Raw genomic sequence first — 72,089 nt, 5'->3', positions numbered from 1 at the left:
GTGTGGCCTTCGACAGCGTGGACCATTTTCCACGCCTCGGGAACCTACTATCAGCAAGGACAGACATCGAAGACGAGGTCCAACACCGCCTCCAGTGTGCCAGCACAGCCTTCGATCACCTGAGGAGGAGAGTGGTTGAAGACCAGGACCTCAAATCTGGCACCAAGCTTATGGTGTGCAGGGCGGTGGTGATAACTGCCCCGCGGTATGGATCCGAGACATGGACTATATACAGCAGACATCTCAAATCACTGGAGAAATACGTCCAGGGCTGTCTCCGCAAGATCCTGCAAATCCCCTGGGAGGACAGACGCACGAACATCAGTGTTCTCGATCAGGCCAACATCCCCAGCATTGAAGCACTGACCACACTGGGCCAGCTCCGTTGGGCTTGCCACATTGTCCACATGCCCAACACGAGACTCTCTGAGCAAACGCTCTACTCAGAACTCCGACACGGTAAGCGAGCCCCAGGTCGGCAGAGGAAACGTTTCGGCCACACCCTCAAAGCCTCCCTGATAAAATGCAACATCCCCACCGGCACCTGGGAGTCCTTGTTCCTCGGGTTGAGTTGCCTGTGCTGCATCATCCGTGCCGGATCGATCATCCTCTGCCACGTGGTATGTCACAGCACGTTTGCACATTCACTGGAGGTACCCCATCGTTGTGCAGCCTTTGCACACGTAGTGCTTGAATCGATATTGATGGGCCCGAGGATTATCCCCGCAGCACCAACACGGTGCTAATAGATTCACATCGATCCCCGATGGCGGACTCTGAGTCATCACAGGTCTTGCAGCCACAGACGTATAGACCCTGCCATATGCATTTAGGCCTGCTAGCGACATCATTTTATGCACAGTACTTGCCGATGAGCTTCGATGTTGAGAATATATCTGTTTGGTGTTATCGTCCGTGGCCATGCATGCCTGGGCGATCGCGATGGCCCTGCTCTGGTCTCGGGTTTCAGCAGGCAGCAGCTTTCGAAGAATGACCTCGTGGCTGATGCCCAGCACGTAAAAGTCCCACAGCATTTGCCCCAATGCAGCTCCAAAATAGCAAAGTCCCGCGAGGTGTCTCAGGTCAGTGACATAATCCGCCAGGTCCTGGTCCCCGGAGCGATGGTGCGTGTTAAAACGATATCTGGCCATGAGGATACTCTCCTTCGGCTTTAGGTAGTCCCAAACCAGTGTGCACAACGCTGAATATTCCTTCTCCTTTGGTTTTGTCGGTGTGAGCAGATTCTTGATGAGGCTGTATATTTTCGGCCCACAGATGGTGAGGAGAACCGCCCTGTGATCGGCCACGTTAGTGTCTCCTTCCAGCTCGTTGGCCACAAAGTACAGGTCGAGCTGCTCGACGAAGGCTTCCCAATCATCATCCTCTTTGGATCTCTCTAATATTCCAACAGCAGCCATGGTTGCGTGAAAATTCGAATTATATTACTCGTCGCCAATTGTTGTGCATAGAAGGACTCCCCGAGGCTGAGTTCTGTGAGCTAAATTTAGTTTGATCTTAGTCTTCTTTATTACAACTGCAGTGTGCCTGAACTACATGGCAGCCAACCTTTTATACTGGTCCTGTTCGTGTGGGCAGGTGACCATTAGGACTCCAACAGTCGCGCGCTCTGGTGGCAAGTATTACATCGTTACATACTTCACATAATTGTTATTATTAAGAAGTTATAATTCCAATGAATGCCTGAATCATCCGAAAGGAGCCTGGTTTGTAGGACAAGGCTACATATCAGGAAGGAGTGTAGTTAGATGACAAGGGAAGTGATATTCTGATTATAAGTTTGGAGAATAAAAAGAGTAAATGCTGGAAACACTGAGCAGGTCAGGCAGCATCTGTGGAGAGAGAAACAGAGTTAACGTTTCAGGTTAATGACCTTCCATCAGAAGTTGGGCACTTGTGTTCGGTAATACTATTAAAAGTTTAAATTGTCACGTAGCAGGGCTAAGGAGAAGATATAAAATGTGCCATTTGGAACAGATAGTTTAGAATCCGATTAATGTTTGATCAATTTGTACACCGAGCTGGGAACTGTAAACGTGTTTGAGTTCTTCGGCTAACATTCGCATGGTTTGGCTGTAAGTACTGTTAAGTGTATGTTTAATTATTGCCTGCTTAATAACTTTGACATTTAATGTTGCGGACCCTATTCCTGCACTGTGCGTGTTCCAGCTCTGTTTGGAGCAGCGATCCCTTCAATCCGTCGCTGACAGGGACAGTTGAATTCACCGTTTCTTTGTTTGGTGAAATTTCAAAGATTGAAAGCGGCGCACATCAACCTGGTCACCTACTCACTAACCGCTACACACTGCTCCCGTGAGATGGAAGCCCAGTTACTGTTTCAAGCTTGAACGCAGGTACAAGCAAAACTCATTCACAGAAAATCCAAGTCCCTGAGGCACCTGATTATTTGCACCGAACTCCTTCGCAAAGAGTTGCGGTTCGTGTGGGGTGATTTTGGCACATCTTTCCCCACAATACAACACTTCATCACTTCAAACATAAATCAATGGCTATAAAGCGCTTTGGGGCGTCATGAGTTACTGAAAAATGTTGAAGAAATGCAAGACCTTCTTTGCAAAAGTTCGATGCAATTTCAAAATTCTTGGGTAAATTGAGGGCTCGTCCAGGATTTGAACCCGGGACCTCTCGCAAATTTCAAGTATCAACCCAGAAAGAAGAATCACACCCCTAGACCAACGAGCCAACTGTTTAACAAATCTGAAGATAAGGTGTAACCATTATTGGAGCATTTTTAGTGTGTTGCTCTTCTTGATTGGAGGAGCACATGAGACGGAATCAGTGACTTTGCTTTTTCGAGCTGTCCTCTGAAGCACCGCACAGTCCCACTCCGGCAGTCAATGAGCTGTTGGGACGTTAGTGTATCCAGGCTGTGGGTGGTAACCCCGAGCGCAGCAGAGGGGTTTCTGCATTCGTTCTGGGTGGGGACAGTATTTTTACCCTTCTCTCTTCCTCTTGTCTATAACCCTGTGCTTTGGTTTCTCTATTTATTCCCCTGTCTCAGTTTCTAGTGTTTCAAAGTGAACAAAAGATGAGATGGGTGCCACTGTGGAACAATTTCTCTCACTCAAAGTTAGACACACTACCGTTGCAACACGAGGTCTAGGTAGGTAGCCGTTGATATTCAGGGTCATATATAAATATATATAAGTATATCGACATGTATCGTAACTGTTCCCTGGTGGTCGAGGGGTTAAGATCTGGCGCACTAACCTGGTTTCAATCCTCGATCAATTCATCGCATAAAAATAATTGAGGTCTGTGAGACGATTAAATATTGCTGTAATCACCATAAATACCAATACTGTCATGTATCTCACACTACTGTACATAACTGTACCTTACCATGCCATACATGACTGTAACCAGAGATGAACTGTAACCACAAACTTACCTTACCACCAGGGGTGCATTTGCAGGAGACACTGGATAACTTTCCCAGACAGGTATATAAGGATAGGTCTCAGGCAAGTGTGGCATTCGAGAGCTGTGTAATAAAGGTGCAGGTCCAGAGTGAACTTGACTTCAGTATGTGCTTCGTGTGAGTCTGTATTACAGGGTCAGGACTTTTCAGTGGCGACGAGTTACGGGATTACAGAATCCACAGAATGGCGACCAACGACTCAGATGAAAAATACAATGCTGGAAATAATTGGGAGGACATGATAGAAAGGTTCCAGCAAAGCTTTGTAACCAAAGACTGGTTAGGCGACAATAAGGCAGACAAGAGAAGAGCCCATCTCTTGACCAGCTGCGGCTCGAAAACATACGCTTCAATGAAGGACGTGCTGGCACACGAGAGACCAGCAAGCAAGCCTTTTGAAGAATTGATCACACTGGTAAGAGACCACCTGAAGCCAGCAAGCAGCCTACACATTCAAGCTACCTCGGACCCGTGCCAAAGCTCCCCGTACATCGAGCACAGGATCAGGAAAACCCCGGGGGAGAGGATATCCCGGTCACTGGGCCTTCCAGCTACACTGAACAAGTGCCCGTTTTGAAACTTTCCAGTGTAATAACTTGCAACTGGAGCATCCAACAGTCAGGATGGCCGAGCGGTCTAAGGCGTTGGTTCAGGTCACTGTCTCCTCTGGAGGCGTGGGTTCAAATCCCAATCCTGACATTCAGTGTTTTTAATTACAAACTCATTTGTTTGGACACCACTCTGAAGTGCTTTGGGACATCCATCGAACTTAATAAAATGACGCCATTTCAATGACAAACAGTGATATCAAAGATACTTCTCAAACCGGGAATCGATCCTGGGTGGCTGTAGCGAAAGGAATGGTTTTGTGAAGCATTGAAATGTGCCCTCTAAATATCTCGCACTACTCATTTAAAAACATGGTTACAATTTGTTTCAGTGCACAAGAAGGCAGGCTCCAAGGGCCAAATGGCCGTCTCCTGCTCCTGGTTTTTGTGTTCTTATACAGAGCACAGAATAAATGATTAAATGATCAACACTCCGTCAGTTCGCATTTCTTTCATTGTGCAAAAGAAGATTATGGGTTCATTCATGATGTTTTCCTGTGAAAGCACCAAAAAAGTGTAAGGAAATTAATTCGTCCAACGTGGGGTTTGAACTCACAACTGTGAGATTAACAGTCTCAAACTCTACCGACTGAGCTAGTCAGGATTGCTGAAGTTGCATCTTCCTGTCACTGATCGCTGCCAGGGATCTGTTGGCTCTGCACCATGGGTTTATCTCGAAATTCAAACCTCGAAACTGGTTCTCCTGATTTCCAAGCCCCTTGTATTGCAGAACCTTCATTTCGACGAACATCTCCACCGCACTGTTTAGGCCTCGTGGCGCAACGGTAGTGTGTCTGACGGTAAATCCGAAGGTTTTGTGTTCCAATCAGGTCGGGGTCACTGTTTTTGCAGACATTTGTTTTCCAGAATTAATATTTCCATTGCTTTTTGGCAATAACCAGACGCTTGTTCCAAGGTCTGTCTCACTATTTTCCCGGTGTCAGGCAGAGATACGCCTGCTGCCCTCATTTATTTCACATAACAGGACACAAAAGTTCAAAATCAACCTGCAGGTGGCCACACACAGCACTCAATAGTCAGGATGGCCTGACTATTATCCCTACCACAGTGTATAACCTCATATTTCCCACATTATACTCCATCTGACAAATTACTGCCCACTCACTGAGCCTATCGATATCGCTTTGTAGATTGTTTGTGTCTTCCTCACAACTTGCTTTCCCACCGATCTTTGGATCACCTTGGCTAAATTACCAACATGCAGAGCACAGAACCAATTATTGACCGATTGACTTTCCGTCAGTTAGCATTTCTTTCATTGTGCAAAAGAAGATTATCGATTCCTTAACGATGTTATACCATGAAAGCAAAATAAAAGTTAAACGAAAATAATTTGCACACTTGAAAGGAATATTATTGTTTGGTGCAGCTCCGGTCAGAGAGATGTTGTGAAAGGAACTTTTTGCAGAGAGGGATTGAGTATTTCAGCTTGTTGCTGAACATTTCTCTCTGGGCACAGAATTAGTCACCAGTTTCTGTAGTGTGCCGGTTATCACATTCGCCTCACACACGAAAGGTTCCCGGTTCAAGCCCGAGTGGAAACATTATTTATGAAACAAAAACTGGTTTTAAATGTTCATTGTTCATGTGACAATGGCCTCCTTCCGTGCTGTAAACGTCTCTGATTCCATGATGAGCATTGAACATTTAAAACCAGTATCCTAAAATACAGAGTGTGTAAAATCAGAAAAGGAATAAAACTTCCTCAATGATTCAAGTTTCACAAATTATTAAAATTAAGTTGTTGAAGTTTCGACTGTCCCTCAGTGATCATGTTAGCATTTCTTTCATTCTGGTGAACAATGCTATCGGGTAATACCAGCAGATAAAAGCCGGATTTCAAACCCGGAAACAACTCATTCATTTTTCACCCTTCCCAGTTCCAGTGCACAGAGGGTCATTCATACTCCATCCCAGAAACTCAAATCCAACTTCTGACATTCCTTATTTCTAATTACCAACTCATTTGTTTTGACACCACTCTGAAGTGCTTTGGGTCATCTGTGTAATCTAATTAAATTACTTCACTTTAATAAAAAACGGTGGTAGCAAAATTACTTCTCCAACTGTGAATCGAACCCCGGTAGCTGTCGTAATCAGAATGTTTTTGTGAAGCATTTCAATATGCTCTCTAAAAATCTCGCATTCCTAATTTACAAATAGGGTTATCATTTGTTTCAGTGTGAAAGAAGGAGATTGAAAATGACAAAAAAAACAGCAGGCAGCGACTACATTAAGATAAATTCAAACTTTTCACAAAGTTGGTTTTACGAAGTAACGGCTGAGCTAAAGTTGGCACTAACCAGTCCCATCAGAATTTTAAATGTTTCTATGAGATCGCCGCTCATCCTTCAAAATTTCAATGTATAAAGACCCAGTTGATCCAGTCTCTCCTCATATGTCAGTACGGCTTGCCCCTTATCCTCAGACTGTGTCCCCAGGTTCTGGACTTCCCCAACATCGGGAACATTCTTCCTGCATCGAACCTGTCCCGTCCCATCCAAATTTTAAATGTTTCTATGTGATCCTCTTTAATCCTTCTAAACTCCAGTGAATACAGGCCGAGTTGATCCAGTCTCTCCTCATATGTCAGTCCTGCCATCCCGGGAATCAGTCTGGTGAACCTTTGTTGCACTCCCTCAATAGCAAGAAAGTCCTTCCTCAGATTAGGAGACCAAAACTGAACACAATATTCCAGGTGGGGCCTCACCAAGGCCCTGTACAACTGCAGTAAGACCTCCCTGCTCCTATACTCAAATCCCCTCGCTTTGAATGCCAACATACCATTTGCCTTCTTCATCGCCTGCTGTACCTGTATGCCAACTTTCAATGACTGATGCACCATGACAACCAGGTCTCGTTGCACTGCCCCTTTTCCTAATCTGCCGCCATTCAGATAATATTCTGCCCTAGTGTTTTTGCCCCCAAACTGGATAACCTCACATTTATCCACATTATACTGCATCTGCCATGCATTTGCCCACTCGCCTAACCTGTCCAAGTCCCCCTGCAGCCTCTTAGCGTCCCCCTCACAGCTCACACCGCCAACCAGTTTAGTGTCATCTGCCAACTTGGAGATATTACACTGTTACATGTTCATTACATGTTACAATGAACATTCTGAATCAGACACCTCAAGTAAAGTGCGTGCAATGGGCAATGATTCAACAATTAACATAAGTACGTAAGAAGCAGGAGTCGGCCATTCGGCCCCTCGAGCCTGCTCCACCATCCAATAATATCGTGGCAGTTCTGATCCTGCAACCCTGCTCTTTTTATACTCCTCTCGAGTTTCTGCAGTGTCGAGTTCTCGCTATCTGTCCTCAGCTTACCTTTTTCCTTTATCTTACCCTGTGTGTCCCTTTAGGGATTTTTATCCCCTATCTGACTTTACTCACTCTGTGTTTTAGGAGACTGGTTTAAAATGTTAATTGCTCGTCATGGAATCAGAGAAATTTACAGCACGGAAGGAGGCCATTCGGTCCATCGTGTCCGTGCCAGCCGACAAACAGCTCCCCAGCCCAGTCCCACTTTCCAGCTCTCGGTCCGTAGCCCTGTAGGTTACGGCACTTCAGGTGCACATCCAAGTACTTTTTAAATGTGCTGAGTGTTTCTGCCTCGATCACCCTTTCAGGCAGTGAGTTCCAGTGATTTCCCCTCAAATTCCCTCTCAACCTTCGACCAATTACTTTAAATCTGTGCCCCCTGGTTGTTGACCCCTCTTCTAAGGGAAACAGGTCCTGCCTGTCCACTCTATCCAGGCCCTTCATAATTTTATACACCTCAATCCTCTCCCCTCAGCATCTCCTGTTCCAAGGAAAACAAACCCAGCCTATCCAATCTCTGCTCAGAGCTAAAATTCTCCAGTCCCGGCAACATCCTCATAAACCTACGCTGTACCCTCTCCAGTGCAATCACGTCCTTGCTGTTAAGTGGTGACCAGAACTGCATGCAGTACTCTAGCTGTGGCCTAACAGTTCAAGAATAACCTTCCTGCTCTTGTATTCCAAGATTCTGTATAATCGATCTGGACAGCAGCCTGTCCTGTCGAGAGGTGATCGTGGGAGGGTGAGCCTTATTGGAATCAGAGAGGAGGAAGTTCTCTGCTGATCAACATGCAGTCACCCACAATTCCTCGTTCTTTAGGCGGGACTGTGTTACTGTAAGTTGGGGTGGATTAGTGAAAGAGTCCATGTCATTACTGGCTTGCAACAAAAGCTATTTACCCAACGTGGGGCTCAAACCCCCAACCCTGAGATTAAGAGTTTTATGTTTGACCAAGTGAGCTGGCTGGTCTTGGCAAAGCTATGGATCCTTGTTGTATCTCAAACGTTGTGGGTTGATTAATTATTGAAATAATGGTTGAGTATCTCACAGACTTTAATTATTTTTGCCAACTTGTCATCGGGAACATTCTTCCTGCATCCTCGTGAACCTTGTCTGAACTGCCTGCAATGTAAGTATATCGCTCCTTAAATAAGGAGACCAAAACAGTTAGCATTTCTTTCATTGGGGAAAAGAAGATTAATTCCCGTGAAAGCAACATAAAAGTTTAAGGAAAATAATTCACCCGATGTGGGGCTCGAACCTAGGACCCTGAGATTAAGAGCCTCATGTTCTACGGACTGAGCTAGCCGGGCTTCTCAACTATACTCCTGTGAATCCCCTTCAGTTACTGGTCAATGGTGATCCCAGGCTGTTGGTGGCGGGGGATTCGGCGATGGTAATGCCGGTAATAGCCGGGCCTGCTTCAGTTGCATCTTCCTGTCGCTGATTGCTGCCACGCGCCTGATGGCTACGCCCCGTGGGTTTATCTCGAACTTCAAACCACGAAACAGGTTCTCCTGAATTCCAAGCTGTGTACGGAGATCAACCATCAAAATCGCTGTTATTAACCACAGGGGGTCCGGCAATTTTCTGATCGCAATGCGCTTTCAGTCCTTGTCCTTAAAATTGCGGACGTGTAAATTGGGGAGTTCAATGACTTTGAAAGGAACATTGTTGTTTGGTGCCGTTCCAGTCAGAGAAATGTTTGTGAAAGGAACGTTTTGCAGAGAAGGGATTGAGCGCCTGTTGGCGGAAACATTTTTGAAATGAAAACATGTGGACGATAAAATGGAAAAAGAGCAGTCCGGGGTACATTGTCACATGATACAAGCTATCTCGGACCCGGACCAAAGCTCCCCGTACACCGAGAACAGGCTCAGGAAAACCCCGGGTAGAGGATATCCCGGTCACTGGGCCTTCCAGCAACACTGAACAAGTGCCCGGTCTGAAACTTTCCAGAGTAATAACTTGTAACGAGACTATCCAACAGTCTCTTGGGATCCCTTGGAACTTCAGGGGATGCGCTCCCTGGTGGTGAAACATGGGAGTGCATGCTTTACAGAGACACAACATCACTCACCCGCCAAAGTCAAAGTGAAAACTATTTACAAGGTGAGGCGGTCGGGAGCCTTTCTTTCCCTGGTGGACCGCCTCGGTACAAATGTCTGTTCTGGTGTGTTGGCTGTGCCCTCGCTGAGCTGGCGTGTTGTTGGCCCTACAGGGCTGCTGGGTGAGTCTGGCCTTGCTGGTCTGTTGGGTGTGATGGGTTCGATTTCCGATCCGTGGTGGTGTCGTTGATCCTTTGGGTGTGTGTTGCGGGTTCGAAAAAGGTGGTGTCTGCTGTGGGTTGTTCAGGGCAGTCTGAGAACCGCATGCTTGTTTGGTCCTGGTGCTTTCTGCAAATTTGTCCATTGTCTAGTTTGACGACAAACACCCGACTCCCTTCTTTAGCTATCACCGTGCCCGCGATCCACTTGGTAACATTTCCATAGTTTAGGATATACACAGGGTTATTCAGATCAATTTCCCGTGACACAGTGGCGCGACCATCATTTACATTTTGTTGCTGACGCCTGCTCTCTACCTGATCATGCAGGTTGGGGTGGACCAGCGAGAGTCTGCTTTTAAGTTTCCTTTTCATGATTGGCTCAGCCGGGGGCACCCCTGTGAGCGAGTGGGGTCTCGTGCTATAGCTGAGCAGTACTCGGGACAGGCGGGTTAGGAGTGAGCCTTCTGTGACTCGTTTGAGGCTCTGTTTGATTGTTTGTACTGCCCGCTCTGCCTGCCCATTGGAGGCTGGTTTAAACGGGGTCGAGGTGATATGTTTGATCCCATTGCGGGTCATGAATTCTTTAAATTTGGCACTGGTGAAACAAGGCCCGTTGTCACTGACCAGTATGTCAGGCAGGCCGTGGGTGGCAAACATGGCCCTCAGGCTTTCAATGGTGGCGGTGGCGGTGCTTCCCGACATTATTTCTCATTCAATCAATTTTGAAATGCATCCATCACCACCAGGAACATTTTACCAAGAAATGGGCCTGCATAGTTGACATGGATCCTCGACCTTGGTCTGGAGGGCCAGGACCACAAACTTAGTGGTGCCTCTCTGGACGCGTTGCTCAACTGAGCACATACACTGCATTGCCGTTCACAGGACTCTAAGTCAGAGTCGATACTGGGCAGCACATGTGGTATCTCGCTAACGCTTTCATCATTACTATACCCGGGTGTGTGCTGTGGAGATCTGAGATGAACGTCTCCCTGCCCTTTTTTCGTAGCACTACGCGGTTACCCCACAACAGGCAGTCTGCCTGACTGGACAGCTCGTCCTTTCGCCGCTGGAACGGCTTGATTGGCTCTTGTATTTCAACGGGGATGCTGGCCCAGCTTCCATGCAATACACAGTTTGTTATTCGGGACAGCAGAGGATCTTGGCTGGTCCATGTCCTAATCTGGCGGGCCGTGAGAGGTGATTTATCATTTTCAAATGCTTCCATGACCATCAACAAGTCAGAGGGCTGCGCCACCATCAACAAGTTTGCAGGTTGCGCCATTTCCACCCCCGTGGTGGGCAATGGTAGCCGACAGAGCATCCGCACAGTTCTCAGTGCCTGGCCTGTGGCGGATGGTCTAGTTATACGCTGAGAACGTGAGTGCCCACCTTTGTATGCGGACTGAGGCATTAGTATTTATCCCCTTGTTTTCAGCGAACAGGCATGTGAGGGGCATGTGATCGGTTTCCAGCTCAAATTTGATGTCAAACAGGAACTGATGCATTTTCTTTACCCCGAACACACACGCTAATGCCTCTTTCTCAATCATGCTGTTGGCCCTCTCGGCCTTAGACAAGCTCCTGGAAGCATAGGCTACAGGTTGCAACTTCCCTACAATGTTAGCTTGTTGTAATACACACCCGACTCCGTACGACGACGCGTCACATGCGAGCACAAGTCTTTTACACGGGTTATGCAATACAAGCAGCTTGTTGGAGCATAAAAGGTTGCTGGCTTTGTCAAAAGCAATTACTTGATTTTTTCCCCATACCCACTTCTAACCTTTGTGCAATAACACATGTAGGGGCTCTAAAAGGTGCTTAACTCCGGTAGGAAGTTACAAAAATAGTTGAGGAGTCCCAGGAATGACCGCAGCTCCGTGACGTTCTGTGGCCTGGGCGCGTACATGATAGCCTCTGTCTTGGCGTCTGTGGCCGAATGCCATCCGCCGTGATCTTTCTCCCGAAAATCTCCACTTCTGTTGCCATGAAGACGCATTTCGACCTCTTCAGCCGCAGCCCTACGCGATCCAGTCGCTGGAGGACCTCCTCCAGGTTTTGTATGTGTTCGACGGTGTCCAGACCCATAACCAATATGTCATCCTGAAAGACCATCGTGTGTGGTACCGACTTGAGCAGGCTCTCCATGTTTCTCTGGAAGATCGCTGCAGACGACCGAATTCCAAACGGGCATCTGTTGTCGCTGAACAGTCAGTTTTGCACGTTGATGCAGGTGAGGCCCTTCAAAGACTCCTCCAGCTCCCGCGTCATGTAGGCCGAAGTCAGCTCAAGCTTGGTGAACGCCTTGCCTCCTGCCAGCGCGCCAAATAGGTCGTCTGTCTTAGGTAGCGGGTATTGGTCCTGTCGCGAGAAACGATTAATAGTTACTTTATAATCGCCGCAAACCCTGACCGTGCCATCACTTTTGAGTACTGGAACAATCGGGCTGGCCCACTCGCTGAATTCCACTGTGGAGATGATGTCCTCGCGTTTCAGCCTGTCCAGCTCGATTTCCACTCTCTCCTCATCATATGAGGTACCGCTCGCGCCTTGTGGTGAATGGGTCGTGCCTCTGGGACCAAGTGGATCCGCACATTCGCACCGGAAAGGTTTCCAATGCCTGGCTCAGAAAGGGAAGGAAATTTGTTCAGAACCTGGGTACATAATGCCTCATCGACATGTGATAGCGTTCGGATGGTATCCCAGTTCCAGCGGATTTTGCCCAGCCAGCTCCTTCCAAGCAGTGTTGGGCCATCTCCCGGGACAATCCAGAGTGGCAGTTCGTGCACCGTGCCCTCGTAGGTGACCTTGACCATGGCGCTGCCCAGGACAGTGATAAGCTCTTTGGTGTACACTCTCAGTTTCGTGTGGATGGGGCTTCGGGCTGGTCTGAATGCGTTGTTGCACCACAGTCTCTCAAACATCTTTTTACTCACGATGGACTGGCTAGCGCCAGTGTCCAGTTCCATGGTTACGGGTAAGCCATTCAATTTTACATTTAGCGTTATAGGTGGACATTTCGTCGAAAATGTGTGCACCCCGTGTACTTCAGCATCTGCCTCCTCTCTCTGAGGCTCGAAATTGCTTTGATCCACCATGGACCGATCTTCCTCTGCCACATGGTGGTTAGCAGGTTTTGCAGAGCTTTCAGCTCATTCGCAAGCTCGTTGGAGATGCCCAATTGTTCCAAAGCTCTTGCAAACATACCCTTTGAAGCGGCATGAATAGGCTGAATGGAAGCCTGCACAACACCAACAAGGTGTGAATTGCCTTGCACTCATCCTTTGTTGGGGACTCTGAGTCATCTGGGTCACCTGAGGCCTGCTGGCAGTTGCAGATTCGTGGGTTCTGCCCTGTACATTTCTGCTCACAAACACAGTTCAGGTTAATTTATGAACATTGCTAGCACTTGTGTGCTGAGAGATTTGTTTGGTGTTATCACTAGTGGACATAAATACCTCTGTTATCGCAATGGCCTTACTGACGATCGGTGTCTCTACAGCCAAAGGTTTTCGTAGGATGGTCTCGTGGCCAATGCCCAGTACAAGAAAGTCTCTGAGCATTTGCTCCAGGTAGCCATCAAACTCACATTATCCTGCAAGTCGCCTTAGCTCGGCGATGTAGCTCGCCACTTCCTGATCTTCAGTTCGCTGGCACGTAGAGAACCGATACCTCGCCATAGCACGCTCTCTCTCGGCTAAAGATGTCCCGAAGCAGTGTACTCACCTCCTCATACGACTTATTTGTGGGTTTCACCAGAGCCAGCAGATTCTTCATGAGGCTGTAGGTCTGAGCCCCACAGACTGTGAGGAGGACCACTCTCCTTTTTTGCAGCACTTCCTTCTCCGTCCAGCTCGTTGGTTACAAAGTACTGGTCTAGCCGTTCGACATAGAGTTCCCAGTCCTCACCGTCCGAGAACTTCTCCAGGATGCCCACAGTTTGCTGCATCTTTGTGTTGGATTCGTATTCTCGACGCCAGTTATTGTGTTCCTAACACAGATGATGCTGCACGCAGGGACGTTAAATTAACAGTGACTCAGTCTTTAATAAGACACTCCAGAGTGAGAAACTGGCCTTAGGGGCCGGCTTAAATACAGTGCTCCCAAGGGGTGTTGGGATCCCTTGGGACTTCAGGGGATGAGCTCCCTGATGGTGGAACATGGGAGTGCATGCTTTACAGATACACAACACATTCGTTGCCTCAACTTTGAGTTCTGCCAACATCCCTTGTGTTTAACCTTCGCCGCAACTCCGCCACAATCTCTCACCGCTCCTCCACCACGATCTCTCACAGTTCGTCCACCACGATCTCTCGTCACTCCTCCGCCACGATCTCTCACCGTTCCTCCACCACGATCTCTCGCCGTTCCTCCACCACGACCTCTCACCATTCCTCCACCACGATCTCTCACCGCTACTCCACCACGACCTCTCACCGTTCCTCCACACTGACCTTCCCGCTCCTCCGCTGTACCTGGGTCCCGCCGATGTTCCTGCCTGCCCACGCACAAAACAGCGACCTATGTTTTGATGACGTGCAGCACAGCAGGACTCCAGCTGTCCTGGTTAACCCTTGCCACTGGACCAAGACCTCGCTCTGTCAAGCCCGTGTGGTGGCTGGTGGCCAACGGTCACACCACGTTAAAACAATCCACCCACAGGCATCTTCCACCCTTTGATTGGAGTTCAGAACTGGAACATCGGGTCCTTCATTGAAACACCTGTGAACCCATGTGGAAGTAAGCCTTCCTCGTTCGAGGACCCGCCTATGATGATGATGATGATGATGTGTGGGACCTTACCAAATGCCTGCTGGAAACCATCAGATTAAATCGAGTAAGACCCGTCCCTTGATTCAGTTTTCACTGACCTTGACTTAGGAAGGCTATATTGGCGTTGGAGAGAGCACTGTATCGGTTTCCCAGAATTATACCTGGATTCCAAGGTTTAAATTAAGATATGAGATTACACCCACTGGAAATTAGAGGGTCGAGCATTGATTTGATCAAAATTTTCAAAGATAATAAGGGAAGAGATAGAGTAGATAGAGAGAAATTATTCCCGCTGGTTGGGGAGTCCCAGACTAGGGGCCATAGTCTAAACATTAGAGACAGACGTTTCAGGAGTGAAATTCGGAAACATTCCAACACACACATGGCGGGAGAGGTTTGGAACTCCCTTCTGCAAAGGGCAGTTCGTGGTAGGTCAGTTGTTCATTTTACATCGTATTTTGATCAAAGGTATTAAGGAAGATTGTCCAAAGGCGGGTATATGGAGTTTGCTCACAGATCAGCCATGATCTCATTGAATGGCAGAACCGGCTCGAGGGGCTGAATGGCCTCCTCCTGTTCCTGTGTAACAGGCTTGAGCGGCTGAATGGCCTCCTCCTGTTCCTGTGTAACAGGCTCGAGGGCCTGAATGGACCTCCTCCTGTTCCTGTGTAACAGGCTCGAGAGGCTGTATGGGCCTCCTCCTGTTCCTGTGTAACAGACACGAGCGGCTGAATAGCCTTCTCCACTTCCTGTGTTACAGGCTCGAGGGGCTAAATGGGTCTCCTCCTGTTCCTGTGTATCAGGCTCGAGGGGCTGAATGGGCCTCCTCCTGTTCCTGTGCAACAGGCTCGAGGGGCTGAATGGGCCTCCTCCTGTACCTGTGTGTAAGGTCTGGGAAACAAAGGGAGGTGATATGAGAAAACATAAACTAAATGGTATTGTGTTAAAAGAGAAGCAGAAGGATTGAGTGATTTACACACAGAAATCTTTGAAGCTGGGTAGATAAGTTACTAAGTTGTTTAAAAAGAATACAGGGCCCTTGGCTTTATATGAAGTGAAATAGAGGACACCAGCGAGGAAGTTGTACCATACCTTTTCAAACCCGGTTTAGGCCTCAGTTGGAGAACTGTTTACAGTTCTGAGCACCACAATTTAGGAAGGAATCAAGGCATTTGGAGAGAACGTAAGAAATATATAAGAAACATTTTCTATTGTTATAGAAGACACAAACACAGGCATTCATCGAGAATCAACATGCAGGTGACCACACACAGATTAAAGAGCCAGAGAGACCGACAGAATCGGGTAACACCGGCAAATAGACAAGAGATATTGACAAGGACTGAAAGCACTTTGCGATCAGAAAATTGACGGCCCAGCTTTGGTTAATGACACGGCTTTTGATGATTGATCTCGGTACAAGCCTTGAAATTCAGGAGAACCGGTATCGTGGTTTGAAGCTCGAGATAAAGCTCGAGATAAAGCCACGGGGCGATACCAACAGGCGCCTGGCAGCAATCAGCGACAGGAAGATGCAACTTCAGCAGGCCCGGCTAGTTCAGTCGGTAGAGTATTAGGCTTTTAATCTCCGGGTCGAGGGTTTGATCCCCATGTTGGGTGAATAATTGTCATTACATTTTTTATGGTGCTTTCACAGGAAAACATCATTAATGAACCCATAATCTTCTTTTGCACAATGAACAAAATGCGAACTGCGGGAGAGTTGATCATTTGATCATATGTTCTGTGCTCTGTTTCAGAACACAAGAACCAGGAGCAGGAGTCGGCCATTTGGCCCTTCGAACCTGCCTTCTTTTGCAATGAAACAAATTATAACCGTGTTTTTAAATGAGCAGTGCGAGATATTTATCGGGCACATTTCAATGCTTCACAAAACCATTCTTTTCGTTACAGCGACCCAGGATCGATTCCCGGTTTGAGAAGTAACTTCGATATCTTTGTTTACAATTGAAGTGGGGTCATTTTATGAAGTTCGATGGATGTCCCAAAGCACTTCAGAGTGGTGTCCAAACAAATGAGTTTGGAATTAAAAACACTGAATGTTAGGAGTGGGATTTGACCCCACACCTCCAGAGGAGACTGTGACCTAAACACAGCACCTTATACCGCTTGGCCATCCGGACGGTTACAAGTTATTACTCTGGAAAGTTTCAGACCGGGCACTTGTTCAGTGTTACTGGAAGGCCCAGTGGCCGGGATATCCTCTCCCCCGTTGTTTTCCTGAGCCTGTGCACGGTGTCCGGGGAGCTTTGGTCCTGGTCCGAGGTAGCTTACATCATGTGACAATGCACCTCGGACTGCTCTTGTTCCATTTTATCGCACATTAGTTTTTGGTGCAAAAATAATATCTCCAGAGGAGACAGTGATCGAAACAAAGCACCGTATACTGCTCGGCCATCCTGACTATTGACTGCTGTGTGTGGCCACCTGCAGGTTGATTTTGAACTTTTGTGTCCTGTCACATGCAATAAATGACGGCAGCAGGCGCATCTCTGCCTGACACCGGGGAAACAGTGAGACAGACATTGCATTGTGTTCAGATTTCATCACAGCAATATCCGCAGTCAGGAGCTGAAAAGGACGAAGAGCTGAAAAAACACAAGAAAAAAGCAAAGAAATGTCAGCAATTGTGGTAAATCTTTAATGTGTTTCCTGCTCGTTTCGTGATGCGGCGCTCACAGAGGGAGTACAAATTCAGAAAATAATTCTTCCATTCAAAATCTTAAAAATAATGACATGCAACTAATTAAAATGTGTGCCGGGGGATGGGGATGGGTGAAGATTATTTGTTTTATTCCCCATTCATTAACCGACAGCGTTGTTTTGTAGAATTGTTACTGAGGGACAGTGGAAACTTCAATAACTGAACTTTAATAATTTAAGCATTTTGAATCATTGATGAAGTTTTCTCCCCTATCTGACTTTACTCACTCTGTATGTTGGAGACTGGTTTAAAATGTTCAGTGCTCATGCGACAAGGAACCTGGGGCTACTTTTGTTCAATTTATTTCACAGCAAAAGTGTTCTCCAAAATACAATTTCCACCGGAGATCGAACCGGGGACCTTTCACGTGTGAAGTGAATATGATAACCACTACACTGCAGAAACACTGTGTCTAAAGCAATCTTAGGAATATAACCAGAGCTTTAACCTACACAGCTGGCCGATACTTCAGGAGCTGGTTTTACGAGAAGAGAATGACGGTGCTATATTTCGGAAGGCTGTGAGTGTGGCAGGAATTGATCTCGTGTTTCCCAGACTTCATACATAGGAACAGGAGATGGCCATTTAGCAGCGAGTGGTTAGGATCTGGAATGCACGGCTAGAAAGGGCGGTGGAGGCAGACTCAATCTTATCTTTCAGACGGGAGTTGGATAAGTGTCTGAAGGAAAAACAATTGCAGGGCAACGGGGAAAGGGCAGGGAGTGGGACTCGCTGAGGGTCGGCACGGGCTCGATGGGCCGAATGGTCTTCCGTGCTGTAACCATTCCATGATTCGATAAGTTAGTGGCACATTTCATAGTGTGGCTGGGAGCACAACATTGCAAAGGGACATGGATTGAGTCGCCAAAACTGGAGGCATCTGATTTAGGAGATTCGCGGGGCGTGGAAATTTCGGAGTTTAATGACTTTGAAAGCAACATTTTTGTTTTGTGCCGTTTCGGTCAGAGGTTTTCCATTAAAGCAACATTAAATGAAAAGAAATCGCCCAACGTGGGTCTCGAACCCACGACCCTGAGATTAAGAGTCTCATTCTCTACCGACTGAGCTAGCCAGGCTTCAATTCAAAGCAGGTTTTTATCACTCATTGCAGCGAGGCGCCTATTTGCTCCGCCCCAGATGTTTAAACTTGCTGTTGAAGAACTGCCAGGATCTTCTTGAATGGTGGACCAGGCTGGAGGGGCCGAATGGCCAACTCCGGCCCCTCATCCTAACGTGTTTATGTTTACGTCTTTATGCGGAGCTCCATCAGGGCAAACGAGCCAAAGGAGGACAGCGGAAACGTTATAAGGACACCCTCAAAGCCTCCCTGGTAAAGTGCGTCATCACCACTGACACCTGGGAGAATCTGGCCGCAGACCGCCCGATGTGGAGAAAGTCATTCTGGGAGGGCGTTGAGCTATTTGACTCTAGACGCAAGGAGCATGAAGAGACCAAGCGCAGGCAGCGGAAGGAGCACGCGGCAAACCAGTCCCACCGACCCCTTCCCTCGATGTATGTCTGTCCCACCTGTAACAGGGTCTGTGGCTCTCGTATCGGAATGTTCCGCCATCAAAGGATTCACTTTGGGATGGAAGCAAGTCCTCCTCGATCCCGAGAGACTGCCTCTGATGGTGTCTATGATTTGCGGTACACTGCGGAAACATCTCCACTTTCAGCACCAGATTACCAGAATTAAACCCAATGGGATCGGGAGAAAAGTTCCTCATATGCTCAGAGCAAAATATATCATATGACAATAGAATTTTATGTATTAATTAATGATGTTTAAATCAATGCTTCTTTTTTTTTTACACAGGAGATGCATAAAGATGTGTAAAATAGATGAACTATTTTATTGTAAGGTTTTGAATTGAAAGTACAATTTCCCTGACCGGGAATCGAATCCGTGCCGTGGCGTTGAAAGCACTAAATCCTAACGACGAGACCATCAGGGAACCTGGTTTCGATCAAGTATTTTTTTTAATAAAAAAAAATCTCTGCCTGACACCTTGGAAACAATGAGACAGCCCTTGGAGCAAGGGTCTGGTTATTGCCAAACACCAAAGGAAATATTAATTCTGGAAGAACAATATCCGAAAGAACAGTGACCACGACGTGATTTGAACATGCGACCTTCGGATCTGGAGTCAGACACGCTATTATTGCACCATGAGACCTACACAGTGAGCTGGAGATGTTCGTCTCTATGAAGGTTCTGTAATACAATGGGCTTCAAAATCTCCGCACTTTCGCACCAGGTATCACAAGCAGCGCTCACCTGACAGGCACCGTATGTTTTCTTCTTAAACTTTTCTCTTGCTTTCACGCGAAACCATCATTAATTAACCTCTCACCTTCATTTGCAGAATCAAACAAATGCTAACTCAGGAACAGTCCATACTTCAATCATGTCTCCTGTGCTTTGCATCTTAACTCGAAAACCATATCCCATTTTACTCACTGTATTATAGCTTTCTGGTTCAAAATCCTCATTGCCGATGACACCACGAATCTGGGGCAACTTTTATCAAATTTAACAGCACCGGTTATTCCTACCATGCACACAAAATACAATCAGTAGTGAAGATAAAATCCCACCGTGCGTATTTTCAGATTCAACGTTGTAGCATTTCAAATAAAGTGAAAGAATTTTACACTGAAAAGATTTGCAAGTGTTGCTTGTATTTGTGTCTTCAATCAAATTTTGTGGCGTCTGACTCCCATTCATGCCACTGCTGAATAAGAAAGGAGGGTTTGACATTGACCAGTCTGCACTGCCCCTGATATTTGTGAGCTCATCCTTTATATTCAGTGGTTTCTCGCCCTTTGATGGGCTGCAGTGTAGCGGATATCACGTTGGCCTCAAATTGAGTACTGTTGAGGGGGATGACTCATCAGGGCAGGGCAGCAGCAGCCAAGTTCATGGCACCGTGGCTGGCTCTGCTGCACAGAAGGGCAGGAAAATGAGTGGGACAGCGATAGTGATATGGGATTAGATTTAAAGGGGAATAGATAGGCGTTTCTTCGGCCGCAACCGAGAGTCCAGGTTGGTATGTTGCCTCCCTGGTGCCAGGGTCAAGGATGTCTCGGAGCGGGTGCAGGACATTCTGAAAAGGGAGGGAGAACAGCCAGTTGTCGTGGTGCACATTGGTACCAAAGATTTAGGTAAAAAAAGGGATGAGGTCCTACGACATGAATTTAAGCAGCTAGAAGCTGAATTAAAAAGTACGACCTCAAAAGTAGTAATCTGGGGATTGCTACCAATGCCACGTTCTGGTCAGAGTCGGAATCGCAGGATAGCTCAGATGAATATGTGGTTTGAGCAGTGGTGCAGCAGGGAGGGATTCAAATTCCTGGTGCATTGGAACCGGTTCTGGGGGAGGTCAGACCAGTACAAACCAGACGGTCTGTACCTGGGCAGGTCCGGAATCAAAGTTCTTAGGGGGGAGTGTTTGCTAGTGCTGTTGGCGAGGAGTTAAACTAATATGGCAGGGGGATGGGAACCAATGCAGGGAGACAGAGGGAAACAAAATAGGAGACAGATACAAAAGACAAAAAGGAGATGAGTAAAAGTGGAGGGCAGAGAAACCCAAGGCAAAAACCAAAAATGGCCACTGTACATCAATATTCTAAAGGGTCAAAGTGGAATAAAAAGGCAAGCCTGAAAGCTCGGTGCATCAATGCGAGGAGTATTCAGAACGCCGGAGAGGGCTCTGAGCTAGTTAGAGTGGGTGAGAGCGCAGAAAAAAAGGACCCCAAGAAAGAATGCAAAAGGCAGGAGGCAACAGAGCAGAGTAGCACTGGGGTAAGTGTAAACCACAAGGTAATAGGAAGGGACAATATGTATGAATATAAAGGGGCTGCAGGAGGGGTCAAAACTAAAAATCATAGATTAAAAACTAGTATTAAATACTTTACCTAAACGCACGCAGCATTCAAAATAAAGTAAATGAGTTGACGGCACAAATCATGACAAATGGATATGATTTGGTCGCCATTACAGAAACGTGGTTGCAGGGTGGCGAAGACTGGGAATTAAACATACAGGAGTAGCTGACAATTCGGAAAGAGAGACAAGAAGGGAAAGGAGGTGCCGTAGCTCTGTTAATAAAGGATGACATCAGGGCAGTTGTGAGAGATGATATTGGCTCTAATGAACAAAATGTTGAATCATTGTGGGTGGAGATTTGAGATAGTAAGGGGAAAAAGTCACTGGTGGACGTAGTTTATAGGCGCCCAAATAATAACTTGACGGTGGGGTGGGCAATAATCAAGGGAATAATGGAGGCATGTGAAAAAGGAACGGCAGAAATCATGGTGGATTTTAACCTACATGTTGATTGGTCAAATTAAATCACACGGGGTCGCCTGGAGGAGGAATTCATAGAATGCATACAGGATTGTTTCTGAGAACAATATGTTACAGAACCTACAAGGGAGCAAGCTATCTTAGATCTGGTCCTGTGCAATGAGACAGGAATAATGAACGATCTCCTAGTAAAAGATCCTCTCAGAAGGAGTGATCACAGTATGGTTTAATTTGTAATATAGATTGAGAGTGAGGAAGTAGTAACTCAAACGAGCATACAATGCTTAAACAAAGGGGACTACAGTGGGATGAGGGCAGAGTTGGTTAACGTAGACTGGGAACACAGACTAAACGGTGGCACAATTGAGGTACAGCAGAGGACTTTTAAGGAGCTCTTTCATAGTGCACAACAAAAATATATTCCAGTGAAAAAGAAGACCAGTAAGAGAAGGGATAACTTGCTGTGGATAACCAAGGAAATAAAGGAGAGTACCAAATTAAAAACCAATGCGTATAAGGTGGCCAAGGTTAGTGGGAAACTAGAAGATTGGGAAAATTTTAAACGACAGCAAACAATGACTAACAAAGCAATAAAGAAAGAAAAGATAGATTACGAAATTAAAATTGCGCAAAACATAAAAACAGATAGTAAAAGCTTTTACCGATATATATAACGGCAAAGAGTGACTAAAGTAAATGTTGGTCCCTCAGAAGATGAGAAGGGGGATTTAATAATGTGAAATGTGGAAATGGCTGAGATCTTAAACAATTATTTTGCTTCGGTCTTCACAGTGGAAGACACAAAAACCATGCCAGAAATTGCTGGTCACAGGAATGTGGGAAGGGAGGACCTTGAGACAATCACTATCACTAGGAGGGTAGTGCTGGACAGGCTAAAGGGACTCAAGGTGGACAAGTACCCTGGTCCTGATGAAATGCATCCCAGGTTATTAAAAGAGGTGGCGGAAGTTATAGCAGATGAATTCGTTATAATCTTCCAAAAATCTCTGGACTCTGGGGAGGTATCAGCGGATTGGAAAGCAGCTCATGTAACGCCTCTGTTTAAAAATGGCGGCAGACAAAATGCAGGTAACAATAGGCCGGTTAGTTTAACATCTGTAGGTGGGAAAATGTTTGAAACTATCATTAAGGAAGAAATAGCGGGACATCTAGATAGGCTTAGTGCAATCAAGCAGACACAGCATGGATTCATGAAGGGGAAATCATGTTTAACTAATATACTGGAATTCTTTGAGGATATAACGAGCATGGTGGATAGAGGTGTACCGATGGATGTGGTGTATTTAGATTTCCAAAAGGCATTCGATAAGGTACCACACAAAAGGTTACTTCCGAAGATAGAGGTACGCGGAGTCAGAGGATATGTATTAGCATGGATCGAGATTTGGCTGGCGAACAGAACGCAGAGAGTCGGGATAAATGGGTGCTTTTCAGTTTGGAAATCCGTGGTTAGTGGTGTGCCACAGGGATCGGTGCTGGGACCACAACTGTTTGCAATATACATAGATGACCTGGAAGAGGGGACAGTGTGTAGTGTAAAATAATTTGCAGATGACACAAAGATTAGTGGGGAAGCGGGTTGTGTAGAGGACACAGAGAGGCTGCAAAGAGATTTGTATAGGTTAAGCGAATGGGCTAAGGTTTGGCAGATGAAATACAATGTCGGAAAGTGTGAGGTCATCCACCTTGGGAAAAAAAACAGTAAAAGGGAATATTATTTGAATAGAGAGAAATTACAACATGCTGCGCTGCAGAGGGACCTGGGTGTCCTTGTGCATGAATCCCCAAAAGTTAGTTTGCAGGTGCAGCAGGTAATCAGGAAGGTGAATGGAATGTTCGCCTTCATTGCGAGAGGGATGGAGTACAAAAGCAGGGAGGTCCTGCTGCAACTGTATAGGGTATTGTTGAGGTCGCACCTGGAGTACTGCGTGCAGTTTTGGTCACCTTACATAAGGAAGGATATACTGGCTTTGTAGGGGATACAGAGACGATTCACTCGGCTGATTCCGCAGATGAGGGGGTTATCTTGTGATGATAGATTGAGGAGACTGGTTCTTTACTCGGTGGAGTTCAGAAGGATGAGGGGTGATCTCATAGCAACATTTAAAATAATGAAAGGGACAGACAAGATCGAGGCAGGGATGTTGTTTCCACTGGTAGGGGAGACTGGAACTAGGGGGCACAGCCTCAAAATACGGGGGAGCCAATTTAAAACCGAGTTGAGAAGCTATTTCTTATCCCAGAGGTTTGTGAATCTGTGGAATTATCTGCCCAAGGAAGCAGTTCAGGCGAGATCATTGAATGTATTCAAGTCACAGATAGATAGATGTTAAACCACTAAGGGAAATAAGGGTTACGGGGTGCGGGTGGGTAAGTGGAGCTGAGTCCAAGGCCAAATCAGCCATGATCTTGTTGAATGGCGGAGCAGGCTCGAGGGGGTAGATGGTCCACTCCTGTTCCTAATTCTTATGCTTCTTATGTTTCTTATGGAGTAGGCGTCTAATACAACCAAAAAAACATTTTTTAAAGTACCTGCGTAGTCCTCATGGATGCGTGCCCACGGCATGGTGGGCCAGGACCATGGGCTAAGGGGGGCTTCACTGGGCACATTACCCAGCTGGGCAAACGTGTTGCACCTGCGAACACAAAGTTCCAGATCTGCGTCTTTCCCTGTACACCAAATGTGTGACTTGGCAATTGCCTTCCTCATGACAATGCCCGGGTGCTCATTGTGGAGTTCTCTGATGAACAACTCTCTGCCCATCTGGTTTCTGCGCGGTTTCCCCATAGTAGGCAATCGGCCTGAATCGAGAGTTCATCCCTGCGCCTGTGAAATAGTTTAACTTCCTCACGACATGCCCTGTACGTGGCTGCCCAGTCCCCATTCAGGACACATTTCTTGACTGGAGACAATAGCGGGTCTCGATTTGTCCAGACTTTAATCTGACTTGCTGTCACGGGTGAGCCTTCACTTCCGAAAGCTTCAACAGCCATGACCATCTCAGCACCATGCTCGGTAGCCCCCTCAGTGGTGGCGAGTGGGAGCCTGCTGAGTGCATCGGCGCAGTTTTTGGTGCCCGGTCTGTGCCGAATTGTGTAGTCATAGGCGGCTAAAGTGAGTGCCCACCTCTGTATGCGGGCCGATGCATTTGCATTTATGGCCTTGTTGTCTGCCAAAAGGGACGTTCGGGGTTTGTGATCTGTCTCCAGCTCAAATTTCGTGCCAAACAGGTATTGGTGCATTTTCTTTACTGCATATACACATGCGAGCGACTCCTTTTCTACCATCCCGTAGCCCCTTTCTGCCTGGGACAGACTTCTGGAGGCCTAAGCTACCGGCTGTAACTGACACTTGGCATTGACATGCTGCAACACACACCCGACACCATCGGACGACGCATCGCACGTTAACACAAGTTTCTTACATGGGTCATATAGCGTTAACAGAGTGTGGAACATAACAAATTGCGAGCTCTATTAAAAGTCCTTTTCTGGCTGTCCCTCCAGACACAGTCGCGACCTTTGCGTAGGAGCACGTGTAGCGGCTCTAGCAGTTTGCTCAATTTGGGAAGAAAGTTACCAAAATAGTTCAGGAGCCCCAGGAACGAATGCAGCTCCGTCGTGTTAAGGGGTCTGGGTGCTCTCTGGATCGCTTCCGTTTTGGAGGCAGTAGAGCTGATACCGTCTGCTGCTACCCTTCTCCCCAGGAATTCTACCTCTGGAGCTATGAAGACGCACTTCGCCTTTTTCAGTCGCAGCCCTATCCGGACCAGTCTGCGTAGCACCTCCTCCAGGTTGTGGAGGTGTTCTTCAGTATCGTAACCCGTGAAGAGGATGTCGTCTTGAAAACCACCGTCCCTCGAATCGACTTGAGGAGGCTTTCCATATTTCATTGTAAGATCGCGGCAACCGACGAATCCCGAACGGATATCTGTTGTACTCAAACAACCCCTTGTGTGTCGTGATGGTGGTCAGCTTCTTCGACTCACTCGCCAGCTCCTGGGTCATGTAAGCTGAGTTCAGATCTAATTTTGAAAAAAGTTTGCCACCGGATAGCATCGCAAAGAGGTCCTCCGCTCTCAGTAGCAGGTACTGTTCTTGGAATGACACCCGATTGATGGTGGCCTTGTAATCACCACATATCCTGACCGACCTATCCCCATTGAGCACCGGCACATTCGGGCTCGCCAAGTCACTGAATTCGACTGGCGAGATGATGCCTTCCCTTAGCAGGCGGTCCAATTCGCCTTCTATCGTTTCCCGCATCACGCACGGGTCTGCCCTGATCTTGTGGTGTACTGGCATGGCGTCCGGGTTCATGTGATTCACTACCTTGGCCCCCATGAAAGTGCCAATGCCGGGTTGAAATAATGAGTCAAATTTGTTCAGGATCTGTGAGCATGATACTCGCTCCACAGAGGAAATTGCATTGACATCGCCCCATTTCCAGTTCATGACAGCAAGCGAACTTTGTGGGTCACGACGACTGTGGCGCTGCCTAGCACCAGAATGATCTCCTTTGTGTACGTTCGTAGCTGTGCGTCAATCGGCAATAATATTGGCCTCCTGGCCTTGGACGCCCACAACTTTTCGAACTATTTGATACCCATCAGGGACTGGCTGGCCCACGTGTCTAGCTCCACTGATACTGCGATGCCATTGAGGAGCACTATCATCATTATCGGTGGCGTCCTGGTGTATGAACTTTATACGTGCTCAACATGAACTCGCTGAACTTCAGCTTCCAGCGATTTCCCCCAATGTTCATTTCTGCAATTTCTGCATGTATTTTGCTCATCTCTGCAAACTCTGGCTGAGTGTTTGCCTCCATGCCTCCACCATGAGCTGCTGTTGAAAACAAAAGGTCTCTTGCCAGTCGATCGTCACTGACTGCCCCGTGATTGTCCTTCAGTGCACCATTAACAGGTGTTGATGGCCCCATTACTGGCCGTATTGTCCCTTGCAATGACGTGAATCGCGATTCAGCTTGCCATTGTCTCTGTCGAACTCCCCCTCTGGGTTTGGCTACATATTGGGGCATGCCTGACTGCCCTTGGCTGCCTGGAGAACTGTGAGATGCTTTAACAATGTTGAATCTCTGTCCCAACCAATGCTTAACACAGAACCTCTTGTCGGTTCTGCTCGTCGCCATGCTCGTGTGGTTTAAATCCCAGTTTCTCGTCGCCATTGATACGTCCTTACTATACAGTGTAAATGCACACGAGGCCCATGCTTCAGAGAAGGTCAGTCTGTGACCTGTCTTTTATTTCTTAGCACTCAAGTGATGGAAGTGGGTGGAGCTTCCCCTTTTATACCTGAAGTTCCAGGTTAGGAATGTCTCGAACAAGTTCACCACCTAGTGGTTATTGTTATCACAGTGTACAACTTAGGTCAGATTATACATGGGTTACAATGCTGGTTGCATACATGACAGTCCCGGCCTCACTCACTGTGGAGCTGGGGACGAGCGATTAGTCGATGGGTTGTTTGCGGCTTCGATCTGCTGTTGTGAAGCGCGGCGGAGATGCAGGATCCTTTAATAATCTCTCACAGCTCAACTGAAAGCAGCCGGAACGTGCAGCTTTGAGAGGGTCTTTCTGCACCGTCAGGGCTGGAAACGGGACGGAGTGAGAGACACTGTGTAGAGTTTGAGTGTGTACAGAACTGTACAGAGAAACCAGCCAATGTAACAGGTCTGTGAGACACTGCATTTTGTTAATAGTATAGTATTAGATAGTCCCTTGTATCGAGGAGGATTTGTTTCCACACTAAAAAGGGATGAGTTCACAGGTGTTTCGATGAGGGACCTGACAATCGAGGTCCCGAACGACATCCTGAAAGGTGGAAGATGCCTGTGGGTGGATTGTTTTAACGTGGGGTGACCGTTGCACACCTGCCACCACACGGGCTTGACAGAGCTAGGTCTTGGTTCAGAGGCAAGGATTACCCAAGGCGACCATAGACAAAGCTCTGCTGCATGGATCTAGTGTGTTCACATGCCCCGACTATCCATAGATCGCAGTGTGGGCTGGCCCGTGCTGTCCCTGGACCCTCGCCTCTCCTGAGCCCCGATCTCTCACCGCTCCTCCGCCCCGATCAAATATGGAGCAGTCAGAAACAGGACATAAATTAGTCCCTCGAATCTTGGAGACATCAAATATCAACACTGTTAATTGAAATGTCAAAATATTAAACTCCAGCCGAGTTGAAGGGTTATTAACATCAGCAGAAACAAACACCAACTTTGTTAATATTGAACCATTAATGTCAATTATTCCATTTTTTCTAATATTTAATTGAACAATGTCGAAAATGTTTCCACCCGGTTTCGAACCGGGGACTTTTCGCGTGTTAGGCGAACGTGATAACCACTACACTACAGAAACACTTCGATTGACACGGTGCTAGGAACATAACCAGAGCTTTAACCTACACAGCTGGCCGATACTTCAGGAGTTGGTTTTACGAGAATAGAATGAATGTGCGATATTAAGGAAGGCTGTGAGTGTGGCAGGAATTGATCTCGTGTTTCCCAGAATTTACACATAGGAACAGGAGCGAGTGGTTAGGATCTGGGATGCACGGCTCGAAATGGCGGTGGAGACAGACTCAATCTTATCTTTCAGATGGGAGTTGGAAAAGTGTCTGAAGGAAAAACAATTGCAGTGCTATGGGGGAAGGACGGGGGAGTGGGAATCGCTGAGAGTCGGCACGGGCTCGATGGGCCGAATGGCCTTCCGTGCTGTAACGATTCCATGATTCGATAAGTTAGTGGCACATTTCATAGTGTGGGTGGAAGCAGAACATTGCAAAGGGACATGGATTGAGTCGGCAAAACTAGAGGCATCTGATTCAGGAGATTTGCGGGACACGGAAATTCGGGAGTTTAATGACTTTGAAAGGAACATTTTTGCTTTGTGCCGTTTCGGTCAGAGAAATGTTTGTGAAAGGAATTTTTTGCAGAAAGGGATGCACCATTTAACCTTCTGCCTTAACACTTCTTTCTCGGTGTCAGTCACATATCTTTTCAATGTTATTCTTCCAGAATTGCTATAAGAACATAAGAACATAAGAATTAGGAACAGTAGTGGGCCATCTAGACCCTCGAGCCTGCTCCAACTTCCCCAACATCGGGAACAATCTACCCGCATCTAACCTGACCAGTCCCATCAGAATATTGTATGTTTCGATGAGATCCCCACTCATCCTTCTAAACTCCAATGTTTGAAGGAACATTTGATCCAGTCTCTCCTCATATGTCAGTCCAGCCATCCCGGGAATCAGTCTGGTGAACCTTTGCTGCACTCCCTCAATAGCAAGAACGTCCTTCCTCAGATTAGGAGACCAAAATTGAAAACAATATTCCAGTTGAGGCCTCACCAAGGCCCTGTACAACTGCAATAAGAACTCCCTGCTCCTATACACAAATCACCAAGCTATGAAGGCCAACATACGATTTACCTTTTTCCTGCCTACTGTAACTGTATGCCAACTTTCAGTGACTGATGAACCATGACACCCAGGTCTCATTGCACCTCCCCTTTTCCTAATCTGCCACCATTCAGATAATATTCTGTCTTCACGTTTTTGCCCTCAAAGTGGATAACCTCACATTTATCCACATTTTACTGCATCTGCCATGAATTTGCCCACTCACCTAACCTGTCTAAGTCACCCTGCAGTCCCTTAGCGTCCCCCTCACAGCTCACACCGCCACCCAGTTTAGTGTCATCTGCAAACCAGGAGATATTACACTCAATTCCTTCATCCAAATCATTGATGTATATTGTAAAGAGCTGGGGTCCCAGCACTGAGCCCTGCGGCACTCCACTAGTCACTGCCTGCCATTCTGAAAAGGACCCTTTTATCCCAACTCTCTGCTTCCTGTCTGCCAACCAGTTCTCTGTCCACGTCTGTATATTACCCCCAATAACATGTGCTTTGATTTTGCACAGCAATCTCTTGTGTGGACCCTTGTCAACAATCTTTTGAAAGTCCAAATATACCACATCCACTGGTTCTCCCTTGTCCACTCTACTAGTTACATCCTCAAAAATTCCAGAAGATTTGTCAAGCATGATTTACCTTTCATAAATCCATGCTGACTTGGACCGATCCTGCACTGCTTTCCAAATGCGCTGCTATTTCATCCTTAATAATTGATTCCAACATTTTCCCCACTACTGATTCAGGCTAACCAGTGTATAATTACCCGCTTTCTCTCTCCCTCCCTTCTTAAAAAGTGGTTTTACATTAACTACCGTCTAGTCGATAGGAACTGATCCCGAGTCAATAGCCTGTTGGAAAATGATCACCAATGCATCCACTATTTCTAGGGCTACTTCCTTAAGTACTCTTAGATGCAGACTATCAGGCCCCGGGGATTTATCATCCTTCAATCCCATCAATTTCCCACCTCATAAGGATATCCTTCAGTTCCTCCTTCTCACTCGACCCTCGGTCCCCTAGTACTTTTGTCAGGTTATTCGTGCCTTCCTTCGTGAAGACGGAACTGAAGTATTTGTTCAATTGTTCTGCCATTTCTTTGTTCCCCATTGTAAATCCACCTGAATCCGACTGCAAGGGACCTACATGTGTCTTCACTAATCTTTTTCTCTTCACATATTTAAAGAAGCTTTTGCAGTCAGTTTTTATGTTCCAATCAAGCTTCCTCTCATAATCCATTTTCCCCCTCCTAATGAAACCCTTAGTCCTCCTCTGTTGAATTCTAAATTTCTCCCAGTCCTCAGGTTTGTTCCTTTTTCTGGCCAATTTATCTGCCTCTTCCTTGGTTTTAACACTATCTTTAATTTCCCTTGTTAGCCACGGTGAGCAACGTTCTCCGTTCTATTTTTACTCCAGACAGCGATGTGCAATTGCTGAAGTCACCCATGCGATCTTTAAATGTTTGCCATTGATTATCCACCGTCAACTCTTTAAGTATCCTTGGCCAGTCCATTCTAGCCAATTCACACCTCATACCGTCAAAGTTACCTTTCCTTAAGTTCAGGACCCAAGTTTCTGAATTAACTGTGACACTCTCCATCTTAATGAAGAATTCTACCATTACATGTTACTCGTCCCCAAGGGGCCTCGCACAACAAGATTGCTAATTAGTCTCTTCTCATTACACATCACCCAGTCAAGGATGGCCAGCTCTCTTCTGGGTTGAGAAAACCATCCATAATACACTCCATGAAATCCTCCTCCACCACATTACGACCATGTGGTTAGCCCAATCACGATGTAGATTAAAGTCACCCATGATAACTGCTGTCCCACCACTGCACACATCCCTTCTTTCTTGTTTGATGCTGTCCCCAACCTTACCACGACGAACCAGTGAGACATACATTGCAGCAAGGGTCTGTTATTGTGAAACAGCAATTGCGAAAAGAACAGTGACCCCGACATGAATTGAATACGCAACCCTTTGATCAAGAGTCAGACGCACTACCGTTGCACCACAAGGTCTACGCAATAGTTAAGGGATGTTCGTCTATATGAAGGTTCTGCAATACAAGGCGCTTTAAAATCCCCGCCCATTCCCACCAGTTTTCACAAGCAGCGCTCACCTGACAGTCACCGGATGGTTTGTTCGAAAACTTTTCTCTAGCTTTCACAGGAAAGCATCATTAATTAACCCCTCACCTTCTTTTGCACAATCAAACAAATGCTAACTCAGGGACACTCCATACTTCAATCACTTGGCCTGTGCTTTGGGGAGCGGGCAGGGAAGTGGACCTGAATCCATGATCAGATCAGCCATGATCGTATTAAATGGAGGAGCAGGATCGAGGAGCCGTATGGCCCACTCCTGCTCCTATTTCTTATGTTCTTATGTTCGTATGCATGTTAACCCTTTTTAATCACTGTATTTTAGATTTCTGATTCAAAGCGTTCATTGCCGATGACACCAGGAATCTGGGGCAACTTTTATCAAATTTATCAGCACCGATTATTCCTACCTTGCACACAAAATACAATCAGTAGTGAGGATAAAATCCCACCGTATGTATTTTCAGATTCAACGCAGTAGCATTTCAAATAAAGTGAAATAATTTTACACTGAAAAGATTTGCAAGTGTTACTTGTATTTGTGTCTTTAATTAAACTTTGTGGCGTCTGACTCCCGTTCATGCCACTGCTGAATAAGAAAGGAGGGTTTGACGTTGACCAACTGCACTACCCCTGATATTTGTTAGCTCATCCTTTATATTCAGTGGTTTCTCACCCTTTAATGGGCTGCAGTGTAGCGTATATCACGTTGGCCTCACACGCAAAAGGTCCCCGGTGGATCCGTTTTCTCGCACTCAAAGTTATCTATTTATTGATGAAATAAAGAGCAATTCATGAATAAGGGAGCCCTTTTGCAGGAAAATAAATAGCAAATAAAAACAGCAAATGCTGGAAATCTCAGCAGGTCAGGGTGCATTTGCAGGAAGACTGAACTCGCCTCCGATTGTTCATCCACAGCAACTTTAAACATAATGTTTCTGCCTGGGATTGAACCAGGGACCTTTCACGTGTAAAGCAAACGTGATAACCACTACACTACAGAAAGCTCTTGTACAACAATCCCCACAGCGAGGAGCTGACCAGTGACCTCGCTCTGTGTTGATCAGGAATGTGTCGGCTCACCTGAAACAACTTCTGTCCCACACTGAAAGTTCTCAATCCTTCTCCTCCGCTGCCCTTTCCAGAAATGTCACGGATCACCCAGCCACCGTGTTCACTTCCACATCCTCACAGTGGGGCCACAGAGGCTCCTACCGTCTCCCCGCGATCAGCAAACTCACCCAGTTTACAAAATTAAACCCCAAACAGGTGCCCGGCAAAGTGCAGGAGAAGCCAGATAGTCTGTGAGCTCGGTCTATCACAGAAAGTATAGGCATTCATGGTGATTACATCAATTACTAATCGTCTCACAGACCTCAATTATTTTTATGCGATGAATTGATCGAGGATTGAAAGCAGGTTAGTGCGCCGGGTCTTAACCCCTCGACCACCAGGGAACAGTTACGATACATGTCGATATATTTATATATATTTATATATGAACCTGAATGTCAATGGCTACCTACCGAGACCTCGTGGCGCCCACGGTAGTGCGTCTAACTTTGAGTGAGTGAAACGGTTCCACAGTGACACCTGTCATGTGTTCTACATGGTTACTGCTTGTACTATGACAAGGTGTGCCACCGGAGGGCACGGCGGGGGGTTGAGACTTGTAGCTTACCTGCACTGGTGTGCCTGGCCTAGTATGAAAGTCAGGCCACCAATAAAGGATTCAAGATACTAATGGAAATTGACACGGGTGCATCCGTGAGTGTAATACCGGAGTCACTGTACTGCGACAAATTGCTTGATTACCAACTGGAGAAACCGAAGATAGAGCTGCGAGGCTACTTGGGAGAGTAAATTCCTGTGGTTGGTCATATCACTGTACCGATCGGTGAAATATAAAGTTCAATTTCAGAACTTGCCTCTAATAGTAGTGAAAAGAGACAAGTCTGCCTTACAAGGATGAAATTGATTAAGCTCACTGAAGCTGGATTGTACTCAGATTTTCTGTGTGGAAGCGAGATTTTCATCAACGGATGAGGATATCAAGAAGTATCCAAAAGTGTTCTGCGAAACGGACAGTCCGATTCAAGGCTTCAAGGCGAGTGTCAGGGTACAGAAGGACGCTAGATTGGTTTACTACAAGCCCCATTCCGTACCATATGCACTGAAGGAGAAACTTGAGCATGAACTCAAAAAACTAGAAGGTGTGAACCGTTACACTGCGGAAACATCTCCACTTTCAGCACCAGATTAACAAAATTCAACCAAATGAGATCGGGAGAAAAGTTCCTCACATGCTCAGGACAAAATAAATAATTGTCGTTCTACAAAAGAATGAACAAATTTCAGCACCAGGTCAGACGGAAATGTTAAGCGAGCAGGTGGACTGCTGAATCGCACTTTTAAGGTGTTGGTGGTGACAAAGCAAATGGGTTCTGCCCAATGATTCAATATAAGAAATAGGATTCGAAAACTATCTATAGTGACCAGCGCACCTCATCTTAGACCACGTGGCCATCATTACTATTCAGTGTTGTGTGTGGCCACCTGCAGGTTGATTTTGAACTTTTGTGTCCTGTCACATGAAATAAATCAGGGCAGCAGCCAGATCTCTGCCTGATACCGGGGAAAGACTGAGACAGACCTTGGAGCAAGGGTCTGGTTATTGTCAAACAGCAAATGAAATATTAATACTGGAAGAATAACATTGAAACTAAATGTGATCCTGACACCCAGAAACAAGTGTTAAGGCAGAAGGTTAAATGCTGCATCCCTTTCTGCAAAAAATTCCTTTCACAAACATTTCTCTGAACAAAAAGTCACAAAACAAAAATGTTCCTTTCAAAGTCATTAAACTCCCGAATTTCCACGCCCCGCGACTCTCCTGAATCAGCTTCCTCTAGTTTTGCTGACTCAATCCATATCCCTTTGCTCCAAGGTCTGTCTCCCTGTTTCCCCGGTGTCAGGCAGAGATCCGCCTGCTGCCCTCATTTATTTCACTCTCTGTGAATCTCTCTAATATTCCAACAGCAGCCATGGTTGTGTGAAGGTTTGTATTCTGCTAATCGTCGCCAATTGTTGTGAAAAGTAGAACACCAGGAAGCTGAGTCCTGTGAGCTAAACTTTGTGTGATCTTAATCTTCTTTATTCCAACTCCAGAGTGCTTGAACAACATGGCAGCCAACCTTTTATACTGGCCCTGCACGTCTGGGCAGGTGACCATTAGGACTCCAACAGTCACGCCCTCTGATGGCAAGTATTACATAGTTACATACTTCACATAATTGTTATCGTTAAGAAGTTATAATTCCAATGAATGCCTGAATCATCCGAAAGGAGCCTGGTTTGTAGGACAAGGCTACATATCAGGAAGGAGCGTAGTTAGATGACAAGGGAAGTGATACTCTGATTATAAGTTTGGAGAATTAAAAGAGTAAATGCTGGAAATACTGAGCAGGCCAGGCAGTATCTGTGGAGAGAGAAACAGAGTTAACGTTTCAGGTTAATGAACTTCCATCAGAAGTTGGGCAGTTGTGTTAGGTAATACTATTAAAAGTTTCAATTGTCACGAAGCAGGGGTAAGGAAAAGATATAAAATGTGGCATTTGGCACAGATAGTTTAGAATCCGATGAATGTTTGATCAATTTGGACACCGAGCTGGGAGCTGTAACGTGTTTGAGTTCTTCGGCTAACATTCGCAAGGTTTGGGTGCAAGTACTGTTAAGTGTATGTTTAATTATTGTCTGCTTAATCACTCTGACATTTAATGTTGCGGACCCTATTCCTGCACTGCGTGTGTTCCAGCTCTGTTTGGAGCACCGATCCCTTCAATCCGTCGCTTAAAGGGACAGTTGGATTCACCGGATCTTTGTTTGGTGAAATTTCAAAGATTGAAAGCGGCGCACATCAACCTGGTTACCGACTCACTAACCGCTACAAGCTGCTCCCGTGAGATGGAAGCCCAGTTACTGTTACAAGCTTGAACGCAGGTACAAGCATAACTCATTCATAGAAAGTCCAAGTCCCTGAGGAACCTGATTTTTTGCACCAAACTCCTTCGCAAAGAGTTGCGGTTCGTGTGGGGTGATTTGGGCACATCTTTCCCCACACTGCAACACTGCAAACATAACTCAACGGCTGTAAAGCGCTTTAGAGCGTCATGAGTTCATGAAAGGTGTTGTAGAAATGGAAGTCATTCTTTGCAAAAGTATGATGCAATTTCAAAATTCTTGAGTAAACTGAGGGCTCGTCCAGAATTTCAACCCGGGATATCTCGCAAATTTCAAGCAACAACCCCGCAGCAAGAATCATACCCCAAGACCAACGAGCCAACTGCTTGATAAATGTGGAGATAAGGTGTAACCATTATTGAAACATTTTTAGTGTGTTGCTATTCCTGATCGGAGGATCACATGAGATGGAATCAGTGACTTTGCTTTTTCGACCTGTCTTCTGAAGCACCACACGGTCCCATTCCGACAGTCAATGAGCTGTTGGGACGTTTGTGTATGCAGGCTGTGTGTGGTCACCCCGAGCACAGCAGAGGGGTTTCTGCATTAGTTCTGGGAGGGGACATTATCTTTCCCCTTCTCTCTTCCTCTTGTCTATAACCCTGTGCTATGGTTTCTCTATTTATTCCCCTGAATCAGTTTCTAGTGTTTAAAAGGGAACAAAAGATGAAATGGGTGTCACTGTGGAACAATTTCTCTCACTCAAAGTTAAACGCACTACCGTGGGCAGCACGAGGTCTAGGTTGGTAGCCGTTGATATTCAGGTTCATATATAAATATATATAAATATATCGACATGTATCGTATCTGTTCCCTGGTGGTCGAAGGGTTAAGATCTGGCGCAATAACCTGGTTTCAATCATCGATCAATTCATCGCATAAAAATAATTAAGGTCTGTGAGACGATTAATAATTGCTGTAATCACCATGAATACCAATACTGTCATGTATCTCACACTACTGTACATAACTGTACCTTACCATGCAATACATCACTGTAACCAGAGAAGACTTGTAACCACAAACTTACCTTACCACCAGGGGTGCATTTGCAGGAGACACTGGATACCTTTGCCAGACAGGTATATAAGGACAGGTCTCAGGCAAGTGTGGCATTCGAGAGCTGTGTAATAAAGGTGCAGCTCCAGAGTGACCTTGACTTCAGTATGTGCCTCGTGTGAGTCTGTACTACAGGGTCAGGACTTTACAGTGGCGACGAGTTATGGAATTACAGAATCCACAGAATGGTGACCAACGGCTCAGACGAAAAATACAATGCTGGAGATAATTGGGAGGAATTTATAGAAAGGCTCCAGCAAAGCTTTGTAACCAAAGACTGGTTAGGCGACAATAATGCAGACAAGAGAAGAGCCCATCTCTTGACCAGCTGTGGCTCGAAAACATACGCTTTAATGAAGGACCTGCTGGCACACGAGAAACCAGCAAGCAAGTCGTTTGAAGAATTGATCACACTGGTAAGAGACCACCTGAAGCCAGCAAGCAGCCTACACATGTAAGGTACTTCGGACCCGTGTCAAAGCTCGCCGTACACCGAGCACAGGCTCAGGAAAACCCCGGGGGAGAGGATATCCCGGTCACTGGGTCTTCCAGCCACACTGAACAAGTGCCCGTTCTGAAACTTTCCAGTGTAAAAACTTGGAACTGGAATATCCAACAGTCAGGATGGACGAGCGGTCGAAGTCGCTGCGTTCAGGTCACTGTCCCCTCTGGAGGCGTGTGTTCAAATCCCAATCCTGATATTCAGTGTTTTTAATTACAAACTCATTTGTTTGGACACCACTCTGAAGTGCTTTGGGACATCCATCGAACTGAATAAAATGACCCCAATTCAATTACAAACAATGATATCAAAGTGACTTCTCAAACCGGGAATCGATCCTGGGTGGCTGTCGCGAATGGAATGGTTTTGTGAAGAATTAAATGTGCCCTCTAAATATCTTGCACTGCTCATTTAAAAACACGGTTATAATTTGTTTCAGTGCAAAAGAAGGCAGGCTCGAAGGGCCAATGGCCGACTCCTGCTCCTGGTTCTTGTGTTCTTGTGCAGAGCACAGAATAAATGATTAAATGATCAACTCTCCCTCAGTTCGCATTTCTTTCATTGTGCAAAAGAAGATTATGGGTTCATTAATGATGTTTTCCTGTGAAAGCACCATAAAAGTTTAAGGAAAATAATTCACCTAACATGGGGCTCGAACCCACAACCCGGAAAGTAAGAGTCTTATAGTCTAGCGACTGAGCTAGTCAGGCACTCTGGCGTTATAATAAAAAAGACTAAGGTCACACTAAGTTTAGCTCACAGTACTCAGCCTCAGGGAGTTCTTCTTTGCAGAACAATTGGCGACGAGTAACAGAATACGAACCTTCACACAACCACGGCTGCTGTTCGAATATTAGAGAGATCCGTAGAGGGTAATGATTGGGAAGCCTGAGTCGAGCAGCTCGAACAGTACTTTGTGGCCAACGAGCTGGAAGGAGATACTAACGTGGCCAATCAAAGGGCGGCTCTCCTCACCAGCTGTGGGCCTAAAATATACAGCCTCATCAAGTATGTGCTCACACCGACAAAACCAACGGAGATGGAATATTTTGAGTTGTGCACACTGGTTTGGGACCACCTCAAGCCGAAGGAGAGTATCCTCATGGCCAGATATCGTTTTTACACGCACCATCGCTCCGGGGACCAGGACCTGGCGGATTATGTCACCGACCTGAGACACCTCGCGGGACCTTGCGATTTTGGAGCAGCGTTGGGGCAAATGCTGTGGGACCTTTACGTGCTGGGCATCAGCCACGAGGTCATTCTTTTAAAGCTGCTCGCTGCTGAAACCCTGGACCTGAGCAGAGCCATCGCGATCGCCCAGGCATGCATGGCCACGGACAAGAACACCAAACAGATTCCTTCTCAACATCGAAGCTCACCGGCAAGTACTGTGCATAAATTGATATCGCTATCAGGCCGAACTGCTTATGGCAGGGCCCATACGTCTGTGGCTGTAATACCTGTGATGACTCAGAGTGCGCCATCGGGGATGAATGTGAATCTATCAGCACCGTGTTAGTGCTGCGGGGTTGATCATCGTGCCCATCAATGTCGATTCAAGGACTACGTGTGCAAAGGCTGCACAACAATGAGGTACCTCCAGTGAATGTGCAAACGTGCTGTGACATACCACGTGGCAGAGGATGATCGATCCGCCATGGATCATGCAGCACAGGCAACTCAACCCGAGGAACAAGGACTCCCAGGTGCCGGTGGGGATGTTGCATTTTATCAGGGAGGCTTTGAGGGTGTGCCCGAAACGTTTCCTCTGCCTGTAAAATCCTGACCCTTGCAGTACAGACTTACACGAGGCACATGCTGAAGGCAAGGTCACTCTGGACCTGAACCTTTATTTCACAGCTCTCAAGTGCCATACTTGCCTGAGACCTGCCTTTATTTACCTGTGTGGAACAGATATGCAGTGTCTCCTGCAAGTGCACCCCTTGTGGTAAAGTACGATTGTGGTTACAGGTCATATCTAGTTACAGTCATGTATAGCATGGTAAAGTACAGTTATATACAGTCGTGTGAGATACATGACATAGCCCTCTCCCAAGGTCTTATTTTCTTTTTAGGTTCAGTCTTTCAGGTGGTCTACGCTGTCGCGTGGAGCGTCTTAGTTGTGGTTCAGTTGTTTGGCTTGGTGCTTGTTTTTTTTTCGGTGTGATTGCTGGTATCTCACCTGGGCTGTCTGTTGAGACTGCCCTTTTCTCAGGTTGTTCCCTCTGTCTGTCCACCAGGTGTGGTGTGAGTTCCACATTGTAGTCTGCCTCTGGTTCTGCAGTGTTATCAGTGAATCTACATTTTACATGGTCTACATGCTTCCGGCAGGCTTGGCCATTGTCCATTTGTACCACAGTGGCCTGTTCCTTCCTTATCTATTACTGTCCCTGCAAACCATTTGGGAACCCGGCCATTGTTTAGCACAAACACTTTGTCCCCCATCTCATTCCACCTCCACCTCGAATTTCGGTCATGGTACTCAGTTAGCTTCCGGTGCTTTGCCTCAACAATTTCATGCATGTCTGGGAGGATTAAAGGGAGTCTCGTCTTTAAGGTTCGTTTCATAAATAGTTGCGCGGGGGAACCCCAGTCAACGAATGCGGACGAGGTCTGTATGTCAGCAGCAGTCGCGACAGGCGGCTCTGCAGCGTGGGACCTTGGATTTTTTGCATCCCTTGTTTCACGATTTGCACTGCTCGCTCCGCCTGTCCATTGGAGGCCGGCTTGAACGGTGCCGGACAAACGCCTCTCTACCTCGCAAGGGCATAACTACTCGGCTGCCCCACATCAGGCAGTCTGCATGTAGTGATAATTCATGCATGCGCCTATGGAAAGATTTGATCTCCTCGGAGCAGGCATCACGAGCCTCTGCCCAGTCACCAGTTAAAACACATCTTTTGACTGAGGATAACGTGGGGTCGCTGCTCGTACAAGCTCTGATTTGGTGAGCCGTCATAGGTGAAACTGTGGATTCAAAGGCATTGATTGCCATGACCATCTCACAGTCCTGTTCGTCGGATCCTTCCGTGGTCGCCAGGGATAGCCTGCTAAGCGTGTTGGCACAGTTGTCTATGCCTGGTCTGTGACTTATTGTATAGTCGTAAGACGCAAGCATGAATGCCCACCGCTGAATGCGCGCAAAGGCATTGGCGTTTATTGCCTTGCACTCGGATAGCAGGGATGTGAGGGGTTTGTGGTCAGTTTCTCACGCGAACCTGGCCCCGAAAAGGTATTGGTGCATCTTTTTGACACCGTACACGCACACGAGCGCCTCCTTCTCAACCATACAGTACCCGCGCTCCGCCCGCGAAAGTGAACTGGAGTCGTAAGCAATGGTTTGTAATTTACCCGCATCATTGACATGTTGTAAAACGCACCCGACCCCATACACTGACGCATCACATGTGAGAACTAGCTTTTTACCTGGATCAAAGAAAACCAAAACACTGTTGGACCATAGAAGGTTGCATGCCTTATTGAAGACGCGTTCCTGGGTGTCACCCCAAAACCAATCGCACCCCTTCCTGAGTAGCACATGGAGAGGCTCCAGCAGCATGCTTAAGTTCTGCATAAAGTTCCCAAAGTAATTGAGTCGCCAGAGAAAGACGCACAGTTCTGAGAATTCCGGGGCCTGGGTGCCAGGCGAATTGCTTCTGTTTTGGATTCTGTTGGGCGCATTCCATCAGCGGCAATCCTTCTGCCCAAAAATTCAACCTCGGGCGCGAGAAACAGACACTTGGATTTCTTAACTCTTAGGCCTATCCGAACCAATCGACTTAGTACTTCCTCCAAATTGCAGAGGTGGGAGTCGGTGTCCCTGCCCGTGATAAGTATGTCGTCTTGAAATAGAACCATCCCCGGGATGGACTTGTGCAGACTCTCCATGTTGCGCTGGAATATAGCAGCTGCCGACCTGATGGCGAATGGGCATCGACTGTACATGAAAAGGCCTCGATGTGTGTTGATGGTGGTGAGCAGCTTAGTCTCTTTGGTCAGTTCTTGCGTCATATACGCAGATGTGAGATCTAGTTTCAAGAAAAATTTTCCTCCAGCTAATGTGGCAAATAGATCCTCCGCTCTGAGCAGCGGGTACTGGTCCTGTCGGGAGACTCTGTTTATGGTAGACTTATTATCCCCACTGATTCGTACGGATCCATCAGGCTTCATGACGGGGACGATGGGACTTGCCCAGTCGCTAAATTCCACGGGTGAGATAATGCCTTCACGAAGAAGCGGGTCCAGTTCGTGTTCAATCTTTTCCCTCATCACATAAGGCACAGCTCTAGCCTTGTGATGAACCGGTCTGGCATCCTGTGTGACGCAGATTTTAACTTTCGCCGCTTTGAAGGCTGAAAGAGATGTTCAAAACGATTTGGAACTGTTGAGCAGGAGGTCCGTTCCTCTGACGTCATGCTGTGCACATTATCCCATTTCCATTTTATTTTTGCCAGACAGCTTCTTCCCAACAATGCTGGGAGATCTCCGGGGACATTCCACATGGAAATCGGTTCACTGTCCCTTTGTGTGTGATAGAGAGCATGGCGCTGCCAAGGACTGGGACGATTTCTTTGGTATCGGTCCTTAATTTGGTGTCGACCCTTGTGAGTTTTGGTCTGTCGCTTTTGTGCGGCCACAGCTGTTCAAATTGTTGGATGCTCATGAGGGATTGACTTGCTACCGTGTCCAGTTCCATGTTGACGGGTATCCCGTTGACTAGGACCCTCATCATTATTGGAGGCGTCTTTTTGTAAGAACAGTGGACATTGATCGTGTTGACCCGCTGTACCTCGGTGTCCCGGTCACTATCCCCACCTTCTTCTGGTCCGCTTTCCGACCCTTCTGATTCGTATACCAGCCGAGCTGCTGTTTTTTTGCACGTGAGCCAGATGTCCTGTATAGTTGCAGTTTCTGCAAACAGCATGCTGAAATCGACACCCCCTTGTTGAGTGCCTTCCCCCACAGCTCTAGCACAGACCGCTTCCATTGTTTCCGAAGGATGAGCTGCGTCTGGCTGATCTCTCTTGAGCTTCTCTCAGTCTGTAGTTGATTGCTCGCATTGTGGGTTGATGAGGTGTGAAAGGACGTCCATGTGGCCCTTGATGGCTTCTGGCGCCACTGCCTGCTGTTGAAGGCCTGCTCTCCTGCCTTTGTCTGTGTGTGGGGGTAGCGGCTTGTTTCACGCTGTGAACCCCTTGTTGCGATGTTTCGTTAGTTGTCGTATCCGCAGTGTAGATCAGCCTTGTTTCTTCTTCTCCTGCCAATAATGTCTGTGCGATCAGTGCTGCTGCCTTTAGGTTCAAGTTCTTGGTCTCTATAAGCTTTCGGAATATGCCTGCGTGGCCTAATCCTTCAATAGAAAAGTATCTCAGTAGTTCTCTCCTTATTTCATTGGAGAACTCACATAAACATCGCCAACGTCCGAAGTTCCGCCACGAAGTCGGGTATGCTCTGGCCCACACAGCGTCTGGAATTGTAGAACCTGTGTCTGGCCATGTGTCGGCTGCTCGCTTGCTTCAGGTGGTCTCTCACCAGTGTGCTCAACTCCTCAAACGACTTGCCTGCTGGTTTCTCGGGTGCCAACAGGTCCTTCGTAAGGCGTATGTTTTCGAGACACAGCTGGTCAAGAGATGGGCTCTTCTCTTGTCTGCCTTATTGTCGCCCAACCAGTCTTTGGTTACAAAGCTTTGCTGGAGCCTTTCTATAAAGTCCTCCCAATTGTCTCCGGCAATATATTTCTCATCTGAGCCGTTGCTAGCTATTCTATGGATTCCGTGATCCCGTAACTCGTCGCCACTGTAAAGTCCTGACCCTGCAGTACAGACTTAGACGAGGCACATGCTGAAGTCAAGGTCACTCTGGACCTGCACCTTTATTTCACAGCTCTTGAGTGCCACACTTGCCTGAGACATGCCTTTATATACGTGTGTGGAACAGGTATGCAGTGTCTCCTGCAAGTGCACCCCTGGTGGTAAAGTATGCTTGTGGTTACAGGTCATATCTATTTACAGTCATGTATAGCATGGTAAGGTACAGTTATGTACAGTAGTCTGAGATACATGACAGTATTGGTATTTATGGTGATTACAGCAATTATTAATCGTCTCACAGACCTCAATTATTTTTATGCGATGAATTGATCGAGGATTGAAACCAGGTTAGTGCGCCAGATCTTAACCCCTCGACCACCAGGGAACAGTTACGATGCATGTCGATATATTTATATATATTTATATATGAACCTGAATATCAACGGCTACCTACCTAGACCTAGTGGTGCAACGGTAGTGTGTCTAACTTTGAGTGAGAGAAATTGTTCCACAGTGACACCCATTTCATCTTTTGTTCCCTTTAAACACTTGAAACTAAGACAGGGGAATAAATAGAGAAACCAAAGCACAGGTTTATAGACAAGAGGAAGAGAGAAGGGGAAAAATACTGTCCCCACCCAGAACGAATGCAGAATCCCCTCTGCTGCGCTCGGGGTGACCACCCACAGCCTGCATACAGTAACGTCCCAACAGCTCATTGACTGTCGGAGTGGGACTGTGCGGTGCTTCAGAGGACAGCTCGAAAAAGCAAAGTCACTGATTCCGTCTCATGTGCTCCTCCAATCAAGAAGAGCAACACACTAAAAATGCTCAATAATGGTTACACCTTAGTTTCACATTCACTAAACAGTTGGCACGTTGGTCTAGGGGTATGATTCCTATTTCGGGGTTGTAACTTGATATTTGCGAGAGGCCGGGTTCAAATCCTTGACGAGCCCTCAATTTACCCAAGAATTTTGAAATTGCATCGAACTTTTGCAAAGAAGGTCTTGAATTTCTTCAACACTTTTCAGGAACTCATGACGCCCCAAAGCGCTTTATAGCCGTTGAGTTATGTTTGAAGTGTTGAAGTTCTGTAGTGTGGGGAAAGATGTGCCCAAATCACCCCACACGAACCGCAACTCTTTGCGAAGGAGTTCGGTGCAAATAATCAGGTGCCTCAGGGACTTGGACGTTCTGTGAATGAGTTTTGCTTGTACCTGCGTTCAAGCTTGAAACAGTAACTGGGCTTCCATCTCATGGGACCAGTGTGTAGCGGTTAGTGAGTAGGTGACCAGGTTGATGTGCGCCGTTTTCAATCTTTGAAATTTCACCAAACAAAGAAACGGTGAATCAAACTGTCCCTGTAAGCGACGGATTGAAGGGATCGCTGCTCCAAACAGAGCAGGAACACGCACAGTGCAGGAATAGGGTCCGCAACATTAAATGTCAAAGTTATTAAGCAGACAATAATTAAACATACACTTAACAGTACTTACAGCCAAACCATGCGAATGTTAGCCGAAGAACTCAAACACGTTACAGTTCCCAGCTCGGTGTACAAATTGATCAAACATTAATCGGATTCTAAACTATCTGTTCCAAATGCCACAATTTATATCTTTTCCTTAGCCCTGCTACGTGACAATTTAAACTTTTAATAGTATTACCGAACACAAGTGCCCAACTTCTGATGGAAGGTCATTAACCTGAAACGTTAGCTCTGTTTCTCTCTCCACAGATGCTGCCTGACCTGCTCAGTGTTTCCAGCATTTACTCTTTTTATTCGCCAAACTTATAATCAGAATATCACTTCCCTTGTCATCTAACTACACTCCTTCCTGATATGTAGCCTTGTCCTACAAACCAGGCTCCTTTCGGATGATTCAGGCATTCATTGGAATTATAACTTCTTAATGATAACAATTATGTGAAGTATGTAACGATGTAATACTTGCCACCAGAGTGCGCGACTGTTGGAATCCTAATGGTCACCTGCCCACACGAACAGGGCCAGTATGAAAGGTTGGCTGCCATGTAGTTCAGGCACACTGCAGTTGTAATAAAAGAGACTAAATTCACACTAAGTTTAGCTCACAGTACTCAGCCTCGGGGAAGTCTTCTATGCACAACAATTGGCGACGAGTAACAAAATTCGAAATTTCACGCAACCATGGCTGCTTTTTATAATATTAGAGAGATCCAAAGAGGATGATGATTGGGAAGCCTTCGTCGACCAGCTCGACCTGTACTTTGTGACCAACAAGCTGGAAGGAGACACTAACGTGGCCGAGCACAGGACGGTTATCCTCACCATCTGTAGGCCTAAAATATACAGCCTCATCAAGAATCTGCTCCCACTGACAAAACCAACGGAGAAGGAATATTCAGAGTTGTGCACACTGGTTTGGGACTACCTAAAGCCGAAGGAGTGTATCCTCATGGCCAGATATCGTTTTTACACGCACCATCGCTCCAGGGACCAGGACCTGGCGGATTATGTCACCGACCTGAGACACCTCGCGGGACCTTGCTATTTTGGAGCTGCGTTGGTGCAAATGCAGTGGGACTTTTACGTGCTGGGCATCAGCCACGAGGTCATTCTTCGAAAGCTGCTGGCTGCTGAAACCCGAGACCTGAGCAGGGCCATCGCGATCGGCCAGGTATGCATGGCCACGGATGATAACACCAAACAGATATCTTCTCAACATCGAAGCTCATCGGCAAGTACTGTGCATAAAATGATGTCGCTAGTAGGCCGAACTGCATATGGCAGGGTCTATACGTCTGTGGCTGCAAGACCTGTGATGACTCAGAGTCCGCCATCGGGGATCGATGTGAATCTATTAGCACCGTGTTGGTGCTGCGGGGATAATCCTCGGGCCCATCAATATCGATTCAAGCACGACGTGTGCAAAGGCTGCACAACGATGTGGTACCTCCAGTGAATGTGCAAACGTGCCGTGACACACCACGTGGCAGAGGATGATCGATCCGACACGAATCATGCAGCACAGGCAACTCAACCCGAGGAACAAGGACTCCCAGGTGCCGGTCGGGATGTTGCATTTTATCAGGCAGGCTTTGAGGGTGTGCCCGAAACGTTTCCTCTGTCCACCTGGGGCTCGCTTTCCGTGTCGGAGTTCTGAGTAGAGCGTTTGCTTCGAGTGTCTCGTGTTGGGCATGTGGACAATGTTGCCCGCCCAACGGAGCTGGTCGAGTGTGGTCAGTGCTGCAATGCTGGGGATGTTGGCCTGATCGAGAACACTGATGTTGGTGCGTCTGTCCTCCCAGGGGATTTGCAGGATCTTGCGGAGACAGCCCTAGTGGTATTTCTCCAGTGATTTGAGATGTTTGCTGTATATAGTCCATGTCTCGGATCCATACCGCAGGGCAGTTATCACCACCGCGCTGCACATCATAAACTTGGTGCCAGATTTGACGTCCTGGTCTTCAAACACTCTCCTCATCAGGTGATCGAAGGCTGTGCTGGCACACTGGAGGCGGTGTTGGACCTCGGCTTCGATCTCTGATAGTAGGTTCCCGAGGCGTGGAAAATGGTCCACGCTGTCGAAGGCCACACTTACAGCCTTTTTAAATATAGCACCCTCATTCTATTCTCTTGAAACAAGTTCCTGAATTCTCGGCTTGCTGTGTAGGTTAGAGCTGTGCTTTTATCCTCAGATAGATTCTATCATAGTGTTTCCGTAGTGTAGTAGTTATCACATTCGCCTCACACACGAAAAGTCCCCGGTCCGAAACCGTGCGGAAAGATCTTGAAAACTTGAAAATTGGCCGAATGGCTGACTCCTGTTCCTAACTCTTACGTTCTTATGATCTCTTGACCTTTCACAGGAGAACAAACTCTCCTCTGAACATGCATGAGAAAGCTCCAGAAAATATTTCCGTCCGAGGTGCTTTCGCGTGGGTGGCGAACGTGTTAACCGTTACACTGCGGAAACATCTCCACTTTCAGCACCAGATTACCAAAATTAAACCCAATGAGATCGGGATAAAAGTTCCTCACATGCTCAGGGCAAAATATCTGATTGATGGTCTACAAAAGAATGAACAAACTTCAGCACGAGGTCAGATGGAAATGTTAAGCGAGCAGGTGGACTGCTGAATTGCACTTTTAAGGAGTTGGTGATGACAAAACAAATGGGTTCCGCTTAAAGATAAGAAAAGTCACAAGTTGGATGCAAACCCACACCTTCAGAAAAGGCTGCAATTATGAACACAGCACCTTAGACCGCTCGGCCATCCTGACTATGCAGCACTTTCCGTGGCCAACTGCAGATTGATTTTGAACTGTTGTGTCCTGTCACATGAAATAAATAAGGGCAGCAGGCGTATCTCTGCCGTACACCGGGGAAACAGTGAGACAGACATTACAGCAAGGTTCTGGTTATTGTCAAACAGCAAATGAAATATTAATTCTGGAAGAAAAATATACAAAAAATACACTAACCCTAACGTGATTTGAACACTCAATCTTCTAATTTGGAATCAGACACACTACCGTTGCACGATGACACCTACACAGTCAGCTGGCGATGTTTGTCTATATGAAGGTTCTCCAATACAAGAGGCTTTAAAATCCCCGCCCATTCCCACTAGGAATCACAAACAGCGCTCACCGGACAGTCACCGAATGGTTTGCTCGAAAACTTTTTTCTTGCTTTCACGGGAAACCATCATTAATTAACCCCTCACCTTCATTTTCGCAATCAAACAAATGCTAACTCAGGGACATTCCTTACTTCAATCATTTGGCCCGTGCTTTGCATCTTAACTCGAAATCCATATCCCATTTTACTCACTGTATTTTAGCTTTCTGGTTCAAAGTCTTCAGGGATCTGGGGCAACTTTTATCAAATTTAGCAGCACCGGTTTTTCCAACATGCACACAAAATAAAATCAGTAGTGAAGATAAAATTCCACCGTGCGTATTTTCAAATTCAATGCTGTCGGATTTCAAATAAAGTGAAATAATTTTACACTGAAAAGATTTGCAAGTGTTACTTGTATTTGTGTCTTTAATTAAACTTTGTGGCGTCTGACTCCCGTTCATGCCACTGCTGAATAAGGAAGGAGGGTTTGACGTTGACCAGCTCATACTTTATATTCAGTGGTTTCTCACCCTTTGATAGGCTGCAGTACAGCGGATATCACGTTGGCCTCACACGCAAAAGGTCCCCGGTGGATCCGTTTTCTCCCAGTCAATGGTATCTATTTATTGAAGTGAAATAAAGAGCAATTAAGGAATAAGGGAGCCCTTTTACCAGGAGAATAAATAGCAAATGCTGGAAATCTCAGCAGGTCAGGCAGCATTTGCCAGGAGACTAAACAACGGGATTAAACCAGGGACCTTTCCCGTGTAAAACAAACGTGATAACCACTACACTACAGAAACCTCTGGTACTATAACCCCAACAGAGGAGAGGTGACCAGTGAGCTTCCTCTGTGCTGATCGGCATTGTGTGTCGTCTCACCTTGAACAACTTCTGTCCCACACTGAAAGTTCTCAATCCTTCTCCTCCGCTGCCCTTTACAGAAATGTCAGGGATCACCCAGCCACCGTGTTCACTTCCACATCCTCACAGTGGAACCACAGAGGCTCCTACAGTCTCCCTGCGATCAGCGAACTCACCCAGTTCACACAATTAAACCCCAAACACGTGCCCGGCAAAGTGCAGGAGAAGCCAGATAGTCTGTAATCTCGGTCGATCACAGAAAGTATTGGTATTTATGGTGGTTACAGCAATTATTAATCGTCTCACAGACCTCAATTATTTTTATGCGATGAATTGATTGAGGATTGAAACCAGGTTAGTCCGCCGAGTCTTAACAGCTCGACCACCAGGGAACAGTTACGATACATTTCGATATATTTATATATATTTATATGTGAACCTGAATATCAACGGCTACCTACCTAGACCTCGTGCTGCCCACGGTAGTGTGTCTAACTTTGAGTGAGAGAAATTGTTCCACAGTGACACCCATTTCATCTTTTGTTCCCTTTTAAACACGAGAAACTGAGAGGGGAATAAATAGAGAAACCAAAGCACAGGGTTATAGATAACAGGAAGAGAGAAGGGGAAAGATACTGTCCCCACCCAGAACTAATGCAGTAACCCCTCTGCTGTGCTCGGGGTGACCACCCACAGCCTGGATACAATAACGTCCCAACAGCTCATTGACAGTCGGAGTGGGACCGTGCGGTGCTTCAGAAGACAGTTCGAAAAAGCAAAGTCACTGATTCCATCTCATGTGCTCCTCCGATCAAGAATAGCAACACACTAAAAATGTTTCAATAATGGTTACACTTTATCTCCACATTTATCAAGCAGTTGGCTCGTTGGTATAGGGGTATGATTCTTGCTTCGGGGTTGTTGCTTAGAATTTGCAAACGTCCTGGCTTCAAATCCCAGACAATCCCTCAGTTTATCCAATAATTTTGAAATTGCATCAAACTTTTGCAAAGAATGACTTGCATTTCTTCAACACCTTTCAGGAACTCATGACGCCCCAAAACGCTTTACAGCCGTTGAGTTATGTTTTAAGTGTTGTAGTGTGGGGAAAGATGTGCCCAAATCACCCCACACGAACCGCAACTCTTTGCGAAGTAGTTCGGTGCAAATAATCAGGTGCCTCAGAGACTTGGACTTTCTATGAATGAGTTCTGCTTGTACCTGCGTTCAAGCTTGTAACAGTAACTGGGCTTCCATCTCACGGGAGCAGCGTGTAGCGGTTAGTGAGTAGGTGACCAGGTTGATGTGCGCCGCTTTCAATCATTGAAATTTCACCAAACAAAGATCCGGTGAATCCAACTGTCCCTTTAAGCGACGGATTGAAGGGATCGGTGCTCCAAACAGAGCTGGAACACACGCAGTGCAGGAATAGGGTCCGCAACATTAAATGTCAGAGTTATTAAGCAGACAATAATTAAACATACACTTAACAGTACTTACACCCAAATCTTGCGAATGTTAGCCGATGAACTCAAACACGTTACAGTTCCCAGCTCGGTGTACAAATTGATCAAACATTAATCGGATTCTAAACTATCTGTTCCAAATGCCACATTTTATATCTTTTCCTTACCCCTGCTTCGTGACAATTGAAACTTTTAATAGTATTACCTAACACAACTGCCCAACTTCTGATGGAAGGTCATTAACCTGAAACGTTAACTCTGTTTCTCACTCCACAGATGCTGTCTGGCCTGCTCAGTGTTTCCAGCATTTACTCTTTTTATTCTCCAAACTTATAATCAGAGTATCACTTCCCTTGTCATCTAACTACGCTCCTTCCTGATATGTAGCCTTGTCCTACAAACCAGGCTCCTTTCGGATGATTCAGGCATTTATTGGAATTATAACTTCTTAACGATAACAATTATGTGAAGTATGTAACTACGTAATACTTGCCACCAGAGGGCGTGACTGTTGGAGTCCTAATGGTCACCTGCCCACACGTGCAGGGCCAGTACAAAAGGTTGGCTGCCATGTTGTTCAGGCTCTCTGGAGTTGTAATAAAGAAGACTAAGATCACACTATGTTTAGCTCACAGTACTCAGCCTCCTGGTGTTCTACTTTTCACAACAATTGGCAACGATTAACTGAATACAAACCTTCACACAACCATGGCTGCTGTTGGAATATTCGAGAGATTCATAGTGAGTGAAATAAATGAGGGCAGCAGGCGGATCTCTGCCTGACACCGGGGAAACAGGGAGACAGACCTTGGAGCAAAGGGATATGGATGGAGTCGGCAAAACTTGAGGCATCTGATTCAGGAGAGTCGCGGGTCGTGGAAATTCGGGAGTTTAATGACTTTGAAAGGAACATTTTTGTTTTGTGCCGTTTTGTTCAGAGAAATTTTGTGAAAGGAATTTTTTGCAGAAAGGGATGCAGCATTTAATCTTCTGCCTTAACACTTGTTTCTGGGTGTCAGGATCACATTTCGTTTAAATGTTATTCTTCCAGAATTAATATTTCATTTGCTGTTTGACCAGAACCAGACCTTTGCTCCAAGGTCTGTCTCACTCTTTCCCCGGTGTCAGGCAGAGATCCGCCTGCTGCCCTGATTTATTTCAAGTTCAAAATCAACCTGCAGGTGGCCACACAAAACACTGAATAGTAATGACGGCCGAGTGGTCTAAGGTGATGTGCTCAGATCACTGTAGATAGTGTTCGAATCCTATTTCAGCCATTTCTTAATATGAATTATTAGGCAGAACCCATTTGTTTTTTCACCACCAACTCCTCAAAAGTGCGATTCAGCAGTCCACCTGCTCGCTTAACATTTCCATCTGACTTGGTGCTGAAATTTGTTCATTCTTTTGTAGAACGACAATTACTTATTTTGCCATGAGCATGTGAGGAACTTTTCTCCCGATCTCATTGGGTTTAATTTTGTTAATCTGGTGCTGAAAGTGGAGATTTTTCCACAGTGCAACGGTTAACACCTTCTCGTTTTTTGACTTCATGCTCAACTTTCTCCTTGAGTGCATATGGTACGGAACGGGGCTTGTTGTAAACCAACCTAGCGTCCTTCTGTACCCTGACACTCGCCTTGAAGCCTTGGATCGGACTGTCCGTTTCGCAGAACATCTTTGGATACTTCTTGATAATCTCATCCGTTGATGAAAATCTCGCTTCCACACAGAAAATCTGACTACAATCCAGCTTCAGTGAGCTTAATCATTTTCTTCCTTGTAAGGCAGACTTGTCTCTTTTCACTACTATTAGAGGCAAGTTCTGAAATTGATCTTTATATTTCACCGATCGATACAGTGATATGACCAACCACAGGAATTTACTCTCCCGAGTAGCCTCGCAGCTCTATCTTGGATTTCTCCAGTTGGAAATCACGCAATTTGTCGCGGTACAGTGACTCCGGTATTACACTCACGGATGCACCCGTGTCAACTTCCATTGGTATCTTGAATCCAGCAACATCTATGTGGATTTTGATGCTTTCCGAATCACTGTCCGTTAAACTCGTGCTCCTGATGATGTTTAACTCTAACATCTCCTCCTCCTATTGTTGGTCTTCCATACTATGTAGTCTCTTGGGATTTCTACTCATAGCTTTGAACGCTGGACTCATAGCTTTAAAAACAGGTTTACCCTTCAGTCGGCATGCCTTCGCAAGATGCCCAGTCTTTCTGTCGAAGAAACACTCTGCCTTCACGTGTGGACAACTTTGAGCAATGTGTTGTCCAAGGCACCGACATCATGACTTCGACGCTCTGGTAGAATTTCCAGTTTCTGAGGCTTTGGGCTCCCTTATTATACCTTCAAATGCTCTGATTTTGACTCCACGAGACAATGTGTCGTTCTTTAACTGTAGTGACCTTAGTCCTTTATTGATAACCTTTATTGGTGGCCTGACTTTTATTCTAGGCCTGGCACACCTGTTCAGGTAAGCTACAAGTCTCCCACTGCAATGCCCTCTGGTGGCAAACCTTGTAATAGTACATGCAGTAACCATGTAGAACACATGACAGGTGTCACTGTGGAACCGTTTCTCTCACTCAAAGTTAGACGCACTACCGTGGGCGCCACGAGATCTAGGTCCGTAGCCATTGACATTCAGGTTCATATATAAATATATATAAATATATCGACATGCATCGTAAATGTTCCCTGGTGGTCGAGTGGTTAAAACCCGAGGCACTAACCTTGTTCGACATGTATCGTAACTGTTCCCTGGTCGTCGAGGGGTTAAGACCGGCGCACTAACCTGGTTTCAATCCTCGATCAATTCATCGCATAAAAATAATTGAGGTCTGTGAGACGATTAATAATTGCTGTAATCACCATGAATACCAATACTTTCTGTGATAGACCGAGTATACAGACTATCTGGCTTCTCCTGCACTTTGCCGGGCACGTGTTTGGGGTTTAATTTTGTAAACTGGGTGAGTTCGCTGATCGCGGGGAGATGGTAGGAGCCTCTGTGGCCCCACTGTGAGGATGTGGAAGTGAACACGGTGGCTGGGTGATCCGTGACATTTCTGTAAAGGGCAGCGGAGGAGAAGGATTGAGAACTTTCAGTGTGGGACAGAAGTTGTTTAAGGTGAGCCAACACATTCCCGACCAGCACAGAGGGAGCTCACTGGTCAGCTCCTCGCTGTGGGGGCTGCTGTACCAGATGTTTCTGCAGTGTCGTGGTTATCACGTTTGCTTTACACGCGAAAAGTTTACACATTATGTTTAAACTTGCTGTGGATGAACAATCAGAGGCGAGTTTAGTCTCCCTGCAAATGCTGCCTGACCTGCTGAGATTTCCAGCATTTGCTGTTTTTATTTGCCATTTATTCGCCTGGCAAAAGAGCTCCCTTATTCATTAATTGCTCTTTATTTCACCAATAAATAGATAACTTTGAGTGAGAGAAAACGGATCCACCGGGGACCTTTGGCGTGTGAGGCCAACGTGATATCCGCTACACTGCAGCCCATGAAAGGGCGAGAAACCACGGAATATAAAGGATGAGCTGACAAATATAAGAGGCAGGGCAGTCTGGTCAATGTCAAACCCTCTTTTCTTATTCAGCAGTGGCATGAACGGGATTCAGACGCCACAAAGTTTAATTAAAGACACAAATACAAGTAACACTTGCAAATCCTTTCAGTGTAAAATTCTTTCACTTTATTTGAAATGCTACTGCGTTGAATCTGAAAATACACACGGTGGGATTTTATGTTCAGTACTGATTGTATTTTGTGTGCACGGTAGTAATAATCGGTGCTGATAAATTTGATAAAAGTTGCCCCAGATTCGTGGTGTCATCGGCAATGAACACTTTGAACCAGAAAGCTAAAATACAGTGCGTAAAATGGGTTAACATGCATAAGAACATAAGATCAGTAGAAATAGGAGCAGGAGTGGGCCATACGGCCGCTCGCGCCTGCTCCACCATTTAATACAATCATGGCTGATCTGATAATGGACTCAGTTCCACTTCCCTGCCCGCTCCCCAAAGCACAGGCCAAATGATTGAAGTATGGAGTGTCCCTGAGTTAGCATTTGTTTGATTGTGTAAAGAAGGTGAGGGGTTAATTAATGATGGTTTCCCGTGAAAGCAAGAGAAACGTTTTCGAACAAACCATCCGGTGACTGTCAGCTGAGCGCTGCTTGTGATACCTGGTGGGAATGGGCGGGAATTTTAAAGCCCCTTGTATTGCAGAACCTTCATATAGACGAACATCTCCAGCTTATTGTGTAGGCCTCGTGGTGTAACGGTAGTGTGTCTGACTCCAGATCAGAAGGTTGTGTATTCAAATCTTGTCGGGGTATTGCTCTTTTGGATATTGTTCTTCCAGAATTAATATTTCCTTTGCTGTTTGGCAATAACCAGACACTTGCTCCAAGGTCTGTCTCACTGTTCCCCCCGTGTCAGGCAGAGATACGCCTGCTGCCCGCTTTTATTTCATGTGACAGGACACAAAAGTTCAAAATCAACCTGCAGGTGGCCACACACAGCGCTGAATAGTCAGGATGGCCGGGCGGTCTAACGTGCTGTGTTCAGGTCACTGTCTCCTCTACATGTGTGTTCAGCTTGAATTCCAATTCTAACAATTATTATCATTAAAAGGAACACATTTGTTTGACACCACGGCCAACTCCTTCAAAGTGGGAATCTGCAGTTCAGCTGCTCGCTTAACCTTTCCGTCTGACCTCGTGCTTGAGTTTGTTAAAGAGAGTCAGTGCAGAAGATTCAACCTTTCAGCTTATTCCTGAGCACCACCTTCTTACGTGAGGCCAGAAAGTCTCAAGCCGTGCATTCCAGATCCTAACCACTCGCTGCTAAATGGCCAGCTCCTGTTCCGATGTGTAAAGTCTGGGAAACACGAGATCAATTCCTACCACACTCACAGCCTTCCTAAATATAGCACCATCATTCTTTCCTCGTAAAACCAGCTCCTGAAGTATCGGCCAGCTGTGTAGGTTATAGCTCTGGTTGTGTTCCTAGCATTGTGTCAATTGCAGTGTTTTCGTAGTGTCGTGGTTATCACATTCGCTGAACACGTGAAAAGTCCCCGCTTCGCAACCGGGCATAAACTTTTTGAACATTGATCAATTAAAGATTAGAAAAAATGAAATAATTGACATTAATGGTTCAATATTAACAAAGTTGGTGTTTGTTTCTGCTTAATGATTAAAAATAATAAACACCAGAAGTGGGATTTGAACCCATGTCTTCAAGATAGATTTTAAACTAAACACAGCACCTTCGACCGCTCGGCCATCCTGACTATTCAGTGCTGTGTGTGGCCACCTGCAGGTTGATTTTGAACTTTTGTGTCCTGTCACATGAAATAAATGAGGGCAGCAGGCGTATCTCTGCCTGACACCGGGGAAACAGGGAGACAGACTTTGGAGTAAGGGTCTGTTTATTGTCAAACAGCAAATGAAATATTAATTCTGGAAGAACAATATCCAAAAGAACAGTGACCATGAAACTTTCTGATCTCGAGTCAGACGCGCTACCGTTGCGCCACGAGGCCGACACACTGAGTTGGAGATGTTCGTCGATATGAATGTTCTGCAATACAAGGGGCTTTAAAATTACCGCCCATTCCCACCAGGTATCACAAGCAGCGCTCACCTGACAGTCACCGCATGTTTTTTTTTAACCTTTTGTCTTGCTTTCACGGGAAAGCATCATTAATTAACACCTCACCTTCTTTTGCACAATCAAACAAATGCTAACTCAGGGACACTCCATACTTCAATCATTTGTCCTGTGTTTTGTGCATTGTATGGAATGACTCGACAGACTTGTTCCTGTAAACTCACTCTGCTGTAAACCTGGTTCAACTTTATTTACTCCCAAAGTGCCCACGAGACATGGCACTCGCTCTTATATACCAGGGCCCACGCACACGCGCGCACAGCCAGATGACCTCCGGCAGTGGCGCCCCCTGGTGTCTAGTGATCCCAAGCATCAATACATGACACGTTGCATGTGACTGTCAAACCAGATCCCATTTTACTCACTGTATTTTAATGGGCGGGGATTTTAAAGTCCCTTGTATTGCAGAAACTTCATATAGACGAACATCCCTTAACTACTGTGTAAACCTCGTGGTTCAACGGTAGTGCGTCTGATTCTAGATCAAAGGGCTGCTTGTTCAAATCATGTCGGGGTCCCTGTTCTTCTAGAATTGTTGTTTCACAATAACCAGACCCTTGCTGCAATGTCTATCTCATTGTTTAGTAGTGGTAAGGTTGGGGACAGCATCAAACAAGAAATAGGGATGTGTGAAGTGGTGGTACAGCAGTTATCATGGGTGACTTTAATCTACATATTGATTGGGTTAACCACATGGTAGTAATGTGGTGGAGGAGGATTTCCTGGAGTGTATTTGGGATGGGTTTCTCGAACAATATGTTGAGGAACCAATAAGAGAGCTGGTCATCCTAGACTGGGTGATGTGTAATGAGAAGGGACTAATTAGCAACCTTGTTGTGCGGGGTCCCTTAGGGAAGTGTAACATAATATGGTAGAATTCTACATTAAGATGGAGAGTATCACAGTTAATTCAGAAACTTGGGTCCTGAACTTAAGGAAAGGGAACTTTGACGGTGTGAGGTGTGAATTGACTAGAATAGACTGGCCAAGGATACTAAAAGAGTTGACAGTGGATCTGCAATGGTAAACATTTAAAGATCACACGGGTGAACTTCAGCAATTGTACATCCCTGTCTGGAGTAAAAATAGAACGGAGAACGTTGCTCAACCGTGGCTAACAAGGGAAATTAAGGATAGTGTTAAAACCAAGGAAGAGGCGCATACATTGGCCAGAAAAAGCAGCAAACCTGAGGACTGGGAGTAATTTAGAATTCAACAGAGGAGGACTAAGGGTTTCATTAGGAGGGGAAGCTTGCTTGGAACATAAAAGCTTCTGTAAATATGTAAAGAGAAAAAGATTATTTAAGACAAACGTAGGTTCCTTGCAGTCGGATTCAGGTGAATTTATAATGGGGAACAAAGAAATGGCAGACCAATTGAACAAATACTTCGGTTCTGTCTTCACGAAGGAAGATACGAATTATGTTCCGAATGTACTTGGGGACCGAGGGTCTAGTGAGAAGGAGGAACTTAAGGATATCCCTATTAGGCGGGAAATTGTGTTAGGCAAATTGATGGGATTGAAGGCTGATAAATCCCCAGGGCCGGATAGTCTGCGTCCCAGAGTACTTCAGGAAGTGTCCCGAGAAATAGTGGATGCATTGGTGGTCATTTTCCAATATTCTATCGACACGGGATCAGTTCCTATGGACTGGAGGGTAGCTAATGTAACACCACTTTTTAAAAAAGGAGGGAGAGAGAAAACGGGTAATTATAGACCAGTTAGCCTGACATCAGCAGTGGGGAAAATGTTGGAATCAATTATTAAAGATGAAACAGCAGGGCATTTGGAAAGCAGTGACAGGATCAGTCCAAGTCAGCATGGATTTATGAAAGGGAAATCATGCTTGACAAAACTTCTGGAATTTTTGAGGATGTAACTAGCAGAGTGGACAAGGGAGAACCAGTGGATGTCGTGTATTTGGACTTTCTGAAGTATTTTGACAAGGTCCCACACAAGAGATTGGTGTGCAATGTCAAAGCACATGGTATTGGGGGTAATGTACTGACGTGGATAGAGAACTGGCTGGCAGACAGGAAGCAGAGAGTCGAGATAAACGGGTCCTTTTCAGAATGGCAGGCAGTGACTAGTGGAGTGCCGCAGCGCTCAGTGCTGGGACCACAGCTCTTTACAATTTACATCAATGATTTGGATGAAGGAATTGAGTGTAATATATCCAAGTTTGCAGATGACACTACACTGGGTGGCGGTGTGAGCTGTGAGGGGGACGCTAAGAGGCTGCAGGGTGACTTGGACAGGTTAGGTGGGTGGGCAAATGCATGGCAGTTGCAGAATAATGTGGATAAATGTGAGGTTATCCATTTTGGGGACAAAATCACTGGGGCAGAATATTATCTGAATGGCGGCAGATTAGGAAAAGTGGAGGTGCAACGAGACCTGCGTGTCATGGGTCATCTGTCACTGAAGGTTGGCATACAGGTGCAACAGGCAGTGAAGAAGGCAAATGGTATGTTGGCCTTCGTAGCTCGGGTCTTTGAGTATCGGAGCAGGGATTTCTTACTGCAGTTATACAGGGTCTTAGTGAGGCCTCACCTGGAATATTTTGTTCCGTTTTGGTCTCCTAATCTGAGGAAGGACGTTATTGCTGTTGAGGGAGTGCAGCGAAGATTCTCCAGTCTGATTCCCGGGATGGCTGGACTGTCATATGAGGAGAAACTGGATCAACTGGGCCTTTATTCACTGGAGTTTAGAACGATGAGAGGGTATCTCATAGAAACATATAAGATTCTGACGGGACTGGACAGGTTCGATGCGGGTAGATTGTTCCCGATGTTGGAGAAGTCCAGAACCAGGGGACATAGTCTTAGGATAAGCGGTAGGCCAATTAAGAAGGAGATGAGGAGAAACGTCTTCACTCAGAGAGTTGTTAACCTGTGAAATTCCCTGCAGAGGTGTATGGGGAACTTTGGCTGATAATTGGCCGGACCCCAGCACACAAATATCAGCATTTGATGTTTTGCTAAATGTCTTGGTTCCTGCAACAAGGTGACCGCACATGCGCCATGAACCGTCCAAGATGGCGGCCAGTGACCCCGCTGACCCGCGCCTGTCACCACGGGGCCATCCCAGGGCCTGTGGCTTGTGATTGGGGCCTGGGACCTAAAGCAGGTGTTTATGAGGCTCACCGGCCACTTACGGCTCCAATTCCTGTTCCGCACCGATAACCGACCGTTCCCTATCCAATTTCATCTGGGCTCCACCAATGTAACAAACAGGGTGGATAAAGGAGACCCAGTGGATGTGGTGCATTTGGACTTCCAGAAGGCATTGACAAGGTGTCACATAAAAGGTTACCACACAAGATTAAAAAAAACATGGGTTTGGGGTTAATATATTAGCATGGATAGAGAATTGGCTAACTAACAGAAAACAGAGAGTCGGGATAAATGGTTCATTTTCGGGTTGGAAATCAGTCACGAGTGGGGTGCCACAGGGATCAGTGCTGGGTCCCCAACTATTTACAATCTACATTAACGACTTGGAAGAAAGGACCGAGTGTAATGTAGCCCAATTGTTTGGGTGGAAACTATATTAAAGAATTTGACTCAGACACCCATCTGCTCAAGTGGAAAACACCCAAGTTTATTTTATGTATACAGAGACTCGGCCGAGTTGGAGATCAGTCTAAAAGCTCCGCAGCCTGTTGCCCCCGAACTCGCGGGCTGGGCCCGGCCGTTCCATATTTAATCTCACAACCCACAAGCACGTGCGTCATTGTGGTTACAATGGAAGAAGAAAAACCTTTCACAATAAAGTACATGGGACCCTGAGGTCAGCGTTTAGGTCATTCGGTTCCTCCTTATCAGGGAAAAAACATGCAAACATCTGTTTGCACTGCAACCATACTTTGTTTAACTTCTTCTTTCCCCATGACTCAGAATCAGCAGACTTTATTTGACCATTTTAACATCGCCAGAATGCATAAAGCGGGGTTTCCAAAAATTTCCCACTACACTGATGATACAAGGATGGGAGGAAAAGCAATGTGTGAGGAGGACACAAAAATTCTGCAAAAGGACATAGGAAGGCTAAGTGAGTGGGCATAAATTTGGCAGATCGAGTAAAATGTGGGAAAGTGTTAGGTCATGCACTTTGGCAGAAAAAAAAATCAAAGAGCAAGTTATTATTTAAATGGAGAAACATTGCATAGTGCTACAGTACAGTGGGACCTGGGGATACTTGTGCACGAAACAAAAGTTTAGTATGTAGTTACAGCAAGTGAACAGGAAATCCAATGGAATCTTGGCCTCTATTGCAAAGGGGATGGAGTATAAAAGCAGGGAAGTCTTGCCACAGTCATACAGGGTATTAGTGTGGCCACACTTGGAATACTGCGTGCAGTTTTGGTTTCCATATTTATGAAAGGATATACGTGCTTTGGAGGCAATTCAGAGAAGGTTCCTAAGTTGATTCCGGAGATGAGGTGTTGAATTATGAGGAACGTTTGAGGAGCTTGGGCATCTACTCATTGGAATTCAGAAGAATGAGAGGTGATCTTATCGAAACGTATATGGTTTTGAAGCAGCTTGACAAGGTCGATGCAGAGAGGATGTTTCCACTGATAGGGGAGACAAGAACTAGGGAGCATAATCTCAGAATAAGGGACCTCCCATTTAAAACTGTGATGAGGAAAAATTTCTTCTCCCAGAGCATTGTAAATCTGTGGAATTCACTGCCTCAGAGAGCTGTGGAAGCTGGGTCATTGAATAACTTTAAGAGATTGATAGTTTCTTAACCGATAATGGATTAAAGGGTTATGGGGAGTGGGCATGGAGGTGGACCCGAGTCCTATTAAGCAATGATCCTATTAAATGGCGGAGCAGGCTCGATGGGCTGTGTGGCCTACTCGAGCTCCTATTTCTTATGTTCTTATGTTACCCTACCCTTAAGTGCTGACTCTGGCTGGATTCAGTTCCACTCACTGGTTCCCATCTCCTCCCCTGAAGGTGCTGACTCTTTCTGGGTTCAGTTCTACACTCACTGGTTCCCCTCCCCTGAAGGAGGGAGATATACCCCGTATCTAACCACTGTTGTACCTGCCCTTGGAATGTCTGTTGAGGAAGCTTTACTCGGTATCTAAGCAAGGCAAGTATATCCTTCCTTAGATAAGGAGACCAAAACTGTGCACAGTACTCCAAGTGTGGTCTCACCAAGGCCCTGTACAATTGTAGAGTGAGATTTGAGAGGATTACCCTTTATCTAAATTAACCTGTACCCGGCCCGAGGAGTGTTTATTTGGAAAGTGTTGAAGGAGCTTTACTTCGTATCTCACCAATGCAGTACGTACCCTGGGAGTGTTTGATGCGACTGGCTAGAGGGAACTTTACTCTATCTAACGCGTGCTGTACCTGCCCTGGCTGTGTTGGATGGTACAATGTAGTTGGAGCTTTACTTTGTATCTGAGTCAGGATAAATGGGTTATTTTTCCATTGGCAAACTAGCTCCAGCATTGTCATAGGCGTCGGTGCTCAGTCCTCAATCTATATTAATGACTTGGATGAAGGGACCGAGTGCAATCTCGAAAGGTTTGCTGATGATACAAAGATGGGTGGGAAAGAAACTTGTGAAGAGGACACAAAAATCTGTAAAGGGATACAGACTTGCTAAGTGAGTGGGCAAAAAATTTGGCAGATGGAGTATAATGTGGGAAAATGTGAGGTTATCCGCTGGGGCAGAAAAAATAGAAAAATAAATTATAATTTAAATGGATAAAAATTGCATAGTGCTGCAATACAGTCGCAACTTGGGGTCCTTGTGCATGAAACACAAAAAGTTAGTATGCAGGTACAGCAAGTAATCAGGAAAGCAAATGGAATCTTGGCCTTTATTGCAAGGTGGATAAAGTATAAAAGCAGTTAAGTCCTGCTACAACTCTACAGAATATTGGTGAGGCCACGCCTAGAGTACTGCATACAGTTTTGATCTCTTTATTTAAGGAAGAATATACTTGCTTTGGAGGCTGTTCAGAGAAGGTTCACTAGGTTGATTCCAGAGATGAGGGGGTTGACTTATGAAGATAGGTTGAGTAGGTTGGGGCTATACCCATTGGAGTTCAGAACAATGAGAGGTGATCTTATCAAAACATATAAGATAATGAAGGGGCTCGACAAGGTGAATGCAGAGAGGATATTTGCAACTATAGGGAAAACTAAAACTTGGGGACATAGTCTCAGAATAAGAGGCCGCCCATTTAAAACTGAGATTAGATGGAATTTCTTCTTTGAGGGTTGTAAATCTGTGGAATGTCTGCCCCAGAGAGCTGTGGAGGCTGGGCCATTGAATATATTAAAGGAGGAGATCGATAGATTTTTGATAAATAAGGGAATAACGTGTCATGGGGAGCGGGCAGGGAAGTGGAGCTGAGCCCAAGATCAGATCAGCCATGATCTTATTAAATGGTGGAGCAGGCTCGAGGGGCCAAGTGCCTAGTCCTGCTCCTATTTCTTATATTATGATCTATCCTATGCTGTACCTGCCCTGGGATTGTTTGTTGGGACAGTGTAGAAAGAGCTTTGCTCTGTATCTAACACGTGCTACCTGTCCTAGGATTATTTGTTGGGACAATGCGGAGGGAGAGATTACTCTGTATTTATCCCGTGCTATACTTGCCCTGGGAGTGTTTGATGGGACTGTGTAGATGGAGCATTTTTCTGTATCTAACCAATGCTGCATCTACCCTGGAATGCTTTGGATAGTATAGAGGGAGAAATACTCCATACCTAACCAGTGTTGAACATGCCCTTGGAATGCCTGCTGGGACAGTGTTGAGGGAGCTTTATGCTATATCTAATGCATGCGGTACCTGCCCTGCCAATGTCTGATGCAACAGTATAGAGGGACATTTACTCAATATTTAAACCATGTTGTACCTGTTCAGGGAGTGTTTGATGCGGCAGAGTAGAGGGAGCTTTACTCTGTATCTATCCCGTGCTGTAGTTGCCTTGGGAGTGCTTGATGGGACAGTGTAGAGGGAGCTTTACTGTGTATCTAACGCATGCTGTTCCTGCCCTGGGAGAGTTTTATGGGACAATGTAGAGAAACTTTACTCTGTATCTAACCTGTGCAGTTCCTGCCATGGGAATGTAAAGTGGGAAAATGTGTATCTCATCTGTGCTGTACCTGCCCTTTGAGTGTTTGATGGGGCAGTGTTGTGGGAGAAATTACTCTGTATTTAACCTGTGCTGGAGCTGCCCTGTGACTTTTGATGGGGACTGTTCAGAGGGAGATTTATGCTGGACCTAACCTGTACTGTACCTGCCCTGGGAGAGTTTGACGGGACAGTGTAGAGGGAGCTTTACTCTGTATCTGACCCGTGCTTTACCTACCCTGGGACTGATTGATGGGACGGTGTAGACGGAGCTTTACTCTGTATCGAACCTGTGTTGTATCTGGCCTGGGAGTGTTTGATGCAACAGTGTCGATGGAGCTTTACTCTGTAACTAACCCATGTGCAATTGCCCCGGGAGTGTTTGCGATATTGTAGACTGAGACTGTATCAACCACGGTAGTGTTTGGGAAAGGATGGAGTGAGATTTACTCTGTCTCTAACCCGTGCAGTACCGGTAGTCTGGACATCAATAGTAGGGAAAATGCTAAAATCTATTATTAAGCACGTAGTAACAGGGCACTTCAGAACGAATAACATGATTGGGCTTAATTAACACGGATTTATGAAAGGTAAATTGTTCTTGACAAATCTGTTAGTGTTTTTTCAGGTAACTAGCAGGATAGATAAGGGGGAACCACTGGATGAGGTGTATTTATATATACAGAAGGAATTCGCTGAGGTGCCAGTCAAGAGATTATTGAACAAATTTAGGGCTCATGGGATTGGGCGTTATATACTAGCAAGGATTAAGGATTGGTTAACGGACAGAAAACAGAGTGTAGGATCAAACAGGCCATTTTCGGGATGGCAGGCACTTACTTGTGGGATCCTACATCCCTTGGGAGCACGATATATAAGCAAGCCTCCATGCTGTACCATCACTCTGGAGTTTGAATAAAGGAGCTAGGGTCACAATTACTCATAAGGGTGTTAAAAAAACAAGCCTGAAGGTGTTGTGTCTTAATGCAAGGAGTATCCGCAATAAGATGGATGAATTAACTGTGCAAATAGATGTAAACAAATATGATGTGATTGGGATTACGGAGACGTGGCTCCAGGATGATCAGGGCTGGGAACTCAACATCCAGGGGTATTCAACATTCAGGAAAGATAGAATAAAAGGAAAAGGAGGTGGTGTAGCATTGCTGGTTAAGGAGGAAATTAAGGCAATAGTTCGGAAGGACATTAGCTTGGATGATGTGGAATCTATATAGGTAGAGCTGCAAAATACCAAAGGGCAAAAAACGTTAGTGGGAGTTGTGTACAGACCTCCAAACAGTAGTAGTGATGTTGGGGAGGGCATCAAATATGAAATTAGGGGTGCGTGCATTAAAGGTGCAGCAGTTATAGTGGGTGACATGAATATGCACATAGATTGGGTTAACCAAACTGGAAGCAATACGGTGGACGAGGATTTCCTGGAGTGCATAAGGGATGGTTTTTTAGACCAATATGTCGAGGAATCAAGTGGGGGGGAGGCCATCTTAGACTGGGTGTTGTGTAATGAGAGAGGATTAATTAGCAATCTCATTGTGCGAGGCCCCTTGGGGATGAGTGACCATAATATGGTGAAATTCTGCATTAGGATGGAGAATGAAACAGTTAATTCAGAGACCATGGTCCAGAACTTAAAGAAGGGTAACTTTGAAGGTATGAGGCGTGAATTGGCTAGGATTGATTGGCGAATGATACTGAAGGGGTTGACTGTGGATGGGCAAGGCAGACATTTAGAGACCGCATGGATGAACTACAACAATTGTACATTCCTGTCTGGCGTAAAAATAAAAAAGGGAAGGTGGCTCAACCGTGGCTATCAAGGGAAATCTGGGATAGTATTAACGCCAAGGAAGTGGCATACAAATTGGCCAGAAATAGCAGCGAACCCGGGGACAAAGGGTTTGATTAGGGCAGGGAAAATGGAGTACGAGAAGTAGCTTGCAGGGAAAATTAAGACGGATTGCAAAAGTTTCTATAGATATGTAAAGAGAAAAAGGTAAGTAAAGCCAAACGTTGGTACCCTGCAGTCAGAATCAGTGGAAGTCATAACGGAAAAAAAAGAAATGGCGGACCAATTGAACAAGTAATTTGGTTCGGTATTCACAGAGGAGGGCATAAACAACCTTCCGGATATAAAAGGGGTCGGAGGGTCGAGTAAGGAGGAGGAACTGAGGGATATCCTTATTAGTTAGGAAATTGTGTTGGTGAAATTGATGGGATTGAAGGCCGATAAATCCCCAGGGCCTGATGGACTGCATCCCAGAGTACTTAGGGAGGTGGCCTTGGAAATAGTAGATGCATTGACAGTCATTTTCCAACATTTCATTGACTCTGGATCAGTTCCTATGGAGTGGAGCGTAGCCAATGTAACCCCACTTTTTATAAAAGGAGGGAGAGAGAAAACAGGGAATTATCGACCGGTCAGCCTGAATCGGTAGTGGGTAAAATGATGGAATCAATTATTAAGGAAGTCATAGCAGTGCATTTGGAAAGAGGTGATATGATAGGTCAAAGTCAGCATGGATTTGTGAAAGGGAAATCATGCTTGACAAATCTTCTGGAATTTATTGAGGATATTTCCAGTAGAGTGAACAAGGGAGAACCAGTTGAGGTGGTATATTTGGACTTTCAGAAGGCTTTCGACAAGGTCCCACACAAGAGATTAATGTGAAAAGTTAAAGCACATGGCATTGGGTGTAGTGTGCTGACATGGATTGAGAACTTGTTGTCAGACAGCAAGCAAAGAGTAGGAGTAAATGGGGACTTTTCAGAATGGCAGGCAGTGACTAGTGGTGTACCGCAAGGTTCTTTGCTGGGGCCCCAGCTGTTTACACTGTACATTAATGATTTAGACGAGGGGATTAAATGTAGTATCTCCAAATTTGCGGATGACACTAAGTTGGGTGGCAGTGTGCACTGCGAGGAGGATGCTATGAGGCTGCAGAGCGACTTGGATAGGTGAGGTGAGTGGGCAAATGCATGGCAGATGAAGTATAATGTGGATAAATGTGAGGTTATCCACTTTGGTGGTAAAAACAGAGAGACAGACTATTATCTGAATGGTGACAGATTAGGCAAAGGGGAGGTGCAAAGAGACCTGGGTGTTATGGTACATCAGTCATTGAAGGTTGGCATGCAGGTACAGCAGGCGGTTAAGAGAGCAAATGGCATGTTGGCCTTCATAGCAAGGGGATTTGAGTACAGGGGCAGGGAGGTGTTGCTACAGTTGTACAGGGCCTTGGTGAAGCCACACCTGGAGTATTGAGTACAGTTTTGGTCTCCTAACCTGAGGAAGGACATTCTTGCTATTGAGGGAGTGCAGCGAAGGTTCACCAGACTGATTCCCGGGATGGTGGGACTGACCTATGAAGAAAGACTGGATCAACTGGGCTTGTATTCACTGGAGTTCAGAAGAATGAGAGGGGACGTCATAGAAACGTTTAAAATTCTGACGGGGTTAGACAGGTTAGATGCAGGAAGAATGTTCCCAATGTTGGGGAAGTCCAGAACCAGGGGACACAGTCTAAGGATAAGGGGTAAGCCATTTTGGACCGAGATGAGGAGGAATTTCTTCACCCACAGAGTGGTGAACCTGTGGAATTCTCCACCACAGAAAGTTGTTGAGGCCAATTCACTAAATATATTCAAAAAGGAGTTAGATGAAGTCCTTACTCCGAGGGGAATCAAGGCAAATGGTGAGAAAGCAGGAATGGGGTACTGAAGTTGCATGTTCAGCTATGAACTCATTGAATGGCGGTGCAGGCTAGAAGGACCGAATGGCCTACTCCTGCACCTATTTTCTATGTTTCTATGTTTCTTTGTTTCTAAAATGATGGAACTACGCGGGGAGGTGTTCCATTGGTTAATACAGGTTACAGCAATTTCATTGGCTGGTACATATTCGATAGAGTAAATTCTACTGATTCCATTGGTACATTCAGTTCTGGCGACTGTTGCTGAGGAAAAGCCTTTGCAGGTTATGTTTTAATTTTCTGCGAAAGTCTTCCCAGTCTAATTCTCAGGCTAATGTTCTTGGCAGACATATGGCTACCATCTACTTAAAAGAGGCATTGTCCCTGTTATCTTCTGTGGCTGGAACATCGTGGCCTCCTCTCATTATATCTGAGAGCTGTCTACAAAAATCTTGTGCGTGTCCTTATCTCCTAATCGAATTTCTCTGACCTCAGTGTTTCTGCCGAACACACCTATTCTACCATGAACGCAATTTAAATCTTACTCTCAGTCTTCCTTACTTTATATTAATTACACCGAATTACTTTACCTCTAATTAAAGTTTTTCACTCGAGCACTCATATACATCCACATCTACCCAGTCTTGAGCCTGGGACCCTCTGTCTCCTCGCACTGGTTTTGGCAGACCTTATCTTCAACCTCAATACAAGCTTTTTTTGTTATGTTTTTCAGTTTCCATGCTGACGACACAATACAGGATTTTGATAGTAATGAGTCCTAACTTAGTGCATTAAAATTTGAAAAAAGGATTTATAATTTATTATTTTCAACAGTTTGCAAGTGCTCTGTGTGATTCTACCTTCAGAGAAGCGAGATCAGCGATAAACGAAGACAGATCTGAGCTCCTCGGTATTATTTCCCAGTGCATTTGTTTCGCAGTGATAATGTGTGACGTAACACCATAATGACTGGTGGCAGAGCCAGCGCCTTGCGTCAGCAGAAAATCCAAAGCAGTGTCTTTGTCTGTGCAGAAGCAAGCTTTTCAATGAATGTCCTTGGTTCATTTTATACTTGCAATGCCTAATCCCTCAAAACACTCACCAAAGCCTGTATTCTTACACCTGGATGCAAGTTGTGATCCCCTTGTGAGGTGCAGTTTGTTCAGATCATGTTCCTGAGCTGCCCCAGGGAGGGGGCAGTGTGAGATGACCCTTTGCGGTGCAGTTTCTGAATCTGAGATGCCCCAGGGAGGGGAAACTGTGTGTTGTCACTGTGGGATGCAGTTTGTTCAGTGTCTGGCCTTGAGCTGCCCCAGAGAGGGCGCCGTGTGTGATGTCCCTGTGAGGTGCAGTAAGACGTGAGTCTGACACTGTGCTGTCCCAGGGAGGGGGCAGTGTGTGATATCACTGTGGTGTGCAGTGTCTGACCGTGAGCTGGCCAGGAAGCGGGCGTTGTATGATGTCCCTCTGTGGTGCAGTATTTTCAGTGTCTGACCATGAGCTTACCCAGGAGCGGGCAGTGAGTGATGTCCCTGTGAGGTGAGATGAAGCGAGAGTCTGACCCTGAGCTGCACCAGGGAGGGGTTAAGGTGTGATGACACTCTGCGGTGCAGTGTCTACCCCTCAGCTGCCGCAGGGTGAGGCAGTGTGTGATGTACTTGTGGGGTGCAGTGCCTGAACCTGAACTGCCTCAAGGAACGGGCATTGTCTGCTGACGCTGTGGGGTGCATATGCTCAGTGTCAGACACTGGGCTGCACTAGGGAGGGGGCAGTGTGAAATGTCCCTCAGGGATGCAGTAAGTGGTGAGTCTGACGCTGAGCTGCCCCACGGAGAGGCAGTGTGTGATGTCCCTGTGGGTGCAGTATGTCCAGTGTCTGACCCAGAGCTGCCCTAGGGAGGGGGCAGTGTGAAATGTCCCTGTGGAATGCAGTAAGTGGTGAGTCTGACACAGAGCTGCACCAGGGAGGGTGCTGTGTGTGATGTCCCTGTAGGGTTCAGACCTGGATGTGATTAAAACTTGCACGAACAGTAGAAGTGAACAGGGGGAGTCTCTTATGAACTGCTCGGTGTGTTTTTCAGCAAATAGCTCCAATAAGTACCTCCCTTCCCACATTGGGGGCAGGTGAACATAGAAATATAGAAACAGAGAAAATAGGTGCAGGAGTAGGCCAATCTGCACTTCGGGTGTGCACCGTCATTCAATAATATCATGGCTGAACATTCCCTCAGAACACCTTTCCTGCTTTCTCTCCATACCCCTTGATACCCTTAGCTGTAAGCACCATATCTAACTCCCTCTTGAATATATCGAATGAAGTGGCATCAACAACTCTCTGCGGCAGGGAATTCCATAGGTTAAGAACTCTCTGAGTGAAGAAGTTTCTCCTCTTCTCAGTCCTAAATGGCAAACCTCATGTCCTAAGACACAGTCCCCTGGTTCTGGACTTCCATAACATCGGGAACATTCTTCCCACATCTAACCTTTCCAGTTCCCTCAGAATCCTATTGGTTTCTATGAGATCCGCTCTCATCCTTCTAAACTCCAGTGAATCAAGGCGCAGTTGATCCAGTCTCTCCTCACATGACAGTCCAGCCATCGCTGGAATCAGTCTGGTGAACTTTCGCTGCACTTCCTGAATAGCAAGAAAGTCCTTCCTCAGATTAGGAGACCAAACTGAACACAATACACCAGGTGAGGCATCACCAAGACCCTGCGCAACTGTAAAAGACCTCCCTGTTCCTAACCACAAAGCCCCGTGCTATCAAGGCCAACATGCAATTTGCCTTCTTCACTGCCTGCTGTACCTGCATATCAACTTTCAATGACTGATGAAACATGATACCAAGGTCTCGTTGCATCTCTCCTTTTCTTAATCTGCCGAAATACAGATAATATTCTGCCTTTCGTGTTTTTGCACCAATTGCACATTATACTGCATCTGCCATGCATTTGTCCACTCATCTTACCTGCCCAAGTCACCCTGCAGACCTTTAACGTCCTCCTCATAGCTCACACCGCCACCCAATTTAGTGTCATCAGCAAACTTGGAGATAATGCACTCAATTCCTTCATCTAAACCGTTAATGTATATTATATAGAGCTGGGGTCACAGCACTGAGCCCTGCGGCACTCAACTAGTCACTGCCGGCCATTCTGAAAAGGACCCGTTTATCTCGACTCTCCGCTTCCTATCTGCTAACCAGTTCTCTATCCACGTCAGACCACTACCCCCAATACCATGCGCTTTGATTTTGCACACCAATCCTTCGTGCGGGACCTTGTCAAAAGCCTTTTGAAAGTCAAATACAACACATCCACTGGTTCTCCCTTGTCCACTCTGCTGGTTGCATTCCCCAAAAATGCCTGAAGATTCGTCAAGCATGATTTCCCCTTAATAAATCAATGGTGACTTGGTCCGATCTTGTCACTGCTTTCCAAATGCGCTGCTATTTCATCCGTAACGATTGATTCCAACATTGTCCCCACTACTGATGTCAGTCTAACTTCTCTATAATTACCCGTTTTCTCTTTCCCTTCTTTTTTTTTTTAGTGGTGTTACTTTAGCTACCCTCCAGTCCATAGGAACTGATCCAGAATCGATAGACTGTTGGAAAATGATCAACAATGCATGCACTATTTCTAGGGCCACTTCCTTATGTGCTCTGTTTGCAGACTATCAGGCTCCCAGTATTTATCGGCCTTCAAACCCATCAATTTCCCTAAAACAATGTCCTGCCTAATAAGGATATCCTTCAGTTCCTCCTCACTAGACCCATTGTCCCATAGTGCATTCGGAACGTTATTTGTGCATTCCTTCGTGAAGACAGAACCGAAGTATTCGTTCAATAGGTCTGCGATTTCTTTGTTCCCCATTATAAATTCAACGAATCCGATTGCAAGCGACATACATTTGCCTTTACTAATCTTTTTCTCTTCACATTTCTTTAGAAGCATTTGCAATCAGTTTTTATGCACCTGCAAGCTTCCTCTCGTAATCTATGTTCCTCCCCTCAATTAAATCTTAGTCCTCCTCTGCTGAATTCTAAATTTCTCCCGGTCCTCAGGTTTGTAGCTTTTCTAGCCAATTTATGTTCCTCTTCCTTGGCTTTAACACTATCCTTAATTTTTCTTGTTAGCCATGGTTGAGCCACGTTCCCCGTTTTATTTTTACCCGAGACAGAGATTACAATTGCTGAAGTTCATCCATGTGATCTTTAAATGTTTGACATTGCTTTTCCACCATCAACACTTTAAGTATCCTTAGGTACCCGCTGCCTGGACCAGCTGGTGGTCCGCTTGGCCATGTCCCGGAGCAGTCCGACGACGATGCCTTCTGACCTTCCTCTCCCCCTCCGCACGAGGGTGGTGGCATGTGTGGTGCATAAACGCTAGCATGGAGCAGTCGGTCCGAATGTCTGCTTTGTTTGCTGCTCGTCATATATCATTTGCTTCGTGGAGCATGAGCCTGGCTCTGATCACATTTAGCGCTGGGATTCAATCCACGCATTATAAAGCATTGCTCCGATACCTATTACATTATTTGTATCTATTTCCTCTAAGTATCTCAAGGATAAATGTAACCAAATCACAGATGAAGGTTGCAGCAGAAGTGAAGCTCGGGCAGGAGGGCAGACAGTCAAAGTTATGAAGGTGGAATCACGATGGAGACAGAACATGATGTCACCGCTGCTTCAATCGCAACACTCAGCGCTGACGAGTGAAGGAAGTGCCTGAGGAACATGAACCCCAGCCAGAGACAGAAACTGCCAGGCTGAACAGAATGAGTTTCGTAATAATACGACTGACCAACAAAAATGCTGCATTTGCGTTAAATGCTCAGCAATTTGAGGCATGGAGAATGACAACCAGTTCAGATTAATTTGTTCCATCGGCAGGGAGATCACAGGGTTAGTTACACAGTAAAATTCTGTCTACATCGTCCCATCAAACACTCCCAGTGCAGGTACAGCACAGGTCAGATACAGATTAAAGCTCCCTCTATACTGCCCATCAAATACTTCCAGCGCAGGTAAAGCACCGGTTACATATAGAGTAAACTTCCCACGACACTGTCGCGATCAAACACTCCCAGGTCAGATACAGCGGGTTAGATACAAAGGTAAGCTCCTGCACAATATCTAATCAAACAATCCTAGGACAGGTACAGCACGGGTTAGATGCAGAGTAAAGCTCCCTCTAGACTGTCCCATCAAACATATCCAGGGCAGGTCCATCACCGGTTAGATACAGAGAAACGCTCCCTCTTAACTGTCCCATCAAACTTTCCCAGAGCTGGTGCACACGGGTTCGACACAGATAAATCCCTCTCTACAATGTCCCATTCGGTGTGTGTTTGGGCTCAGACCCTCACTGGGTGTGAGATCAGCCGAACTCAGAACCAGCCTGGATTCAGTAACAGACTTTCGCAATGATCACTGCCTCCCCTCCCTCAGTGATTCCCCTCGCTGGGCTGCTTTGCTCCAGTCTCCCCATGCGATCCATGACGAGATTTCAATTCTTCCTTCTTTCGTCCACTCTATATAAATTAATCCACTTTCATCCTGGAACGACTCTATTGACCATCTGCAAAGGCATGGTTGATTAGCAAAGATGTTATCTGGCTATTGTGAAGGCCCTGAGCTATGTCAACAAGAGCTATGCTTAAAACCACACCTCCGCAGAAAACACACCAGATGACCACGCGTTGACCTCGGACTCAAAGGAGCAATAAAGAAAATCCAAAGATAAACTTGTACAACAATATAACAATATAAGGCAAGTGACACCTGGAAGATGCGACCAATTGGGCTTTCGATCATGCTTTGGAAAAACCAATCACGTCACTGTTAAGGTCTGTCCACGAGGTCACTCATGTGCCAAAACATGCATAATTAACGTGTAATTGGAACAGTTCGTTTGAGATCCTCTCAGGCGCATGGGAAGTGAAATGCTCCCCCTGTACGTGCTGAAATAAAAAATCGTTGAACATTATTGAAGGTATCAGTCTGTTGATTCCGGGTTTGTTAATTGAGTAGAAGGGCGATGCTCCCCATCAATTGGCGTAGTTTGCAGCATTCTGAAACGCAAACCCGAAACGATGTGGCAGCTGTTGGGGTGAATACCTTTTATTAAATACCACCTCCAAGTT

The 72,089-nt window shown here is 46.0% G+C and overlaps 4 non-coding genes across 4 annotated transcripts; all 4 read right to left on the bottom strand.

Annotated features, from left to right (window-relative positions):
• Nucleotides 1-4,597: 4,597 nt before the first annotated feature.
• On the bottom strand, nt 4,598-4,672 carry trnan-guu (transfer RNA asparagine (anticodon GUU)). Its single transcript has one exon. It is a non-coding gene; the product is annotated as a tRNA-Asn (tRNA).
• Nucleotides 4,673-18,189: 13,517 nt separating this feature from the next.
• Nucleotides 18,190-18,262, bottom strand: trnak-cuu (transfer RNA lysine (anticodon CUU)). Its single transcript has one exon. It is a non-coding gene; the product is annotated as a tRNA-Lys (tRNA).
• A 9,567-nt stretch (nt 18,263-27,829) lies between these two features.
• Nucleotides 27,830-27,902, bottom strand: trnav-aac (transfer RNA valine (anticodon AAC)). The gene has a single exon. It is a non-coding gene; the product is annotated as a tRNA-Val (tRNA).
• Nucleotides 27,903-32,007: 4,105 nt separating this feature from the next.
• On the bottom strand, nt 32,008-32,081 carry trnav-uac (transfer RNA valine (anticodon UAC)). Its single transcript has one exon. It is a non-coding gene; the product is annotated as a tRNA-Val (tRNA).
• Between the last annotated feature and the right edge of the window lie 40,008 nt (nt 32,082-72,089).

This window comes from Pristiophorus japonicus, unplaced genomic scaffold (genome assembly GCF_044704955.1).
Source record: "Pristiophorus japonicus isolate sPriJap1 unplaced genomic scaffold, sPriJap1.hap1 HAP1_SCAFFOLD_33, whole genome shotgun sequence".
NCBI classification, from domain to species: Eukaryota; Metazoa; Chordata; class Chondrichthyes; family Pristiophoridae; genus Pristiophorus; species Pristiophorus japonicus.
The sequence above is the reverse complement of the archived record's forward strand: the minus strand, read 5'-3'. Positions and strand labels throughout refer to the sequence as shown.